Raw genomic sequence first — 53,690 nt, 5'->3', positions numbered from 1 at the left:
TTCCGTAATCTGTGTAATCATCAGTTGAGACACATCTAACAATGAAATATAGGAATTCAGAGCAAATGAATCCTTAAATCATTGCACACTTTACTCTCTGGATGAACAGACAGTCTGTGCTTTATGTGTGCTTAACGCAGTATGCACTTTTGCTCGGCTCAGCACTTTCTGGTTTTATTTCCCATTTATATGGAACAAAAGGCAAAAATTTATGCAAATTAAGATTATATTTGTTAATTCCTGGATACCAAGAACTGTAATCTAAACTGGAATTTTCAAACAACAGTTCTACTACAAAGCTGAAATAAAAAAGGACAAAACAATTTATATAATGCTTCGTATTGACCAACCGTAGGCAAGATAATTTTCAGTGCTTCATTTTACATATTCAGAGTAGTAGTGGTGTCTGCTTAAAAAAACTCAACCTTCAACTGCTACAGTAAGCTGGCCTTTTGTTCTGATTTTGTGCAAGTATTTGTAAATTGGTCAGGTACTATAAAATGAATTTAAATAAGTCTTGAAAACTTCAATAATGAAAATTTTACCTTTTCAAATTAAAGTTGTGAAACTTCTTTTAGACCTGCTGTAGCACAGTTTGTGCCTCTCATTTCTTTGTTATTAAAGACCAATTAAGTGTCGAAACTGTACTTAAAATTGATGTCAAAATCATGTTCATTTTTAAAGTTTAATATTTTGTATGGTGTCCAGTGAAATAAAGTTTATATATGGAAAATACAGCTTTTTTCCTTTTTTTGTTGTTTGGTATTGGGCATTTAAAAAAATTTCTAAAATTAAATAGAAAAGGAAATGAATGTAAAGGTCAAGGCACCTGTTAAAACTTTTCTATGGCTATTTTGCACTGCATCCAGGTATAATTTCCATCTATTGCCGCTTCTACCATGGTTGTGAAAGCCCTTATAACTGTTAAACAGCAAATATTGCTTCTTGTGCAAAATGTAAATTCTAATGTAAGTGTTACAATGTGGAAGTAATACAAACTGTAAACTTCCTCCTGAGATGTCACTTACACAAACAATTGTGATCCAGTCTATCTAATAGTTTGGCTTGCTTCTTGAAACAGTTTCCTTCTGCAATTTACACAGGCTTTCAGTTTTAATCTGACTGGCAAGCCACTAAAATATTGTCCCTCAATGTGTATTTGCCCCCATATTGGCCTTCATCTTCAGAAGGTGATAGGTGTTTCACCTTCCTTTTTACCTCATTCTATTTAAAATTCAACCAGAAGTTTTTAGTACAGAATGATGCCTTGATTAAAAGATGGCATACGAATGGGGAGGTGGAGGAGATGTTGCTTCTTTAAAAAAAAAATAAAAATCTTGCCATCTTTTTGTCTATAAAATGTAAACTTTCTTGAAAATAGTATAACTAAGAATGGGCATGTGTTTAAACTTTGCAAAAATGTGTTTTAAGTGAGCTGGACATGAATCACAAAACTTCATGCATGACTATTTCTTAAGAGTTTGCATTCACAGACTCACAGAATCACAGAATTGAGGGGGTTGGAAGGGACCTCGAAAGATCATCAGGTCCAACCATCCTGCCAAAGCAAGTTCCTTAGACCATGCTGCCCAGGTAGGTGTCCAGACGGGCCTTGACTATCTCCAGAGAAGGAGACTTCACAACCTCCCTGGGCAACCTGTCCCAGTGCTCTGTCACCCTCACCGTGAAGAAGTTCTTTTGCGTGTTGGTGCGGAACTATATGTGATCCATCTTGTGACCATTACTCCTCGTTCTGTCCCCGCAAACCGCTGAAAAGAGGTTGGCCAAATCCCTCTGTCTCCCACACCTCAGGTATTTATACACATTGGTGAGATCCCCTCTCAGTCTTCTCTCCAGGCTGAACAGACCCAGGTCTCTCAGCCTTTCTTCATAGGGAAGATGCTCCAGGCCCTGTATCATCTCTGTGGCCCCCTGCTGGATTCTTTCCAGGAGATCCCTGTACCGGGGAGCCCAGAACTGGACACAGTACTCCAGGTGAGGCCTGACCAGGGCAGAGTAGAAGGAGAGGATCACCTCCCTTGACCTGCTGGCCATGCTCCTTTTAATGCACGCCAGGATCTCATTGGCCCTCTTGGCCATGAGGACACACTGATGGCTCATGGTCAGCACATGTACAGTAAAAAATAACCATCACTTTTGGAGTTAACATGCCCCACACCTTAAATTATTGTTTTATGTTGGAAATCTTTTTTTTTTTCAGTATCTGTTTCAAAACAGACCAAGAAAAATCTGAAACCTTCAAGCAACTTCTTAACGTGACCCAATTCAGTAATCTTTTGAATACAATCTTACAATGGCCTGTATCCTTAAAAATAATGTTAAAAAAAAAAAAAGAAAGAAAAAAGTTGATGTACTTCTGATAAGCTATATTTATAATCAAAAATGTAAAGTCTAGATGTTAGTTTTTGCAAATGTTGGGACAAGCATTTTTGTCACATCCTCTCTTAAGAGAAAACTCCCCAGTAATTTAACACTGAAATAGCACTTAGCTGTGTTAGCTCAATTGCAGGCACTATCCGGTGACGTGCAAATTAATGTGACTTGGTTTACCTTACGGTGAAGGAAGCGAATTGGACAAGTGGATACGTAGCAAGAGCACAGACAGTGGCAATACTTTCATGTATTAAAAGGTAATCTGAGAGGTCCAGAAAACAAATTTCACTAGTGTCACCTTATATTATTCTTTTGTCAAGGCAAACAAGTGTCATTACTTTCCATGGAAATGCCAGACGACTGGAACAAGTGGACATGATGTCGGGCTGCAACTTTTGACCGAAAACTTCGGTTAAAGTGCCACAGTATCAATTGTTTTGGGATAAGGACTAGGAGCTGAACTTTAACTTGGATTCAGTTCTGCATATTCTAAAAGGTCTGTTTTTCATTGCTGACCAACGTTTTAATGTGTGTGCAAGACACTGACATCTCTGAGGCCTCTTACTACCTACAATCAAAAATGCTTTATTTCAGCTCTGTAATTTTAGGGGTAGTTCTGTGTACTTGTTTTGGCATTGGGTTCACCTGGCGCTTCTCACATAAATAATGTCTCACATAAATAATAACTGCTAATGTCTTATCTAGGATTTTAGGAACTCTCTTTAATCTTCTAGTGGGGTTTTTAATTAATCGGCTTAGATTTGTATGGGAGCAAGAGCTCCCAGTTCAGTGTTATCAAGAGCTTCCAATTAAATAAGAGTAGTACCAGAATTGGCATAGGCTGTATGCTGTGAAAATTGAACTTCATGTATCTTCTAGCTCTCTTGCTTCTCATTATATGTGATATTTGAACTAACTGGGGGAGGGGGCATAACAAATATACTCTACGTATCTTAAGGTGTTCTGACAATATGAGAGTTATTTTTAAGAAATGCCTTCAGAAGAATCATAGAATGGCTCAGGTTGGAAGGGACCTCATAGATCATTTATTTCCAAACCCACTGCCATAGGCAGGGATGCCACCCACCAGACCAGGTTGCTCAAAGAATTCAGTATGAAACAATTTTAAGACCCAAATTGAAGGGTTACATGGTTATTTTGGATAAATAGGCAGACATAACAGGAGGATGCAAGAGGAATTCTAGATCACCTAAAGGTAGTGTTTGTGAATACCATTCTAAATGCCTATTTGGAAACAATGCTTTATTTGAATTTAGGTCACTGAACTTGATTCACAGTACATTTATTTGATGTTAAATTTCAGGCCTTCAGAGAATGTCACTCCTGATCTAATGTACTCTTGCTCTGGAGAATCTCACATGTACTTTGTAGCATTTGTTTTTGTCGTGTTTGTCTTGTTTTCTCTAGAAATTCAGTTGATCTTTTAATCCTTATGTGTATTGATATAAATCTTTCCCTCATACAGAGTTTGATGGTTGTAAGAAAAGCATGAACAAATATGCTGTTTTGGTCAACTTAAAGGCTAAAGTAAATTGTGAGAAATACAGAAAGGAGAGAACAAGTTCTGAAAATAATTTGGAGTGGTATTGGTGAAAGGGTTGTCACCTTGTTGTCACCTTCCTCTCACTGTGTGTGGAATGAATCAAAACTTGTGCAATACACACGTTTCATATAGATTAATTTCTACCAGGCTGTAATGCTCATCTACCATACATACACTTTCTCTGCACTCACAATAAAAACTAGAGTTTAAGTTTAGTATGCATTTCAAGTACTCTTCTTTGAGAAATTACATTTTGACCTTGTGAATTGTGTACTACTGGTGTCAGTGGGTTGGTCAGGAGAACAGATTGCTTTTATACACACATGCTGCTTAGGAAGTATTTTACATCAGGTGAATTTGACAGTAAAGTTTTAATTCAGCACCGCAGAGAGATCTTGTACTTAGAAATACCTGCTTGGGTGTTTCTGTACTTAAAACACTAGGAAGAGTTCGCTGATTGCTTGACAACTGTTTTAGAACTAAAATTACTGAGATTAGAGTTGTGCTGGGTGTACAAACATCGTATATACCTGAAATAATTTGGAAGTTCTTCAGTTAGAATCTGAGCATAGATGCTTTTCTCTCCCTCTTTCATTTTATTTTTATTTTATTTATTTTATTTTATTTCACTTCATTTTTATTATTTTTAAAGGCTTTTTTTGGCTAGTGATTTGGAAATACTTCCATTTTGTTTGTGAAAACCACAGGCTTCTGAGTGAAAATGCAGAATGTTAAAGGACAAATGGGGCTTGACATTAACTCTTCATGGTAATACGATTTGGTTTTGCTTTAAATTAGTATCGGTTCTAGTCCACCGGAAAAAGATACTTGAGATGCCCTGGGATTTAATACATCAGTGGATTTCAGGGTTCAAACATATGCCCTACATGTTGTTGAAATCAGCAGTGCACCCGATACCCCTCAGAGCACAGCATTAATTACTAAAGGTGCACATCCAAGTCACCCCCTGGGTAATCTCCTGTGACCTCTCTAGCTCCAGGAGGTCTTGCCTTGAGCCACCACATGTCCCCAGCTGGGCTCCACGCTGGAAATAGCATTTGGGCATGCCAAAAGCGCCTTTTTTTGCAGGGGCAGGAGAAAACACTCGCTTTGTTTGTGCCTCCCCCCCACTCCAGCTCTTTAACCAGACCCACTTGGAGCAGCTTGGCCGGGGCTTGGGTCCTGTTCCCCAGCCTGTGGTGGCCTTTGCCTCTGGGGCGGCGTGAGGCCAGCCGGCCGCTGCCACGTGCCCTGGCACCCGGTTGGTGCTAGGACCCGGGGTGGGACCGGCAGCGAGTCGGTGCTGCAACTTCGCTGCCTCTATTTAAAGACTGCCCTGAGTCAGGAGAAGCGAGAGCTGCTGGGGATGACAGTTGCTTCAGGCAACCCTGGGGAGGACAGGGTCGGGGGTAAAAATCACCGTCGAGGGCCTGAGCTAGAAAGGGCATGGAGGGGTACCGCGGCGCCGAGTGTGACCGGGCATCCGAGACCTCCTCCTTCATAGAGGATGAAGAAGAAGAGGAAGAGGAGGAGGAGGAGGAGGAAGAAGAGGAGGAAGAAGAGGAGGAGGAGGCCGTGGACCCAGAGGAAGCAGAGGAGCTGAGTAACAGGTACTGCCTCCCCTGTGGGGGCTGCTGGCGGCCTTGCCTGACAGCACTGCCCTGTGGAGGTGAAGGTTTGGGCCTGGGCCCGGTTCGGTTCCTCTTCCCCCTTCCCACCCCTGCAGGGGCTCTTTGGCTGCTGCAGATATGAGGTGGGGGGTGTTTTGGGTGGGGATGGCCGTAATTAGGTTTTGTGCAGCAAGCGCCGGCTCTGAGTTCCCTGAAAGCTTTTCTATTTAAAGAGCCTCCGGCATGCCAGCTCAAGTGGCATCTCCCTCTGCTCCTCCCTTTCTGGCTGACTCTTTGTCACATTTCGATCTGAGACATGCTGGAGATTTGCCTGTCGGAGAGAAAACGGTCAAATATGATAATGGTGCAGTTAAATTTGTTCCTTTTTTCTGCCTTCGCTCTCGTCCCTCCCTCATCAGTCCTTTCTTTTCTCAAAAAAGTAAAACTTGTTCTACACACTCTCCACTAACAGGAAATCTCAGGAGATTTGTGGAGTGGAATGAGGTGTCATTTGATTTTTTGATTTTTTAACACTTGCATGGAAGCTTTTTTTTTTTTTTTTTTTTTTTTCCATAACACTACGTTTCTGCCGTGAGGAAAATAAGGAGAGGGAACTTGGTTCCACACTGGATGTGGGGGCGTCTGCAGCTCGACTCACCCTAACGTCGTCTTTGACCATGCAAACGCTGTTGATTTCATAAAGAGACAGAGAGGCCACCCCTTTGTACCAGGCTGCAAGGTTTCTGGAGCAAAGCCAACCAGTTCAGGGTGCATACTTCAGGAAGAACCGATAACATCACCGTTGACTGTTTAAGATATTTTCAGAAATAACATTTATATGAAATTTTGCTCATACAGGACCTAAAACCAAAGTGCTGTGGAGCCATTCTGCATTTAGAAACTGCTCTGACAATGCAAAGCATTTCTCATTTTCACTGAGCTTCACCAGGAGAGAAAGAGATGGCCGAAGAGAGGTGGTGGGGCAGCATCTGTGCTGCCTAAACCACCCTGAGTCCTGCAGGAGTGAAATTTAAACAGGGAAACGTAGCTCAGGAGAGATGGGAAAGCTCTGTGCTCTGAGAATGAAGAGCCAGTTTTCCAGAAAGGGGGGGATGCCTCCTGTAGGTAATGCTGCTTTTCTCCCAAGGGAGACGTTTACTTGGGTCCACACAGGCAGTGAGAGGGGTTACGTGACTATAAATGGTATTTACACCTGCGCATAGCTGTAACCTGACAAGAAAACCAGCTGAAGCTGGAGCTACTCACTGCAGACAGCTAAAACACAACAGCCTGGATTCTTTTTTAATGCTATCTGCAATTAAATGGCTAATAATAAAACTCAAATTGTAGAACACAACAAGAGTAGGAATGGCTAACTTTTCCATTAAAGGAATGGAAATACATGCCTGTATGTAGCACTGCAGTTATTTACTGCTCACGATGGGAGGACGACTTCTCAGGTGCCTGTTTGCAGCTCCCCACAGCTGTGACTTGCTTCTGGCTAGCAGCCTCTGCAACCAAAGCTCAGGCGTTGCATTGCAATGCTTAATTAAACCACAGAAATCATTCCCTTTAGCAATCAGTTATATTACAAATTCCAGAGTTCATACCTACCGTTAACCATCTACTAATAAGAGAGATCAGAGCCTGCCAGTGAGTTCTTTAACAGCTGTGCCCAGTGGTAACTGAGTATATAACTCCATTTGATTAGTTTAATTAGGGTAATTGAGATGCAAAATTTTGTTTTTGGCACAGACACATTAACTGCACTGGGCATTCAGAAATAGCTTATTAAAGTTAAATAAAATGGATTCTTTAACAGCTTAAATTTTGCTATTGCAAATGTCAGTGTGCTAGTAGAGTTTAAAGCCTTCTGCTATGCTTACTGCCTGGGCAAAATTCCTGGGAAGTACTGGCTAAGCAAGAACAGCAGGGCAAAGCCCCTTCCATGTACTCACTGAGTCTGTAAGATAGTTATTGGTTGACAAACATTTTTTAAAGCCCCGGATGCAGAACATAATTTTCTGGTGTTTTGAAAATGTAGCTGAGAGGAGATGTAACCAATATGCAAACTTGGCTGAAGACAGTCTGTCCTGGCCCCTGTCGTCACTGATTTATTTTTAACAGCCCCAAGCTCTCTGTCGTTTTTGTGTTCCTCCTTTACATGCAGTTGAATGGCACCTGATTGTGCAACATTGCAGTCAGCGGGAAGTTCCCCATTGGCTCCTTCTATTTCCATCTTTCGAGCACGCAAATTCTCATTCCTATTTTATAAAAGAGTTATGCAACACAACGGCTGGCCCAAGGTCAGGAAGTGCTTCAGGGAGTGAAGCAGAAGAGTCTCGGTGTTCCCCTGCTCCCTTCACGTCGCTGTACAAGCCCTGGCTGACCTGCACCACTTCCACATGTGTTCCTTTGCAGAAGTTATGGAGCAGGGCATAGTTTTTGCTGCAGCTTTTTTCATGTATGCCCCTTCCAGCAAAGAAGCCTGGCTTCTGCGTCTTGTTAATCCCCACCAGCTGCCTGAGCAACGAGCAGGTGTCTGTGTACAAGGCTCTGATGGCAGGCCAGGGTAAAGGTTTGGTTTTGTTTCCCTTCCATAGCACAGGTAAAACGCCAGCCAGCTATCAGACCCCCATGGGTTACTGAGAGCATTTCTGCGGACTAAGAAAATTATTCTTCTCTGATAGAAAGTGTTTTCCTGTTGGAAATGCACCACGTAATTCATAAGTCTCTTTAGAGTGTTAAAAAAAATGCATAAAGGTGCAGCAGAGCTTATGGCTTGCCCAAGAATTATGATGCCTGCACATAAAGCAGAAAAGTTCAGGTTTTACTAAGCTTTGTAATGTAATCTGTAAACAATTTGGTTTCCTATCACAGTTTGTTATGCAAGTAGTGAGACTAACACACGACATCAGAACCCAATATAAAGCTGGCGTAAGGCATCACATCCTGGTCAGTATAAATAACCCATTGATCTTCGGAAGGTTCATGCAATATTTTCTTGCCTTTGGGCATTTTGCTGTCTGAGACTAATGGCTCTTGACAGATGTCTTTTTTTTTTTTTCCTAGTTCCATGTAGAATAAATCGTTTAAATAGCAAAAATATTTTCAAAGCACTTGTTTTATATTTTAAGGCAAACAGCAAATATGAGTAATTTTAATTTTTGTGCTGGTATCTGTGAGATTACAGTCTTGTTGTGGGAAGATAGCACCCAAGTGATTTGTGTACCTGGTAGAATACCTGAGCCTCTAACTGCTATGTGACATTTGAGCAGCTGCAGCACAGTTCTGCCTCTCATAACTTTCCCAACTGATTTCCTTTTGCAGAAAGGGAAGGTCTCAGGATGTGTCTGTAGGCAGGGCTTATGTTATAAGGGCTCTGCAGTCAATTTATATGTGTTTCCAGGTAGCTGGAATGGGTGTGGGACTCTTTTTATCTATTTAGTGATGACCTAAGAAGGCCAGTTAATGGGGAGAAAGTCATGGAGTTCTGGAAATTCCATTTCCCACTCTCCCTATTTTCCTTTTTTTTTCCCCCTTCTCATTTTTACATGAAGTAGTCATTCCACAGGAAGATATGAAGTTAACAGTAGGCTAATACATGAAAGGCTGGGTTTAAAATAATGAGTTTCTGGTAGTTCCTAATTCTCTTACCCTGCAGAAGGAAAAGGATGATCTATTGCCCTAGGAAATGCAGAGCAATAGGGAGACACAGCTGAGCATACAGATTGCTGTAGGGCGAAAGGGGCAGCATGGTGAAGGCAGAGACTGCAGGAATGTGCAGAACAAAATCACAGAAAAAGAACATGTTTCTTTCAGCTAGGATGGGAAGTTGGCCCAAGCAATTTTTTTCTCCTTGCGCTGTGCTGCAGAGTTGTCGTAGGAGACTTTAGGAAATGAGAGACCTTGCCTGTGCAGGCCACTGGCACAGCTTGACATCCAGGATGTACAGGGACATCCTGGCATCCAGGGAGGTGAAAAGTCTTTCCCAGCATTATACGCAAGGGAGCACAAGCTCAGCCTGCCATGCTGGGCTAGAAATCTGAAATCCCAGCAGGCACAGCAGGCACAGCATGCAAGTTGTGGTGAGAGGCAGGAGACTGTGAGAAGCAGAAGAAGATAAGAAATCTCTGGGGTTTGGGCTATTACAACAGGAAGCACGAAACAGATTGTTGGTGTCTTCAAGAACTATAAAAGTTTTGAGCCAATGTCCTAGCGTGGAAATAACAGACTGGCTGGTTTGCCAACAAGATTGGGTGTGAAATGTCTGTGTGGAAAAAAGCAGAGTTGTCTGCTGTCCCTGGATGTCTGCACTTTCACATCTCTATTTATGCACCTGGAACATTGGGAATGTCTTTTTGCAATGGCAAACACTTCCAGTGACTAGAAGCCTACTGCTGTACAGCATACAAATTCTATAGAGAACTAGAGGAGCATTTGGAAGTATGTTGGATGAAAAATCTTAAATTGTATGTCTTTCATTCTGGCTTAAAAATATAAAGCACCGGCTCATTGCGCTGCAGAGGAAGATGGACTGTGACTGCAACTTTGGAAAACAGAGGATGACTTGAATAATTGAAGCTCTTCGCATAGGCAGGGCCAGGGCAGCCTGCTCTTAATGACTAATAACAGATGAAGTGGGAGAGCTGCTCTATTCTGTGTGGGATTTTATTTAATAACATCAGTGCAGAGGAGAAGGTTAAAAAATATATGAGGGCTATTCAGAAGTTGAAAAAACTATAAAAAGATTAGGCTTCTGTTATTGTGGACTCAGATAGGACCTGAATGTACTTCCTTAGTACTAATGCTATGGATTTTATTTATTTATTTGCTTATGCTATGCCCAAGTCAACCCAATACCAAATCATGAAACAGGCAAAGGAAGAGGTAGCAGCAAAATTGATGCAGGTATTGTTTGCTTTGTCTGTTCTTCCACACTATAAATCTTACCTATGAAGCTAGCCTTGCTAGGGAGTACCACACCTAGGCAGGTAATCAGCTGTCTATGCTGCATTTTTGGTTTGGTTTTGCTTTGGTTTGTGGGCTGGGCATTGCATTATGTTTTGTTTTGTTTTGGTTTTGGTTTAATTTGGTTTGGTGGTGTTTTGTTTGTTTGTTTGTTTTTGGCTAAGACATGATTATTTGTTATTGTACTGTCAGACTTAGACTCTGGGCATGACTCCAAGCTGTCCTACTAAGCACAACCTTCAGGCCAGCCTAGTCACCACAACTGTCTTTAAGTCCTGTCACTGGACTTCAACACTGTGTTGTCCCACTGTGGCCTGGTCAGGCTGTGTCCCATGGGTGACTTCAGTCTTTGGTTAGCACCAAACTCATCAGAGATGGGACACAGTTTGTATGAACCTCAGCACGGGCCAGCCCAGGGCAGCTCTTGTGCTGTACTTTTAGCTTTTAGGAGCAAAAGTTAGGGAAAGGTAACACCAGCAGTGCTAGAGGTATTAGCAGTATTAGATTTTTTTTTTTTTTTAACCTTCTGGCAGGTACTGAGCAGTTTTGCTGAGTGACCTTTACAAATTCTTTATGGTTTGCAAAGTTCACTTGATGGAGAGATGATGGCTCTGCAGAATTGCCTTTTCTCCTCCCTCAGAGACCTTCGCCTCCTGGCATTTGCTCAGCACCCTGCAGAGCAGTGCTGAGAGCTCCACACCTGTGTTCCCCTTGCCTTGGGCACCCTCCTGGTCGTAGCCGGGTCATCACTTGCAGCACTCGGTGAGTCAGGTGCTGCAGCTCAGTGCCCGTGGTCAGGAGCCAGATTTCTTCACATTTGTGAAGCACTCTATCCTAATCACATACAAAGTGCTACAGAGGGCTTTGTGTAGCCATAGTTTTGCACCCTTCTGTGGGAGTGACCGAGGTCACCCCTCCTTCACCAGCTTTGCTCTGCTGAAGCCTCCGCCTCTGCCAGCAGGCACTCTGCATTTCTTTCCCTCAGCTACTAACACAATTTCCCCCAATGAACTTCTACCTACTCCAGGAGTATGGGGGTTGAGTGTTATGATCGCTTTTTCTATGCTTTTTCGAAGTAACTCTTGCAACCCTAGTAAGATATATTTTTTTTAAATAGCACCATGTTTCAATGTCTTATAATTGCTTTTGCTGTTTTTTACGTTCTTACACCTAAGACTGTTTTTTTTCCAAAGCTTCTCAGAAAACATTTCTTCATTTTTTCTTAAACTAAGATGAGATTTAATTGCAGCATGTGACAGTGTACTGTCACATGCATATCATAAGGTTTAAAGTTAGCTTTATAAAACACTGTTATTTCAGAATATTTAGATTGTTGAACATATTCTAAATTACTATGTTAAATATGTAGAGTGCTTAGACAGTGAAACATAGGTGAAGACAGTAACGAGCCAGATTTGCTACTCCTTTGCACATTATATCAAAGCAAATGTGGATGCTATTAAAATATTGACAGTATCTTATAAATGATTAGTGCTAGGTTTAAATTATACTGTGAGATAATCAGGCACTGGAGAATAGCCCCAGAATCCATTCAATCTCATACTGGCAAATCAAGGCCTGATCAAAGACTGCTTTTCCTGCATTGTCAAGAGCATTTAAACACCTCTCCTTTGGTGAACTAACCTTGCAACATGCACACTTAGAAAAATGCTTCTAAAGTACATTCGTCAGATGAAATATGGCTTCGCTTCTGCTTGTGTTTCAAAATATATGCACATGCAGTATTTTTGAAAGTTTAAAAAACGTTGTTTTAGTGCACTGGATTTCATAGCAGTAATTTGATGTTATGTGATTTTATGGCTTTTGTTTTTTCCTTTTTTTTCTCTTTTTTTTTTCTTCTTCAGTTTAAAAGATCTAATCCAAAGTGAAGATGTGAAACCCAAGCTGCAGTACATCATGAATAACCCCTCCTTTTCTATGGTAACAGTTCAAAGTGAAGATAGTGGAATAACCTGGGAAACCAGCTCGAGCAGATGTTCTACTCCCTGGACCTCAGAAACTAGTACAACTTCTGATCTTTACAGTATGGAAAGTTCACCAGTAGGTTCTCCTCCAGGAAAAGTTATCTTTATCATGGATGAAGGTAAAATTGTTAGGAAAAGGAAGCGTAAACCTTCAAATAGGGTGCCATTGCCTACAACTCTCAAAGGAGGCCAGGGCAACAAAAAACGTGACTCTTCTGGAATGCAGAGACAAGAACCAAGAACTGTTCTAGGAGATGTGCAAGGCTCAGTGTTAAATGTTGAACAGATGGAAACACGAGATACAGATGAGGAAATGTTGGATGACAAAGAAGATCTGGAGAATATTGCAGAAGAACCAGTAAAACGTGCTCCAATAAGATCCATATTTAGAGAAAGCAGACTGAGAAAAGTAGGACCGATCCTTGGAGGACCAGTAAAAGCTAGAATTCAGCTGTTCAACTCCATTTTTGGAGGAACTGGGCCAGCCCCTGAAACACTAGAGAAAACTAGAATCCAAAGAAAGAGCTCAGTTTCAGGAGATTCTGAACAGTTCCTAGATACATCAGTAAAAGAAAGATTGCATCAGTTCAGTTCATTTTCGGAAGCAACGCATCCAAAACCTTTCCAGAGGATATACAGAAATCTTGAAACACCATCAGAAAGAAGAAGGAATCAAAGGCAGCAATCTGCAACATATCCAAGTCAAAGCTATTCTTCAGCAACACATCTTGAAAAGCAACGTACTAATAAAGATGATATTTCACTTAAAAATATTAAACCTACTAAAATGAAAGATACACCAAGCAAATTTTCAAGCTCTGCTGAAAAAACAACTCTTCAGCATAAAGAAAGAACAGACAGACAGTCTCTACTGGAGACTCCAGATGAGGTACCAGGACAGTCAGTGAAGTCCTGCCCTCCTGAAGAAGCAAGGAAGCAGCAAAGTTTCTCCTATTCACCGGTGGCCAAGATGGCAATAACAGAGCAGTCGACATCCATTGCATTAGAGTCTGATGACAAATCAGAGAAACAAGTGCTGATTCCTTCAGCTGAAACTGCAAAAAAGAAAACAGAGCAATCACTGCTGACAGCATCAGATCTTCTGGATGAACCAAAGGAGCAGAAAACCCAGGCCAGTTCAGCACCACAGCCTGATTCAGCAGATAGACAAAGCACTGAACCTATTTTGCCTACAGCATCAGCATCAGAACATCCTGAGAAGGAAATACAGAAGTCAGCAGTTCAGTCTTACTTACCTAGTGCTCCATCAGCTAAATTCAGATATTCCACTCTATCTGACACAAGACAGGAGGATATTATTCCTCAGTCATCGGAGAGTGCACAATCAGAGTCAGAACATGTGCTTTTACCACATTCTGTAGATGAAACAGAGAAGCAAGAAACTGAGAGTCACTCGTCAGCAACTGCACAGTCAAAAACTGATCTTTCAGGTCCATTGGATTCTGTTAAAAAAATGGAGAGTCAAAGGACCCCAATACCAGAAATGCAAAATGTTCACTTACAGAAGCAAACAGAGTCAGAACAAGACTTCTCCACTCAGATAACAGAGGATGAAGGAGTTAAACTAAAATCACATATTCCTGAAAAGATAGATTCCAAATATCTTGGCATTTCCTATGCTGTTCGCACAGAAAAACAAGAAACCCAGAAAAGTTCAGTTGAGAATAAAGCAGTAGATATGGATCACCCTGTTGTTTCCACTGAAGTAAACAATCAAGCAGAGAGTGCACAAATGGAGATGGAGAATCCAGACATCTCATACTCCAGTGAAGAAATGCTGGAATCAGAGAGCGTAAAACTGGAAACAGAGCATCCAGGCTTTTCTTATTCCAAGGATGACACAGAAGAACTGGAGAGTGCACAGCTGGAGATGGAGCAGCCAGATATCTCTATTTCCAGGGAAGAAACAGAGGAAATGGAGAGTGCACAACATAAGACAGAGCATCCAGATTTTTCATATTCTAGAGAAGAAATGGAGGAATCAGAGAGTGCACAGCTGGAGATGGAGCAGCCAGATCTTTCATATTCCAGGGAAGAAACAGAGGAATTAGAGGGTGCACAGCTGGAGATGGAGCAGCCAGACATCTCTATTTCCAGGGAAGAAACAGAGGAAATGGAGAGTGCACAACATAAGACGGAGCATCCAAATTTCTCATACTCCAGAGAAGAAATGGAGGAATCAGAGTGTGCACAGCTGGAGATGGAGCAGCCAGACTCCTCTCTTTCCAAAGAAGACACAGAAGAACCAGAGAGTGCACAACATAAAATGGAGCATCCAGATTTTTCATATTCCCAAGAAGAAATAGTGGAATCAGAGAGTGAACAGCAGGAAGATGAGCAGCCATATATTTCATATTCCAGAGAAGAAACTGAGGAATTGGAAAGTGCACAGCTAGAGACGGAGCAGCCAGACATCTCTCTTTCCAAGGAGGACACAGAAGAATCAGAGAGTGCACAACATAAGACAGATCATCCAGGTCTTTCATATTCCCAGGAAGAAATGCTGGAATCAGAGAGTACACAGCTGGAGACAGAGTACCCAGGTCTTTCTTATGCCAGGGAAGAAATGGTGGAATCAGGGAGTGCACAGCTGGAGATGGAGCAGCCAGACTTCTCTTTTTCCAGGGAAGAAACAGAAGAATTGGAGAATGTTCAATATAAGATGGAGCAGCCAGACTTTTCATATTCCAGAGAAGAAACGGTGGGATCAGAGAGTGCACAGCTGGAGCATCCAGACTTTTCATTTTCCAGGGAAGACACAGAGGAATTGGAGAGTGCACAGTTGGAGATGGAGCAGCCAGGCTTCTCTTTTTCCAGCGAAGAAACAGAAGAATTGGAGAATGCTCAACATAAGATGGAGCAGCCAGACTTTTCATATTCCAGAGAAGAAACAGTGGGATCAGAGAGTGCACAGCTGGAGCATCCAGACTTTTCATTTTCCAAGGAAGACACAGAGGAATTGGAGAGTGCACAGTTGGAGATGGAGCAGCCAGGCTTCTCTTTTTCCAGCGAAGAAACAGAAGAATTGGAGAATGCTCAACATAAGATGGAGCAGCCAGACTTTTCATATTCCAGAGAAGAAATGGTGGAATCAGGGAGTGCACAGCTGGAGCATCCAGACCTTTCATTTTCCAGAGAAGAAACAGAGGAATCAGAGAGTGCACAACTGGAGACAGAACATCAGGACTTTTCCTTTTACAAGGAAGAAACAGAAAGGCCAAAACCTGTTCCTATTGAACTAGAACACCCAGAGTCTTACTACCCTGAAGAAGCAGAGCAAGAAACAACAGCAAAACTTGAGCTGGAACCTTCAGATTTATCGTGTTTGAGGGGAGAAGCAGAGAAAGAAAACACTACAGAATTTGACTCAGTACATCCAGATATATACGATTCTACTGGAGGAGCTGAGAAGCAGCAAATGGGGCATCTGAAAAAAGGGCATTCAGATTTACCATATCCCATGGATAAAACAAAGCATCAAGCATTGGCACAAGTAGATTTGGACAGTTCTCTTTCCTCACATTTTGGTGACAAACGAGAACAGCTGCAGCCTGTACAGCAGGATTCACAACTTGGAGGTAAACTGTACTCACTTGGCAAGGCAGTACAAGGAGAAACTACTCAACTTGCTCAGTCAGAGCATCCAATTGTGTCATATTCTACTACAAAAGAACAGCAGCATAAAACTTCACAGCTGAGGACAGAAGGGGCAGATACTTCATATTCCACTGACAAAACAGAACAGGAATTATTGCAACCAAGGCTGAAACATGCAGATGTCCCATATTCCCAGGGAGAAGCAGCACTGGAAGCTGTCCACAAAGACTTAGAAGGTCCAGGGTGGCCAAGTTCCATCAGGGAAGGAGAGCAAAATGAAAATGTACTACCCTCAGAAAACAGGGACCTGTCATTCACCACTGGAGAAATAGTGCAAGAAGGAATAGATTCGGGATCATTATACTCCTCATGTTCAATTGACAGACCAAATTCTGGGGAAATGGCACAGCTGGAGCAGAAGGATTTATTTCCTTCCTATTCTACTTCTGACAGTAAACAACAGGGAACATCACCACTGGGTTTGGCCCAGTCAGATACATCTTATTCCTTTGGAAAAATGGAACAAGAAGAGACAGAACACAGAGAGCTGGAAGAGCTGGAAGAAGCCCAACCAAAAGCTACACAAATGGAATTGCAGCATTCAGATTTGTCAGAAACCTGGGGGAAAGCAGATTCACAAGACATAGACCAAATGGATTTGGCACAGCAAGAAACAGCTCAGCCAGAGTTAGCATGTCCTCTGCCATATACTTTCAGTGAACAAATGCAAGAAGAAATGCAAATGAAGCCAGCATACCCAGAACAGGCATTTTATGTAAGTACAGGCATGCAGGAGGAGGTGACACAATGCAAATCAAAGCAACCACTTCTTTCATGTTTTACTGGGAAAATGGAACAAGATGAAGTAACACATCCAGAGCCGGAGCAAACATTGTTGCCCTCTTCCAGTGGAAAAGAGTCTCCACTGGAAATGGAAGTGAGTTCAGAATATCCAGATTTGTCATATTCCTCTCACAGACCTAAACAACAAGAAAAGTTTAAACATCCAACTTTGCCATTTAGTTCGAAGCAACAAGAAACTGCACCACTGGTGATGGAACATCCAGATTTTTCATGTACCACGGCTGAAGTGAAATCATATGATGCCATACAGCAGGATTCAGAACATCCAGAGAAGCTACACTCCATGGGAGAAATGCAACAAGAATCAGAGTATTTAGATTCTCCAGAAACCCTGAGTGGAGCACAAGATGAAGCCATGGAGGTGGAATCTAAATACACAAATTTGTCACGTTCTGTTGGTGAAGAAAAACAGCAAGAAACCTTACAATTGGACTCAAAACATCCAGATATATCACTTTCCTTTGGTGAATCTGCAGAACAATCAACTCAAGAGTTTGAGTCAAAATGTAAAGATTTGCCTAAAGTGGCCAGAAAAAGAGCTTTACCAGGAATTGCACAAATCGACACAAAACATCCAGGTTTGACGTATTCCCTCAGCGAAGTTGAGAAGCCAGAAATTGCACAATCAGAAGTGAGACAAACTGACTTGTCACATTTCACCAATGAGGCAAACAAACCAGAAGCAATACTTTTGGATCAGAAACACAGAAAAATTTCTGTTGACAGAGAAAAGCATCAGCAAACCCCAAAACAACAGTTACAGCAAGAAAAGCTTTCATATTCTCCTGGCAACATAGAACAATTAAAATGTGCTCAAGAGGACTTGGAACAATCAGGTGTATCATTTCCCACTGACAGGCCAGTTGACAAAATGACCTTGCCAGGGACAGAACATACTGATGTGATACATCCTCTGGATAAATCAGAGGTGCAACTAGAATCAGAGCAAGTGGGTTTAATTTACTCCCTTGGAAAACCTGAACAGAAAATGGTTCAGTCAGAAGTGGATATTTCACATTTGGCCCATTCTGTGGGCCAACGAGAATGTTCAGTAGAACAAGAAGAAACAGCAGAGCCAGGGCAGGGACATCCTGACTTGCTTTATTCAGTTTTCAAAGAAGGAGAACTGAAAACTACAGAGTTGAAACCTGAACATCCTGGTCTATCATGCTCCCTCAGCAAAGTAGAAGAAATAACACAACTGGAAGTGGAACAATTTGATGTGTTGCATGTCCATGACAAAACAGAGCAACATCCACCTGCTCAGCTGGAGCTGGGCCACAGAGTCTTGGCATCCCGTGCCAACAAAGTGGGACGGCGAGACATGGCACATACAGACTTGGTACACCCTGATGAGGTGCAGCCTGTTGGCAGAACAGAGCATCCACCACCTGCAAAAGAGAAGGAAGGAGTTCCATGTGCATCACCTGACAGTGGAAAAGAAAAACAAAAAGGAATGGCAAAACCAGAGCTGGAGCATCCTGATTTATCATATTCCATTGATAAAACACAGCCAGAAAAAAATACACAACTGGGGATAGGAAAACCAGACTTATCATCTTGGCCTGGCAAAACAGAGCGAGCACAAGCTGCTCAAGAGGAGCAGTCAAGCTTCTTCCATTCTTTCAAACAAGGAGAGAAAGCAAAGCCAGAACTGGGACATTCACAGTTATTTTATTCCGTTAGTGAGGCAGAACAAGAAACGCCACATAAGAAATCAATTCATTCAGACTTATCTGCTGGCAGATTAGAACACCATGAAGTTATACAGCCAGAGACAGAAATAATGGATTTATCATGCTCAGTTGGTGAAACACAGCAAACTCAAATTGCCAAGCTGGATTTGGAATGTCCAGATTTATCACATTCCACTGGTGCTTTACAGCAACAAGAAGGAGTTCAACCAGAGCTGGAAAAGCCAGGTGATTTTTCATCATCTCTCAGCAAAGGGCAATGGGAAAGTGCAGGAATGCAGGCAGAACGCTCTAAGTTGCAGTACTCTGTTCAGAAAACAGAAGGACTGCAAAATTCACAAGCAGAATCAGAATATGCAGATTTGTCCTTCTCTGTTGGCACAGCAGAACCTCATAAAGCAATACAACCAGAGTTGGAAGAACTTGATTTGTTGCATTCTACTGTCAAAACAAAGCAATCATGGGCTGCTGCACTAGACCCTGAACATCCAAATGTCTCAGATGCTATGGCCAAAGTACTACAGCCTGATTTGTCCTCTTCCATTAGCAAAGACAAGCAAAGTGCACAACTGGATTTCAAACAGGAGAGGGAAAGCCATACATTACACCCAGAGGAAGAAGCACGACTAAACTTAGAACAGCCAACATTGTCAAGTAGAACAGTGGAGCAACCAGAAAGGGCCTCAGTGGTAGGGGAGTTCCTGGACGTCTTGCATTCCTTTAGCAAAAAAGAGCAACAAGAAATGGCAAAACAAGAGTTGGAGCATTCAGGTTTATCATACTCTACTGATAAAACACAGAGAAAAGAAACACCACAGCTTGTGTTGGGACAAGCAGATTTATCATCTTGCCCTGGCAAGACAGAGCAAGCACAAACTGTTCAAGTGGAAACAGAACATCGGGACTTGCTACATTCACCTGGTAAAACACAGCAGCAAGGAACAGCACGACCAGAGGTTGAACATCCAGGTTTGTCACGTTCTGTTGCCAAAGTAGAGCAGCCACAGGCTATGCAATGGGAATCAGAGCAGACTGTAACACCCCATCCCATTGTAAAAACAGAGCAACATGGAGTGACACATCCAGAGCAGGAACTTCCCAGTTTACCATATTCTGTTTGCAAACCAGTGTCACAAGAAAGGACAAAACTAGACATAGGACACCAAGATTTAACATATGCCCTTGGTAAAGCAGATGAAATACAAACTGTGAGAGGTGAACTGGAACACAGAACTTCGCAGTATTCTTTCGGCAAAACAGAACAAGAAATGATGTTGTCAGAGTTGCAACATAAAGAGCTATCTTATCCAGTTAGAGAAACAGAAGAGGAAGCTACACATCAGAAATCAAACTATACAGATTTGTCACATTCCATTGGCCAAAAAGAGCACCATGGAATAGTACAACCAGAACTGGAAGAAATGGATTTATCCTATACAATTGACAGGTCAGAAATCTCACAACCAGCCCAAATAGTACTGCAACAGCCAGAGGTTTTGGATTCTTTTGGCAAACTGGAGGAAAAAGTGATGGCCCAGCCTTCCATTTTGCACTCACATGGTGAAGAAAAGCAGGAACTAACTTCACAGTTAGACTCAATGCAGCCAGGTGTATCACATCTGCTTGGTAAAACAGAAACACAGGAAACTGCAGAAGAAGGGTTTGTGCCTTCTGACCTTTCATATTCTATGGGAAAAGCAGACCAGTTGCAAAGAGAACAAATGAAATTAAAATGTCCAGAGTTGTCATATTCTCTTGGCAAACTAGAAACTCATGGAGTGAAACCATCGAGTTTAATGTACTCCTATGGCAAAGCAGAGCAGCCACAGGCTGCCCAGATGGAACATCCAGAGACACCATACTTCATGGGTGAAACAGAGCAAAAGGATGGGGCCCATCCTGAAGAGCAGTGTGTTAATTTGCAGTACTCTGTTGTTGAAGCAGAGCAACCAGAAACACCTTCTGTACTTTATACCCTTGGCAGGACTGGGGAGCAGGAAACTGCACAACCAAAATTTGAACAACCTTTTTCAACCTCTACTGAACAAGCAGAAAAGCATGAAATGCATGTATTGAGAGCAGGACATTCAGAGAAGGGGGACACTGGGACTACTTCGTCTCTAACTACTCAGTGGGAAACTGAACAAGATTTATCCTTTTCCGCTGAGGAAGCAGCAAGCCCAAAAATTCAACCCTATTCATCTCCTACTGAAAAATCCGTGTCTATTCCTCTGGGTGTTTCACATTCTGTTTCTAAAACAAAAATGGAAAGAAGTCCAAAGTCTTCACCTGTAGCTGGAGGCATGTCCCCTGAGCACTTAGATTTATCTCACACCCATTATAAAACAGAGCAGTCAGAAACTGCACAGCCTGTGTCAAGTTTCTTCTCTGCAAGAAAAGAAGCGGAGAATACAAGAATTCATCCACATTTGCATATGGCTGCATATTCAGAAGCTGAACATATAATTACATCTGAAGCAGAGAGAGAACAGGCTCCACATTACTTCCACACAACTAAACAATTAGAATCTGAGCCATTAAATGCATCATATTCTACGGATAAAACAGAAACTGTACGAGGTCAAGAGTATTTAACCGTACCTTCAAAACTGGAGACTGAACCTTCAGTTCCATTTTATTCAGTTGATGAAACATGTCAGCAAGAAATTCCACCTTATTCAAAACCTACCTCTGAGTATTTGGTTGCCAAGTGCTCCCTAGCTGAACACGACAGGCAGAGCATGCTGCTGGTTACTCCCCAGTCTGCACAATCAGAGAGTAGATATGTAATTCCACCACATGATGAAACAGAATTGCAAAAAGATCAGCTATATTCACCTAAAACAGCAAGCTTGAATATAGCACAGATGGGGGATAAGTCCCTGCTGCACACACAAGAACAAGACGAGCAAAACCTCACAGAATACTTGTCATCAGAGCAGCTAAGAAGTCACCCCACATTCACTGCCAACCAGGATAAGCAAGAAATACAACCTGATGTGCAGAAGGTGCCATCATTGATGAGCACAGAGTCAAAGGTGACTGCTGTAGCAGACCAGCAACCAATATCCTCAGATTCATTTGTTCCTTTTCATACTTCATCTGAAAAGTCAGTATCTGTGTCTTTCACTGGTGATAAAGAGAAAAAAAATATTTCATTATCTCTATCTAAAATAGTAGGTACATCTGGAAACCAAACAAAAAAAGAAGAGGAAAGACATGGAATGCAACCCTATTTGGCAGAGCAGAAGTATACATCCTTAGAGCAAATGGGAGCTGTTTCACCAGATCTTGTTTATGAAACTGTGACACACAAAATTCAGCATTCTTCTGGTGAACAGGACAGACTCTCTTCAGCAGAGTCAAAGTCTGTCTGCTCTAATTCTGATGAAAAGCCAAGTACAGGCATTCCATCTTTTGATTTGGCTAGCTGGCTGGCAGAAGAAGTGAAAGCTCGTTCAATTCATCCTATTCGAGCTACAGAAGTAGACAAGCATGGAATTCAACTTTCTCTGAAGGGAACTTCTGGCTTTGGATCAAAACAATTCCCAGCTGGAAGTTGTGCAGAACTTACAGTTCATGGCACTGCTGTCAATAAAGGAGATACATTTAGAGTTTCTGATTCAGTGTCCAGTGAAATTTCCCACAGAGTACCCTCAGAAACTGGTCACAGAATGCAAAGACATGATTTACTGTCTCCAAGAGCAGATAATCCAGGTCCAGAAAAAGTTCCAAAGAGTGAAACTAAGTTTGGAAACCCTACAGAAAGGGAAGCAGTGCAACATCCACAGGTAGACAAAACGTCTAAAGTGCCCGAACATTATGTGACAAGAGAAGAGGAAGAAATGGAACAAGCGAGTGCTGTAGAAGACACTCAGCATGAGCCAGAACCTACTGAACAAAAAGATCTATTTAATATAATTTCAGAAGGTTATGAAATACTCAATATTCATGCTCCTACACATATTTCTTCTGTTGATCAAGAAGAAAGTAAACACATGCCAGATAAACTAGAATACTTGGAAACAAATCCTTCATTTAAAAGAAAATTAGCTCATGATAGTTGTAGTGCCTTAGCTTCTGGAACAACCACAGAAATTTCAGACAGGTCAGTGTTGGGAAAGCCAGAAACCCACGAACAAAAAGAATTGGTCAAGAATGATGAGACTGAGGAAACTGAAGAAACACAAAAGGAAAGTCCACTGTTGCCAGAAAGCAATACTGATGTGATATTGGATCCTGATAATGGTATGGCTGATATGGATTACTTTGAAAAGTACACCTTGATTGATGACAAATCCCCAGTTAAGCCACATTTTGAAAGACTGAGTTCATCATTTCCTGAGACAGAAGATCCTAATGAACCTGTGGAACAAGCCGCATCTTTTAAAGAAAGCACGGAAGCAGATACTTTGGAAGAGGAGTTTTCCCTGCTTGAGGATCTGGATGAAGTCTTTTATGGTACTGCAAAAGGAGAAAGCAAAATGCAGGCCTATGCAGCAGCTCCAGAATCTTTACCTCCACAGAAATCAATTGACATTAGCAGTAAAAGAGTTACAAATATAGAAGATGAACGGAAGTCACCAGGAACCCCACTATTTGATTCAGAAGAAGGAGTGCTAGAACGATCTCTGTTTTTTCCAACATCAGTTGCTGCTGTTAACCCAGAGCTTCTAGAAGAGCCACCTGCTTTGTCATTTTTGTACAAGGATCTCTATGCAGAAGCAGTAGGAGAAAAAACAAAGGGTGAGACTCCGTCTGATGAGGAGAGTGGAAATTCTAATGCATCTTTTCCTAGTAGAAATTCAGACACAGATGATGGAACAGGAATATATTTTGAAAAATACATTCTTAAAGATGAAATTCCAGGGAAGGTCTTAGATCATCAGGAGGATCAGATACCAGAGGATGAGTCTTTTAGTGGAGGAATTTCAGTTCAGAGTTACGAGGACAAGTACAAGTATAGCTCTACTGGTGTTTTAGGAACTGAGATTCTGCCAGAAAGGGGTGTTGTGGAGACAGAGAAAGTACAGGTTGATAGTGACATTAAAGCAACAATTTGTAAACCAATGCATGCCATTCCTTTTGGAAGAGAAGCAGTTCTTTCAGGTGCTAGAAGTGATACTACTGAACAAAGAGAAGAAGAAAATGTACCTGTAGAAACAACTGAGGAATTGCCAGAGCAAATGAGTCAAGAGTATAGCCAAATAATTGATTCTCAGGGAGCTGCACATCCGGAAGCTGGCAATAAGCGGGAAGAACAGCACAAAGTAACAGCAGTTCCTCAAATGGAAAAATATATCCCGTATATCAGAACTCCTGTTGAAGACAGTGAAGATGATCAGTATACCCAGGAAAATATCTCATGTGTTCCTACTGTTCAGCAAAGAGAGAAGACAGATTTGCAAAGAGAGGAGCAGCAGCACCCTGATGCTTATGAAGATCTTGCTGAGTCAATGGACTATGATGTGATTACACAAGAAGAACTGTTACAAGATGAAATATCATCTGAATTCACACATGAGGAGCTATTATTTGAAGACAGGGATTCTTTTGAGCATGTTGGGGATAGTTATGAATTTGTTAATGAACCAGAGCAAAGAACACCTGTTGAACTTGAAGATTCAGGCTTTGTGGTGATGTATCCTGAAAAATCAATGGCAAACATTCCTCAAGTTGAGAGTCCACAAAGAGAATTAAAGAAAGCGCAAACAGACACATATTGTTACCACTGCAAATGTCCAATATCTGCTATTGACAAGCTTTTTGGAGAACACAAAGACCATGAGGTCACAACACTAGATGATGCTGCAACCAAGATGAAGGTAAGAATTAATTTGTATGTGGAAGGAGATACTGAACCTAATTTCTGTAGGCCTCTTGTGTAGTCAGTGGAAAGGCCCAGACAGCAGCCCGGAGACTGTAACAATATCTATAAAATAAAAGTTATTCCTAAACACGAGAGGTCTTGAAGGGAGAATATCCTATCATTAAGATATTCTGTAGAGTCCTGGGCTTTCTAAGCTGATCTTATTTATTCAGCAGTTTGGATGACTATGTTTATACGTAGCTGTTACCAGATTTTCCTTCTTCTAGTCTTCTTGTCTGTGCATGTTCATCTGTTTTGTACATGTAGAGTAAGAAATGAGAAGATATTTCTGTAAAGAGAATTTTAGTAACAGCAGCTCATTTCATTTGACGAGGTACAGAAACCTCAATATGGAGGGACTACCATCATCATAAAATGTTCTCCTTTCCAGTTATGTGTGTTGCTGCTTGGATATGTTAGACTAGTTACAGAGTTTGTGCTGTAAATTTTTATTGAACCCTCCTTCCTCATTTTCTGTTCAGTTCATGTTCATTACCTCAGTATCATTTTAGTTATACCACAGGTAAGTTTTGCAATTCCTACTTCTTCCCACTATTTCTAAGCTGTACTACTGGAAAAGACAGATAGAAATGTGTCCCGTTTCAAAATAGTACACCTTTGCTATCAACACTAGAGAAAATGCTGGGGTTTTTGTGGAAGCTCATTTGTTACTTAATTGCAGTTCTGCTTGTGAAGACTGCATGCATGTGATGTTTCACTTTTCCCATATCAGATTTTTATATATAAATATACAGATGTTCCTTTCTTGTTTAGCAGCAATTTAATCTCACCCCAGTGTCTGAAATGTGAAGTCTCTTTTCTTTTCTTCTCTTTTCAACTGAACCTCTAGCAAAGGTTCAGTTGTCCATAATTCAGATTTAGTGAAATTTCCTTAAAATTTCAGAAGGGTTTATATTTCTGGTATTTCTGTTATTTTTATGTATATAAGAAAGAGAAATTAAAAGCAGGGGAGTAATGTGCCAGTTTCAAATATCAGCATTTGCAAACTATCTCCGTGGCACGTAGGTGTACATGTACGACAGCAGTGTTGCTTTTTATATATGTCCATTCATGCTTGACTTAAAGTGATAATTAGCCACCAATAATTCAGTAATAAAGTCACAGACCACAGCGATCCCTCAAATGTACCTACACTGCAGCAAGTCAAGCCATAAATAAATGTCCCATGATATCACTCCCTGGCTGTGCAGGATGGACATGAAGCCAGTATTAATTCTGGCCACAAATCAGGCCTGGCTTCACATGATTTCTAGTACTCAGGGCTCAGGTTACCTTGAGATGGTGTTTGTATGTTTCTTGTTACTTCTGTATAATTACTGAGAAGACATTAAAATAGCAAAATGCTGGTTGCCTGAATTTTAACTGTAGGGACATAACTTCACAATAAAAGAAATGAGCTATGAATGGCACCTGTCAGATTTTATAAGTTATCTTGACAAACAGAACTTTGCCTCTGAATATTGGTGACTGGCCCTAAATATTTATGAAGTTAACTTTTGGTTTTACTGTCCTAAGTGCATTTATAGTTAGTTTATATTAACTAATATGCTACTTTTCAAGCAGATATGGCTGTAGAAGTTTGCTATAATAGGAAGCTGTTACCAAAGAATGTTAATTTTCCTTTTAGATCTATTCCAGCTAATCACAACTACGGATTTCTAAAAATTATAAATTTTACCTGAGCACTCTTCCAGCTTGCTCTCAAGAAAGGTCAAGAAGCACTAAGACAAAAGTTCTGAATTGTCTCTGGTGCCTGTTGTCTCTTGGACTGCTTTTCTTTGCACACATAATTCAATCAGTGATTTTGATAGATTCTGGTTAAGAGACAATATCTTCAAATTTCTAGTTTTAAAAATATTGCAGTGTTACCCTGTGTCTTAAAATCAATCTGCTAGCCTCATAGTTACCTGCCATATTTTCCTTCTTATGGGCTTTATCTCCTTGAGGAGCTTCTCCTTGAAGCTCAGAGCGCCCTCTGTTTCTAGCAAAGCTACAGTAGAATTCGTAGTGCCCAACAACTTGTAGAGAACTCACCACCTTGTTGAACTGAGATCCCTTTTTTTTTTTTTTTTTTTTTTTTTTTTCATTTGGAAACAGTTTTGAGGCTGTTCCAGTTGCTATATCCGTGCTTGTAGTCAGGGAGATGCCTGAACTTAATTTAGCCATTGTTCCATTATGGCAAAACAAAATATTCATCTCAACTATGCTCCACGTGAAAACAACATACTTAATCTCTGAAACTTTAAATTTCAGGATCAGTTAGGTGAATTGCTAAAAGCACTGGAAGAAAAGTCAATGAAGATTGAAGAGTTTGTGAGTGATATTGAATCCCTATTTAACTCTGTTGAGGTAAGTCCAGTGTTTTTTCTTACTAGTTCTTTCCCTCTACAAAATTGCTTCTAAATTATGTTTGCCTTTTTTGTTGTTGTTGTTGTGTCATTTTTTTTCTGCTAAAATGGGCTGTTTCTCCAGTCCTCAAACTCACTTCTCCTGCAGGAAAGAGTTACTTTAAGGGAGACAAAATACTGCTTTTTAAATACATCATTGCGAAATGGAATATGTGACTATCAAGCACTGGAGGAAAAAGTTTCCTTAATTTTGGTTATGCTTATAAAAAGCTCACACTGTGTCTATATTTAGAGTCCCGTGTTGAATACCTAAAGGAGTTGCCCAGTGCCTGTAAGTTCTTAAGCCTTGAGAACTGTATTAATGTCAGTTAAAAATATGGATTTTTAGCTATTTTGTAATCAGACTACCCATCTCTATGCTTAAGTATAAAAGTTTAATTTTAAACATTCACAGTAAAAAATAAAATAAAATAAAATAAAATAAAATAAAATAAAATAAAATAAAATAAAATAAAATAGGTACCATTGTTTTAAGTGTATTTCTCTAGTATAATTTCTCCCAGATGAGCTTGCTTACAGAAATAACATTCTCTTACTGTCAGGATGCCAGAAGGAGTCTGGTGGATGGATCGTGTATTTCTGTGTATTCATTAACTGTTGTAGTTTTAGTCTGCAGATCAATTTACATTTGTTCTCATTTGTCAGGAAAATTGTAAGAAAAATGCAGAGTTATTGGAAAAGCAGAATGAAGAGATGCTTAAGAAAGTGGTAGCACAATATGATGAGAAATCAGAGAACTTTGAAGAAGTGAAGAAGATGAAAATGGAATACCTGTATGAGCAGATGGTTAACTACCAGCAAACTGTTGATTCAGCAAAGGAAACTTTGGAGACAACAGTAAAGGAAATGGAAGAACTTGATGGATTTGTTTTCCTAAATGTAAGTATAAATGGCATTCATACCATAGCTTTTATGATTGTAGTTAGGAAAGCACTTACACAGTGCCGAGGCTGAGAATGAGTTATTTATCTTCCATTTTTCTAAGATCACTAAATTCTGCAAGCTCAGTTATTCCACTCTGAAACTGCCAGATCAGTTGTTTTTGTCATGTGAACACTCAGAGAGAATTGCAAAGATGATGCATAGGATGAAAACATGCCTTACGCCATTAAAAGAGTTCTATCTATTTTGTTTTGTGAGGAGAAAGCTGAGAGACGTCTCAATAATTAATCTAGAATTATTCACTGAGGAATAATAACTGTCACAGTAAAAGATACATTACTATTTGAAAGAAAGGTGGAAAAAGAAAGCGTAATTGAAAATTACCCAAACTGTAAGTAGAGTGGGTTCTTTTGGTGGTTTTGGTTTGTGTTTTTATGACAAGACACTAGGAAAAGTTATGTACTCAGATTGGCTGCGATAAAAATTCAGAATGGATTAGGTTTAGAAATGTGAACATGACATTCATGTCTGTAATGGTCCTTTTTGGATTTTAAAAACTTTGTGAATCTGTATGACTTGAGCTACCTGGCTCATACAGTTATCAGCTGGTCTCAGAGAGTCCAGCAGGTTAATTGTTAATGGCCTGGGTCCTCCAAGACTGTTCTTGTGTTGCAAGAATTGCCCACAGGTCAGCTGTGGCATTTTCTCCTCTACAGAAGTGTATCATGGGGTGAGATTTCTGGGACAACAGTCTTTAGCTGTTACAGAATTAGCCAATAGTTTGGAAGTTGCAGAAACTATTCTGGGAAGCAAAAAAAAAAATGAAAAATTCGAATTACTGTTTGAAGACTGATCATTCACGCAAAGTAAGACAGCTTCCTGAGTAGAAGCTCCCAGTCCACATACCTGTTATAGAAATGGTGGAACGATACCTGGCTTTCCTCATTCTGAGTTGCCCAGTGACTTAATATCCTGTAACTGAGTCAGTCCCTTGGGAAATAGGCTACTTTGGGACGAGCGAGAAATGTATTTTATCTTCTTGAACTTTGCAAGGTACTGGATTAGTCCTTTGGCAAAAAGAAAACTTTGAAATTCTTCTGTAGGATGCGTAACTATTTCCCACAACCCTCAAGGTTTTAACTAGATATGATCATAAAAGATCCCCTAGTCCTTACTGTTAGTGATATAGGACAGGAACTTCTCTTTCTCTAAGACAGGAGATGTTAGCTGAAGATTCACTAAATATGAGAGAAACTCTTCCTCTGTGGGTACAAATCTCACCCAGCTTCTGGCAATCAGAAGCTATGAAGGAGATTTCATCCAGAATTCATATTTAAGTGTTATAAATGTAAAAGTGATTTCCTTCTGCAATAGCCTTCATTTAGAACAGTATTTGACTGTACCCTGGTCTTTATAGCTAGATATTGAATGCTGAGTCCTCAGGAGTTTTAAACTAGATACAGACTCTAACAGCCTGCTGAGCAAGAGCTTTGAAGTGAAATATTGTTAAGGAAACAAATTCTCTGCAGGTGTGAATGAGCAGCATCCCAGCCAATATCAAGTCAATAAAGCTGTGTGTATTTATCTCTGAGGCGAGTACCAGAACTGCTAGATGAGTGGCTCTACAGCATTCTCAGGGTTTTGAAAACTGCTAATACGTTTCTTTCTTTCTTTCCTTAGTCATCTAAAGAATTGAATAAAAGGTATATGAAGTATGGGTTAAGTGCACTGTAGTGAATAGTAGGCATTGCCTGCTGGATGCTTCATTTACTAATTACATTGCTAATATTAGTAGTAACTTTTATAAACCTTGCAAATAATGAAATTAAGAAAAGATGTTTTATACTTGTTGCTTTTATTCACTGTTTTTGTGGTGTTTTGCAGAAGTTCTGTGATTTATCAGTTAAGCACAGTTTTAAAATATCAACTTAATTTTAAATCTCTACAGAGGCTTTTTAAGCACGTTCCTTGTAGTTATTACTACATACACATATAATAGAAACCATTCTGTCTATGCTCACGTTTCTTAACATCATTATTATGTATTTTTGTTTACTAGCCTAGTTTGGTATTACATGATCTCTGAAAGGTTATAATGCAAATTATCACTCATATGTCTGGGTTTGATGGGCTGTATTTGTGAACAAAACTCCAGAAGAAATAAAAAAAGAGACTAAGTAACAGTTTTATCTACATTTTCCATCATTGATCTTTCCAAAGTTTACCAGGAGACTACAGAGCCAGGCTGTCCTGTCTCCTCATCAACACCATCTGATTCAGGACGTGTCTAAGGGGTCATGCCTTATCACAGCTGCATCATGGCCCACCTGCAGAAACCAATAAATGCATACATAGCAAATAATTCTCTGCCATGTGTGATTTCCTCAAGGGAATAATTTTGATTACACCCATCCTTCATGAGGGAAATGTTCAATTTGCCCAAAAGTTCATATTCACCCTATAAATCTTCCAAGGTGAACTATGAATATTTAGACAGGCCGTCTCCAGGATTCTCCTATGCAAGCCCACAAAACAAGGAAAATTCCTCTTTGCCTGTGCATTTTCAAAAACCAATGACTTTGCCCAAGGGGCTGGGGCACTGTGTGGTGCAAACCTACCCTTGTCAGTGCTGCCTCAGTCATGACAGTGATGCATGTGCTGACATGGGTTGCTGGACTGAGATGTAAAAATGACACAAAGGTTCCAGTTCATAGTCAAATTACAACTCCAGGAGAATTGTCTGATGAGTATGTGCCAAACATCCCTTCACAGTTTCCATTAATTTGCAAAATCAGGGTTATTAATTTGGACTCACCTGTTGTATAGCAAAATGTGACAGTCTGCCTGTAGGTGTTTTTTTTCAAGGCTTTCTGTATACTTAGTTTTTATTTCTTAACTTACATGCTAAACCTAAAGTTGATTCTGTTTTGTGCATGGGTTTGGTTATTACTTTATCAGTTTATTTGATAATACCTGACTTACTAAAAAGATTAAGAACAAGTCTGTATCACAATGCATGCTCTTCTAAAGAAAATATATTTCATATTTGTTGTGCTTTGTGAAAATTATGCATAATTAACTACTTCAGTGACTGAAAAAAAAAGCAGGAAAGAAAGGTAAAATTCGATTGCTTTGAAAAAATAATCTTTCATACCCTTGAAGCAGCTTCTGCCTCAAAGTTAAAAATATGTTTTTTTTTTTTTTTTTTTTTTTTTTTCTATAATGAACTCAGCAAATATGGACTAATTAGGTGGAATCTGTATTTCTTCTTGTTTTTGTTTTTGTTTTTTGTTTTTTGTTTTGTTTTGTTTTTTTGTTCTGCTTGCCACAAGCAGCTGCTTTACATTACGTCTCCAGAGTCAGCTGCTGTAGTTTAGCTCTGATGTTTGTAACCTTTAAAGGCAGTGTGTTACCAAGCCCAAACCCCTGGGTTCTTGGGAGTCTTGCTGTGAACTTCAAATCCTTGTGTTCTCACGGATCAAGTGTAGACAGATTGTGTTTGTTCTCACCACACTCCTTATCTGAAATCTCAGTATGCTCTAAATGTTCAAAATCAGGAAAACAGCTTCTCCTTGCATGCTGTCCTCAAGTTCATGGGAAATATTTAGGGAAGCGCATGTTGCATGTGCTTTGCTTCTGGCCCTTGCAAGTTATGTGACACCAGAAGGGATTTACACAGCTGTTTTCTTCCACATAGGTTACTTTCTGCAATGGATACTACTCTCTCTTTAGAAAAGGTGCCCAGTGCTTTTTCACTGTTTGAGCACTACGCGGACAGTCCAGGAAAAAGCAACCAGCACTCTTTAAAACAAGTGGCTGGTAAGACTCTCTGAATATTATCTTAAAACTAACAAAAGCTAACATTTTGGCAATGCTTTCTAAATTTTGGGAAGCTAAAAACAGTATCTATTTGAGAAGTATGAATTTGCAAACCATATAATTAGCAATCAGAGTTGAATATAAAATGAAGTCTAATTGTGCACAAGTGTTTGGCTTATAGCAGGGCATTAAGATGAGCAGAGGGAAAAGTGCTAAAAAGGGGGATTCTTGCATTCTTGCCTTGTTTAAAATATCAGTATCTCAGACTAGCAGCAGATCTTTTATCTGTAAGTCTCCTGAGGCTAAAGAAGTTTCTGTTCCCTTGCAGGCAGGGACAGAAGAGTCAATCAAATGATCTCCTGAGACTGCTTCTTCCAACTGGGGGTAGCCCCAGCAGTGCTGGTGGGGGGTGAGGGGGAGAGCAGGGGGATGGCTGAAGACCCTGGGTTTGTGCCATGTGAATGAAACCACCTTGAAACCCCTCTGTATAGGGGGATGTGATGGAGCTGGGTGTAGCTAGTGATGACTGTAGCTGGAAACAGTCTCTACTGAGGACAGTCGCAAAAATTGCATGTGATGAAGAGATTTATTTATCTCTATCTCATATTGCATACACTGTAAAAAGCCTGCCTGTGGGTGCTTTCTGCTCTGCCTGTACACATACCTATAGAAATTATCTGGTTCTGGTCAGCATTCAAGGAAGATCCATGTTCCTCATAATGGGGTCTCGGTCCAGCGTAGCCTTCTCAAGAGGAGGTTTTTTTCTGGGCTCTTACACCTCACTGTCATGATTTTTGTGACCTCTCATACACCGTCACATGCACCGCCGCCATCATAGTCACTCTCTGGCTATTCAGGTGGTGCCTCTCTCTCTGGCAGTGCAGCCAGAGCACACATTTCCATTAGGTGCTTTGTTCTCTTGCTGGGTTATCAGGTGGGACACTGGCAAAGTGCTGTCTTGTGCAGACTTTCCTGTTGTTATCTCAGCCTTATTTCTTTAAGAAATTACATGAAAAGATCTTTTTTTTTTTTTTCTTTTTTTTAAACCTGCATTTAGCAGGTGTTCACGTAGTACTGTAAATGTGCTATCTATTGCAGTTTAGTTCCTAGACTCCCTGTCACAGTCCCCTTTGTGCAACCATGCTTTCTTCCTAGGTTGCTACCTACTGGCAAGGTCATACAGGAGAACAGACCTAATTTTTACATGCTGTGTTTCCTTTTCCCACAAGTCACTCCAACATGTTTTTCCCCAGACTGCTGAGATCTGCTTTTCAGTTTTGTATGCATTAGCTACCGTGTTTACTGAACACCAAATGGCTCCAGACCAGGTTTGCTTTTACCAAGTGGAAATGACTGTCAGATAGCAACCACCCTTCAAGGCTCTTCATCTTATATGCTTTCTACTCTTTTTTTTTTTTTCTTTTCTTTCTTTTTCCCCTTTTTTTTTCTAGAATACACAGTTTTCACTCTTCACTTCCACTACAAAGTATTTCAGTGGCTATTGTGATTTTTACTTTGGTGAGCAGTAGGACAAATATATATATAGTTTTTCAACACTGTGCCCTTCCTGAAGGAAAATGAAGGTAAATACCTACATGAAATCAATTTTGAATTTAAAACTTTGAGTACATCATTTATCAAATACTGAAGGCAAATGCCAGACACTCTCAGAATTTGTTTTGACTGAAGCCATTTGATGAAAAATATGTGAATTTTCTGTTTCTCCAATCAACATATTTTTCCTTCACAAGTAATAGTCTTTCACTGAACAATTTCACAGAACTTTATTTTCATTGCTTCAAAAGCATCTTTCCTTCAAAACACCCTCCATTTCCAAATTTTCCACATCCACTAATGGAAAGTCCTTTTCTCTCAAATTCTTCCTACTTTCATGTAAACCACCCATTAACAAATGTGTAAGCATAAAGAAAACCTTGCAGTATGCCCTTGGTCACACTGGAACAAATGCTCTGTCAGAAGGAGTTAAGTCATTTCAAAATCAGAAAATCATTATTTCCAAAGCCTACTGTGAGTGCTGCCCATTCATAGCAAAAGACAAGGACCTTTGTGATGGTAACAATCATCCATTAAAATCACAGAGGAATGTAAATGCTCTCTGTCTTGACGTACATGAAGCAAAGGAAATATTATTTACTATTACACCAGAAAGGTGTAAATATCCATAAAATATTTGGGATTACTTTTTTTTCACCTAGGGGCCATGGAGATCAGGTAGCGTTAACAAAATGTTTCCTTACCATAGAGTACTTCAGTGAAAACTGAACTGATCAGAAAATGTCCCACTTTTCTGTTGAAAAATATAAATTAGTCAAACTTGTGGTGCAAATAGTTCTTTTGTTTGACTAAAATTCATTTTAAAAAGGGCCAGCATTTTGATAGCACAGAAATGTTCTGTTTCCACAGAGAATAGCTCAACTTTTTTTGCTTTGAAATTACTTCCTTTCAAAAGTTTATTTCTTATTATGCAAAAGTAAATTAGAAATCAAATGCTTTTCATTGTTACTGAACTCAATTTTGATCCAAAAGGTTTCTTTGTTGTTGTAGGTTTTATTTTTTCAGAAGTCTCATTCATTAAGCTAGCTTCTCTTCAGATTTGGCATAAGAATAAATTTTGTAATTGTGGGGTTTCTGTGATCATAAACGGCAGTTTCTAGGCAACTTCACAGGAAAAAAAAAAAAAAAAAAAAAAAAAAAAGCTGATTTTCCCACTGGGTCTACTAAAAGGAAGTCCTTTCCTAAAGGTGATCAATTTCTAGATTGACCAACTCTAGATCCAATCAGAAGACAAAACATGGATTGTTTTTAGCAATGAAAAAGATATGTTTTCTTCCAGTGGGAAGCAGATGTAATCTTACTGTACCAGTAGCTCTCTGCATAAATCAACAGTCAGCATCTGCATTTGCCTTGTACATGCCACAGGGGATCATCATCATTACTACGAAGATAACTGAGAAAAAGTAAAAGCTTTCTGCTGAGATTCTAACAAAGTTCATGCAACATGGAAATTTACTAGATGAGGATAAAGACCCATGTATTTTTGTTCCCTGCATTTACTTTAACAATGAACATCTTTGGGGGCTTTTTGCTTCTTTCTTTTCCCTCCCTCTCTGTTAAGCCATAATCTTAGAGGGAAATAATATCTCAGCAGGGATGGATCCATGCACATCAGCAGACAAAGCTTGAATTAAATTTGGGAACTGTGGTGGTCTTTGAAGCACTCTTTGTGAGGGATGCTCCTGACTGTTTCATGGGGTGTAGATGCTTTGGCTAAGCAACTACATTTATTCATTTATTATATATTATACTTATTATAGCATTTATTCAGTCTCACCAGCCCATGCCAGCCAGGAGTATGCAGTTGTCTAACTGCAATGAGGGTCCACTTCTGGGCAGATGGGATAGCAAGGAGCCTCCTGCTCCTCAGGCTTAGACTGCAGGAGGTCTGAGCCTTCCTTATCCTAAAGGCATATGCCGGTTGTTGCCAGTCTATCAGTGGATTTGAGACTCTGCATGAATCCCACCCCAGTGTGGTAGCTCCTTTCCCCTGCCTGTGTTTCTGGTGTCAGTTATGTACATCTCTGCAGGAGGCTGTCTGCTTCTGCAAGCTCCCTCTCCCCATCAGTGATCTATCCTGTGCTGCTTGCTACAAACAAGCACTTTCAGTCCCCACTTTCACAAGCATCCTTTCCATAGGATTTTCTCTCCTCTGGTGTGGTCAGGTAATGGAGAAGGCAGTTGACCAAAGGAGCTTGCACTGAGGTCCAGGGACTCCTGGCCCATCTGAGGAGACGGCCTGAAGTTAATAGGTGTCTCCTGGGGTTCCTTCAGTGCATGTGCTTGCAGAGTGCCTGTGAAATGGAGTGCAGAGCTGGAAAGCTCTCTCTGTGATTGGAGGGAGCAGGTCTCCTGGTGAAGGGAGAGTGGTCCTTGATGCCGCTGGGGTTTTGTGACAGTTCTGCATGTCCAGGATTGCCACAGGCCTGGGAGGCAGTGTGCTGCTCCCCTCACCCGGCTGGAAGTCGGAAATGAGAAGAAATTACTCATCTGTGCAATGGTCCTGTAGGGAAGGACCCTGAGATCTGCACAGGGCATGAACACAAGCTTTGTGCTGGGCTCAAGTGGTCCCAGAACTGGATCTTAATTTGCTGGGACTGTGAGGGAAATGGGCCATCAGATTCTATTCTGAACAATTAATTTCTTCCCTCTCTAGTTCAGACAGACCTATTGCTGCAAAATTTCACCAGTATTGTCCATATTTCAAATATTTGATATATTTCTTCTGTGAAAATAACAACCTTAGGGAAAATAAGCAATTTTGTTGCCTCTTGAACATGTAGTAAATTCACCTGAATATACAGGGGTGTGAATAACAACTGAAGACTTTCCATTCAGTCCCACAGACACCGAGTGTAATACCTCAGGAGCAAAACTCAGCTACCAGCACCTCCATTGCTGTCTACTGGACTGTGAATGAAGGGGATGCCATTGACTGCTTCCAGGTATATTGTATGGAGGAGCCACAAGCCAGCAAAGATGAGGCAGGTGCGTACAGTCTTGGCTTCATGACAGCAGCAACCCTTTCTCCAATGATCTCAGGTCAGCAGAGGGGAGCCTGAGCTACAAGGGAGGGCCCAGGGTGCAGTGAAGAAATAATATATAGGACAAATAACAGTGGAGGAGAGCAAGATGTAGATGATGTTTCTTCTCTCCTTCATGCCAAATACAAGGTAAATATTGTGGTCTGCATAGTGCTGGGCAGTTGCTCATAGAGAAACAGCAACACGTGTATTTAGGTGCTTTTATGAAGCAACCTGACCTTCAGAGAGGATGTGTCCCTGCTGCCCTGTGGGTAGTAATGGGGACTGCAGACAGAGGTCCCAAAAGGATGGACCTGATTTGGTTTTTAGGGCCCTGCATGTATTTTGGAAATGTTTCCTAATTAAAAAAAAAAAAATACAGGAAAAGATAATCAATATTTCCATAGTATTTCCACATGTTCCAGATATTTATTTTTTCAAAATGACATTACATTATTTAAAGATTAAATATGGAAATTGAGAAAAGAGGATTCAAATGCTCATTCATTAAAAAGCATGGGCTGTTCACAGAGTCACTTAGAACACCTGGTGGTACACATATCCATGTGTGCACACTAAAGGATGCATAGGATATAAATTCCACTATAAGAAATTCTCTAGAATTATCTAGAATTTCTTATTCTTTATTATCTGTTCTCTATATTCTTTAGAGAAATGAAACCAGGGCTAATAATTATTGATTGTATGTCCCAGTTTGCAGCACAATCCTCAGTAAGACTGAGAATACACTCAGCTCACGAGCATGTCAAAAACTTTCTGTCAAAACTGAGCTGGAGTAAAATCTTGAGATCTTGGCTAATAGCACCTTCTGGACTTTAACACTCTGTTTTTTGCATATGAGTTGAGAGGAGCAATTATAGGCCCTAACAGTGAAATGCATAGGTGTAACAGCCTGTGTATGTTTCTCCTAGCTTTGGTGGAAGAATACAGAGTGACAGTGAAGGAAAGCCACTGCATTTTGGAGGACCTGGAGCCAGATCGCACTTACAGTGTGTGGGTCATGGCTGTGAACTGCACAGGATGTAGCTTGCCCAGTGAAAAAGCCATTTTTAAAACAGGTATGTACATAGTTTGGCATTTGATTAGTGTAAGCTTCAGGTTCCTAGTGAAATTTTTGTCCATATTGTTACTAAAGCAGATAAAGCTGATTTGTTTAGTCCATCTGGTGGATAGCAGGCAATTCACAGTCTTTTTGCTAAAAGATAGCAGCATAATTGCTCCCGAGAGGAAATTTGGAAGTATTCAGATTTGAAGATGTTTACAGTCTCAGGTCCTGCACATTACGAACTTCTCTTCTGAATGGGCTGCAGTGCTCCAGCGCAGCTCTGGGAAATCCACCCTACTGCTCTCTGCCACTGCTTCTCCTGTGGAAAATGCAGAGGGCAGCTGCCTGGTTTTGCCTCTCTGCCTTCCTCCCAAGTACATCTATGTTACATTGATTAAATGATTAACTTTGCAGGGGGAGGCCTGTTCTACAGAGGTTACATGCCATGTCTAGCTCTGTGGGACACAAATCTCAGGTGTGGCTGTGAGAGGCTCTGCTGCTGTTTAAGCGGTGTAAATTGGGATGAGTAATTAGACGAGTATTGTTTATGAGCTTCATTTGACTGAATCATTTTTCCTGAGTTTTAATTTCGTAAATAATTCGTATTGACAAAACTGTTGCTTCTTGAATTACAAGCAAGATGAAGCATCTTGTGTTCTAGACTTTATCTGAGGCCCTCATGCCAGATGATTTTTCTAGTGCTAGAGGGTAAAAAAAAATAAAAAAATAATAAAAAAAAATCATTCTGTACTTGAATTTGCAAAATAAAGACAAGGATACTCAACATTTTCATAATGTGATAACTTTGTACAACATTGAGTGTATTGTTGAAATCACTTGGCAGCAAACACAACTTCAAGCCTTTTGCTTATTCCTTTAGACATCAAATTTGTTATTTTTCCATGAAATTCAATTTGCTGTTCATATTTTTAGCAAGGCTGATTTTCCAAAGATTTTAAAGTAGAAATTCAACTGTTATGACATCAACAATGTAGTTGTGAGTATGATGCAGAATTCCTTTGAAGTGGTCAATCAATAACAAATCATTGCCAGCTAAGTCATTATTTATAAAGAGGTTCTCACCCCTCTCACCCAAAACTTTGGTGCTTCATAGCCCACTTAGCCCCATGAACTCAAAAACAATAATTTAGGGAGTTTATTTTCAGTATTTCAGATGAAATGTCTGTAGGAGAAAACCATCTGATGGTATATGCAGTTATGGGAACATTAATAGTGGATCAAAACTGTGCCTCTTCCAGTTGTTGGGAACTAGCCCCCCCCCCCGCCCCAAGGCTTCCCCATTGAGATTGCACTCACAGGCCTGTGAGGAAGGCAGGAGGAGCTTCTCCTATGTCTGGCTCCTTCACCTCCAAAACTCACTTCCTTTCCTAATGGGAAACACACTGTTTCACAGATATATTTTGGTGATGGCAGCAAAATATCCACCTACACCCCTTCTACCTGTCTGCCCAGAAGAGTGGTGGAGTCACCATCCCTGCAGGTGTGCAACGAAAGGTTGGACATGGTGCTTGGGGACATGGTTTAGTGGGTGACATTGGTGGTAGGGTGATGGTTGGATCAGATAATCTTGGAGGTCTTTTCCAACCCTAATGACTCTATGATTATATGATTTAAAAGGAAATTTGTATCATAATTCTGCAATCCTAAACTCAAAACTTGTCATTCAAAATTTATCTGGTATTTATCCTGTATCTGAGGGACAGAGCAAGAACATAACACATTTCCACTCTTCGCATCTTGTAAGATCACTTGTGAGTGTGCAAGAATATTACCAGGAAATCAGATATGTGTTCTAATTAGAACAGCTTGAGTAATTAGAGTTAATGTGCTAAAAAACTCAGAAGCACAGTAACAACTTTTTCTGGCTTTCTGACTCCATCTATTCTCTAGACAGATAATTTCAGATAAAAAAGTGAGTGAGATCTCGTGATGTATTGTTTGTATATCCATTAATGTGGGTATGTGTGTCCGCTTCTGAATGCAGGCATTTGGAGATTTAGCTATTCATTTTTCATTCTCTAGAAATAGATACTTTTAAAAATAGACAGTAATCATGTATGTCAGAAGTGAATTAAAGGACTATTGCCAAGGGAACTGCACAGATTTATTAGTCGATAAGAATCTATCCCACAGATTCTTTGCTCTGGTGAATACCTAGATTAGCTGTTCCTCTAGTGAAACATCAAATTAACCTGGAACCTGATTTTCACTAAACCAGGAAATCAATATGTACTTTGTTGTGTTTGTTTATTTGTTTGTTTGTTTGTTTCCTTTTCTGATAATAAGAAATTATTTTTGTTACAAAACAGAGTGATCTTGAACCTTCACTGCAGCTCTATGAGATTATCTTGTCATAAAATTGTCCGTTTTTCCATCTTTTACCTAGTAGGCCTTCTATTTGAAACTTAATTACTTTAAAAGCAAGACAACTTCCTCTGACATCTTTAAATTAAAAACTTTTATTTTAATGATTAGTGTTAAGACTGTTTATCTGAGAGTCAACAACAGACTGCAATGTTCCTATGTTGCTGTTCCCTGGAAAGAGATAGAGTAAGTGAATAAAACTAAACAATTTTCAGCCTGTGATGTTGGGTGTGCCATTTTACACAATAGCTTTTGATTACTTGCATTCAGTGCACTGCTTTACATTCAGTTTTCTGTCTTGCAGTAGGGTTTGCAGTTCTTAAACTGAGGCTCTAAAAAAGAGAAATTACAGAACCAATTTTTAGAATCCGCATTGCAAAAATAAACAGGACATAATTAAGCAGAAACTCATCATCACCCCTCAGTTCTGCCGCAGTACATTTCTTTCTGATGCAGTTCATACAGAAACTGCTGAGGACAGGACTGAGGTAACCTGAGCAGGGCTATACACAGTAGAGTCTTGATGCTCTGCTCCATAAAGAATGGTGGAAATGGTGAAAATGTGCTTGAGCAAAGGCATAAAAATCTCCTTGGACATACTAAGGATGTGCAGGTATGCACATATATTCACAGCGACTTTTCACAGTATCACAGAATTTCTAGGTTGGAAGAGACCTCAAGATCATCGAGTCCAACCTCTGACCTAACACTAACAGTCCCCACTAAACCATATCCCTAAGCTCTACATCTAAACGTCTTTTAAAGACTTCCAGGGATGGTGACTCCACCACTTCCCTGGGCAGCCCGTTCCAGTGCCTAACAACCCTTTCAGTAAAGAAGTTCCTCCTAAGATCCAACCTAAAACTCCCCTGGCGCAACTTTAGCCCACGAGGGGGAATGCCCCCTCGTCCTGTCACCAGGCACGTGGGAGAACAGGCCAACCCCCACCTCGCTACAGCCTCCTTTAAGGTACCTGTAGAGAGCAATAAGGTCACCCCTGAGCCTCCTCTTCTCCAGGCTGAACAAGCCCAGCTCCCTCAGCCGCTCCTCGTAGGACTTGTTCTCCAGGCCCCTCACCAGCTTCGTCGGCCTTCTCTGGACCCGCTCGAGCACCTCGATGTCCTTCTTGTAGCGAGGGGCCCAAAACTGAATAGTTTCCAGCATGTCTTTTTTTCCCCTGTAATGTAAACCTTTGCTGTTGAAACACAAATAAGCAAAAGATCATTGCTGGACAGGTAAATCTAACTGTCCTTTGTTTTTTTGGGGGGGAGATGAGTCTTCCTTTCCCTTGACAGCATCTCAGCAGCTGCTGGTACCTGCCTTGCAGTGCAGCTAATGTGTTCCTGTGTCCACAGCACCTGCCATCCCCACCATCAAGGCTGAAGACTGCATGGTGTGCTGGGACACAGCCACCATACGCTGGCACGATGGCTCAGCAGCAGCAGAGTCCTTCACCCTGGAGTACTGCCGACAGCACTCGCCGGAAGGAGAGGGTCTCAGGTCAGTGCTGCGGTTGCAAATGTTGCTCAATCAGATTAGGCAGATGTTAATGAGTGCTTCCCAGACTCTGCGGGTCATTACGCAAGAGATTATTCTGTCTTCAGCTGCGCAAGAAAGAAATCAGCTTCTGCATGCTGAAGAACTTAGTGGCTGGATACTAATCTATGAGATTAGGTTGAGAGACATAAAAACACTTCTTTTTTATTCTGCTTAACCAGAGAATCCCTTTCGCTTGGGGTCAAAACCCTGGAGATGTTGCACTGTCTGCAATCAACCAGAAGTTGCAGGGCTGTGCTGGCTGGGGAAGCAATCACTCCCCCACAGCTGTGATAGCCCCAGGCAGGGCAGGAGAGGGCAGCTGAGCTCTGTGGGAGACAGTGGGATGGAGGAGTCCAGCCCAGTGTGCTCTCTGCTTTCTGGGGAACAAGATAGGAGCCAGCTGGAGGACACAGCAAGGTGAGATACTGGTATCTCAGTAATGTCAGTGACCCACCTGTGAATGTGCAGATCCCTCCCAAAGCACAGCAGAGCCCTGCGCTGTTCTGCTCTGCATGTGTGTGTCTGCACCACTCTTCGCAAAAATACCACTTGAGTCTGCAGCAACACAAAGAACAGCTTTGAAATTCAGGGTGGCATATGCTTTTGTGAGACCCTCTCTGGTTTCCCCTACACTAAGTGTGAGTGGCATACAGGAGAAGCCAAGAAGAGACATAGACACCACTAGGCAGCCAAACCATTGGTTGTGTTGAAACGCAGAAAAAAATATGTGGTAGTCTCTATGTCCTTATTTTGTATTTTGTTGTTGCTGTTTGTTTGTTCAAAAAAATCCCCTTGCAATAAAGATTAGTTAAGTGGATTAAAGAGCTCACAGGTTTCTAGTAGACAAGTAAGTGCATTTGTGTGTATCTTGTTCCTTAGAAAAGTAGGCTAAAAACTGAAAGAAGAAACTTCTGCAGGGTTGGGAGACCTTGTTTCACCCAGTACCAGCATGCCGTGTTAATGCAAACAAGAGGAGGAGGAGGCATCTTGCCCAGATTTCCTGCTCTCTGGGAGGGCAGCCATGACCTCCTCTGTTTTATACATATTTCATGAGGCCATCAGGTTGCTGTCGAACTGCCAAAGTCACTGTCGGTCAGGGATAATGTAGCTGCTCCCCAAATTTGGGCTGTGTACTTGTCCTTAAATTTCTTTGCTGTTAACTGCAATTGCCTCTTTTTCTCAAAACTGAACCAGCAAGTGCGTCCATTTCTGTAATCTGTGAGAGAAGTGCTGTTAAAACCAAGCCGTTTGCTAGTGTGGAGATAACTGTTGCAACAAGCTGCCAGAACTGACCCATTACCTTTTTTGAGTAAGCTCATGCAAAATGTAAAATGTCTATAATCATACAGAGTCACATTTGACTTCTTGGCCTTTATGTGGGCAGCAGCTGTCCTTTTACTGTGACAACTACAAAAAATTCACAGACAACAAAATCATGACTTTTCTCAGAATTGCTTCAGTTGAAGATCTCTGTGTTTGTGGAAGGGTTCTGACATCATCTTTTTACAGTGTCAAAGACCACCTTTTACCACTTATTTTCCCTCTTATTTGCTTCTCTTTACTTTTCCAAAAGCACCCCCTCTAAGATTAACCTGGAAAGTTTAGTCCATAATGGTACAGGATGGAGAATTTGTTTCTTTTTTATTTTATTTTATTTTTTTTTTCATAAAAAATAGAAATTTGGTAGATGGAGCATACTGCCTGTATTGCTTCCAACACTGCTGATGTGCAAGGTAGGACTAGAAATCAATTCGTCATGTAGCTGATCAGTGAGACACATAGCTCCAGGAGGTGAGTCAGGTCTTAGATGAGCAGAGGTGCTTTTTGGAAGTACATGTAAGGAGCTTTGAGTTACTCTGTCAAGTACCTATACTAGGTGGGATAAAATAGTGTATTTATACCCGCCTAGGAGCATTTGGGCCTTGAAATGCTATAGTTTCTATTGACTACTTTCCTTGAAAGCTCAGAGTATGTCCTTCACCCATTTCCTGAGCAACATTCATCCTGGGGACCTGCCAAACACACAGCCTTCCAACAGACAGCCTGTGCCTCTCATGCTTGCCCCAGTCCCTTAGCTGAGCAATTCCCCCGTCACTGGGTGGGAGTCCAAATTCATTTCCCAGCAGCCCTGTGAAGTTCATACAGCTACTCTCAGGGGCACAGCGGGTAAGCAGCAGTGAGGGAAGGCCACCTAGAGAACTTGTGGGCAATAATGTTCAGATATCTCACTAACTTCACTTGGAGAAAAAGATTCCGTCTCAGCTTGCATGGCTGTTTTCATGCAAGCTGTTCTGGAAGCTCACACAAGCCAAGGAACACTGCCAAGAGAGCAAGCAGGGTGAAATGCCCCCATCAAACAGCTGGGGCCATGTGTGGAGCCCCTGGATGGGACCCGCCCATTGTAGCCTTCAGCATGTCCTTGCGCAATCCCAGCTCCCCAAGGAGAAAACTTGAGGAACCTCTAGAAATAAATCCTCACAAAAAAAAGTTTCCTTCTACATACCATCAAAAAATCTAGATTTTCATTTCTGGGTTCTCTTTGCCAGCTTGGCATGGTTTTGTATAAAACAGTGTTAAGCCTTCTACAACCACAAGTCCCTGGCCTGCTGCTGTGCTTTTCAAGCTCCTCACTGGGTTGATTCTTTTTCCAGAGTCTTTATGCAGCTTTGAAACGTTTCTTTCAGTTTCCAGAGCTCTGCTATTTTCTTGCTGTTCAGACTCTTTCTGTTGAGAAGTCAATGGAACTGTGGGTGGAAGATGGAAAACTGTGAGAAGTGTAGTCCAGGGATTAGGTGTGTGGGCTGTTCACATGGAAGCCATCTATTACATCATATGTAAGGCTCAAGGAGACAGAAATTAGTACATTATGCAGTGAGTTCATAGAAGTGGAAGTGACTGAATGTCACCCTCTCCACTAATGGGAGACTGACACCACCATTGACTGAAATTTTCTGTCTCCTCAAAGGACAGGTCTGGAAACAGGAGAGCAAACCTCCCTCCTGCTGTTTTGCCCATGACCCTCCAGCTAGCTCAGGAAGCAATGTGTAGAAAATAGGGTATCTTCCTCCTCTCTGCCTGTTCTGAGTTTGACATCCTAGATAGAGGTGAAGACCATTGCAGATGGTGCTTTGTTGATCTAACACTGCAACAGTCGGAGCCAGGACAGAGGAGAGGAAATGAAGCATGCAGCACAGCTGGAAGGGAACTCAGAGAAGTTCGCTCTTTATATTTAGCTTATAGGGCTTTTTTGCACTCATGGTGTACCCCTTTTGTGTGCTTCTGCATCTGTCTTTGGAAGCCTGCATGTCTTCAGCTATGACTTGGTATCAGTGGTACCTGCACAGGTCTGGAGGTGTTGTTTCAGTGTGATATTGGGGGTGGGAATTGCAATGACAACACAGAGGGTGTTCTGAATCACTACAAGGCATATCATTTGCTGGGTTTATGCAATATTAAGAAATACCCTCTAGATACTGCTTTCTTGAAATAAATGAGGATGCTGATGAGAGGAACATGCATCAAAACACAGAATCAAGTTTCCCTAAAAACAGGGAAATCACAAATGTAGGAGACAGTTGCTACTTGTCAATTTAAAGGTGAAGAAGCATGTAACTCCTTTCTGCTCTGCTTTGAATAGCGCATGCCTGAAATTTGGAGCCTGAATTTTGAAACTTACAGATTATTCTTAGGAAGATAAAGAAGAGATGCACAAAATACTTAAATTCAATGTTTCCTGAATTTCTGTGCTCTGTAATTTGTATCATGATACCAGGATGTTGTGGGGAAAGTGTAAATGTGATAATATTTATGCTAAAGGCCAGAATGCATCATGCTTTGACAATAACGTTATTACATTTCCAATCACCTGTGAAGTAGTCAGGTCTATTTCACGTAGAAAAAAGGTGCCACAAAAAAAAAAAAAAAAAAAAAAAAAAAAAAAAAAAAAAAAGAAGTTGTAGTTGCATTTCTTTTTCCTTCATGACCAAAATTACATGCTTCAATACTTTAGGTGGGAGTGAGAAAGACCTAGCTGCAATGATTGTTACAAGAACTCAGAAATTAAACAGGCTTTTACCCAAAACAATCAGGATATTAGAAACGCATTTCCCCTTCCCTTCTCCCATGCTTGTCCTCTATTGCTGTAAGCTGGGCAGTAATCATACCTTCTTTTCCTCTTTACTTTTTCATTACTGATTACATGGTTAACCTGAAGCATGACAAACAACAGTAATTGCTAAGAGCCTTAGAAGCCCTCAGTATTCACTTTCCTCCCTCCACCCTATCCTCTAGACAGAAAGGCAATAGCAAAACCTATTTCTTCTTTGCACTCAGCTTTTCATGAGCTTGGAGCTGGCTCAGTGTTGCAAGTGAAATTCCTTCTTGTTGGCATATACTGTTTCATTAGTTGGCAGCAGCAGTACTGTTTTTAAGCCTTAATCGTAGCTAAAAATGATGGACTCTTACTCTTAGGCAGCTTAGAGATGGCTAAAAAAGATTGCCAAGCAGAGAACACTGTTTGAAAACCTGATCATTGTTTTACTGACCAGACCTGCTTAAAGTCCAGGCATTTCCTTCTTACTATTACAGCTGAAAAGAGGTATGGTATTGCTCTCATATTTAAACATGCAACCAAACTCTTCTTTGAAGAATTTCAGGTTTGAGAGAAACACAAGGCTGAACTTTGATGGCTGATCCTGTTTTCAATCAGCTGGACTCCAAATCTTTTCTGAATATCCAGGCTCTGGAATCCACACTTTAGAATATGAATATCCCAGATCTACTTCTTGTGCTGAAATGTACATGACTACTTAGAATTAAAAGCATTTTCATGTTTTACTAAGTAGCCATCAGTTAACTAGCTAATAGTGAAAAAGAAAATATTTTCTAACTTCTTTGTGAGGGCACTGGCTTAAGTAACATTTTCCAGAAGACAGAAGAAGGCACGACACAGAGAACATCACTGTGCTTAAGACACATGGATGTTGCCAGAAAAAGCTTTCAAGGAATAGCTTACATATCTTCATCTCATCTCACCTGCAATTACTTGCTCAAACTTCTTTCTGGTGATTTGTGCTTCAGATTCAAACCAAAGATGTCAAGATGGTGCTGTTAAAGAGCAGAATTTCCTCAAAGCTTGGGTGTCCACTTCTTTTCCAATACCTCAGCTTCCACACCCATTTTCCTTTCTATTGCTTCCTCTATATTTGCCTCCTTGCTCAGTTCCTATGTATTTTTGTTCGACTCATCTTTCCATTTTCTCTTGTTCCCTATACTCAAAGAAAGCCTTTTTCCTGTTTCATGTGTGAAGTTCACTCGTGAGCTTGCACCTCTTCCCTGAACCTTCCAGGAAGAAGTGATCACCCAGCCTAACTCCCAGTGCCTTGCTGAAGTGCTGTCATGGTTAGGGCTTTGCTTAATTACAGGGGTGAAGTGAGAGTGCAATTGCTTCCATGTTTGGGCAACCCACTTCTTTTGTTTACTGCATGAGTTCTAGCACTAATGTAACACATGCCCCAAGGCAGCAAGGCCCAGCGCTGATCGTGCAAGAGCTCCAAACTGTCTGAAATTCTTTCAAATTGGAAAGATCACAGAGGCACCCAGCGCTTTTTCTGTGTTTTCAATCACTTTTAATGTCAGCTCTCAGTACAAAATACACATTACAGACTAATAAGGATGAGGCACCAGCCTTTCCCCAGGATGCTGTCCTCCTAGACACAGAGCTCTACGTGGTGTTAACAGGAATATGCTGTGTGTAGGACTGTGGGATTTTAGCTTTGTCTGATAAATGCAGCAGAGGGAGGCGTGTTAAAAATCGTAATGGATGAGCACCGATTATTCTTCAGATTGTGCTGCTCTCTGGTGGGACATACGGGGAAAAACATTCACAACAAATGAATAGCAATGATTTTACTTCACAGCTGACTTGCCTGCCGTACCTCCTCTGGGGTCACAGTAATTAGTGGTGGTAAAGGTGATTTGTTTAATCTGGCTCCCCGTGGAGACATTACCTGCAGGAGGCAGACAATCCTGAGCTCCGCTCTCAAACCCTGTTTGGAAAGGAAGGTGCCTTGCATGCTCACTGGAGACAAATCTCCTGCTTGTGAATTTGCTGGAGTGCAGAGCAACACTCCTGCATTCAGCTCTCCCTCTTACCACTGAGGTTATTGTCTTTCAGCCCGGAGGGCAGGGGTGTTATCTCAAAAGACATGTATTATGCTTGAAAATTAAATACGTGCCTTGAAGACTTCCATAAGCATTTGTTGGAGGAAATTGCCTAATCTCTACAGATACACAGTCTTTACCAACAAGCATACAGTGCACCGGGTATACACCGTCTGGCTTTGCCACGTGATGCAAAAATGAGGGAAAGCAGGACCCATTGTGTGAGAATCTGTTAAGCCAATCTTTCGTATTCCCAACAATACATAAAATAAAATTGGCATTTTTCTAGCCATGCAAAGTACTTTCACTGGTGCTTCAAAGTGCCTGTGAAGCAGATTGAGTGGGTGCTGACTCTCATTTCCCTGCCGTGTGTCAGTACTTCAGTGGCTGAGAATGCAAGGGCTTGAGCTTTTTAGACACCTCAAAGAGGAGGCAAAACAGGGCACTGTGCAAAGGCAGTTCTCCTGCTACTGCCTTTTTCAAATCCAGCCTGTTAGAAGGCATGGCACAGTGAGGGAGACAGAGCCAAAACTTTGTTGATGAACAGCTGGTGAGAAAGGCATTCATAATAATAACTGCAAGGTTTCTATGTGGTCTTAGGAAAGGGTATCCCTTCTTTTGGACCTAAAGCATGTGCCCAGACAGTACAAACACAGCAAGAGTGTTCATAATCATGCAGCTGAGTTAATTAAAAGCTTTGTTTCTTCATAAGCTTGTTTATTTTGTAATGCAGGCTTTGTACAGGAGGTTGATGAGAATTTGCTGCTGTGCTGCTAACATTTTATGTGATGACTTATGCTACAAAATAAAGTCAGTGTTGCACCAAATGACCACACTGAGTGAGAAGGAGTTAAGGGACAAAGGTCTGAAAATTTATCAGAAAAAGTAGTCAGGATACCTCAAGTAAAATTGCAATGCTCCTGCAGAACCTGTTTGTTTCTGAAAACAGTGATCACCTTTCTGTTTTGTAGTTTCCCTATGGTGCCTGCTTCAATAGTCAACAATATATTTAGGTGGCTTAGATTAGTCTTTCCTTTTTTGTGTATCTGCGTGCGTTTTCATGTATGAAAATCTTAAATATTTTCAGATCTTTTTCTGGTATAAAGAGAAATGAATTGAAAGTATCCCTGGAGCCCAATGTGAACTATTTCTTCTACTTGAGGGCTGTCAACACATTTGGGACAAGTGAACAGAGTGAAGCTGCTCTCATCTCAACTAAAGGTATATCACCATTTTCTGATGTCAAAACAATGGGGTAAGTGGGCAAAGCAGTCAAGTATATAATTTTCCTCCAGAAATCGTAACTGAATTTGCCATTATGGGAGCAGGAAAGTTATTGAGGTAAAAGGCACCATATTTTATCTCCTTAAAATTAGCACAATCTGAGACTACTTTAGTTGAAGTAAAGGTAGTTGTCTGTCAGTTTAAAAGTGTTTTGACCTCAGAAGCAAAACTGTTGAATTCTCTAACTCTGTCAGAGATTGAAATGATTAAATCATCCATCATTCCTCCAAACCAGCCTCAAAATTCAAATTTGCTATTCTGAAAAAGCAATCCATTGAAAATTCAACCATATTTAACACCAAAGACTTCTCTGTCACCCAGCTAGCTAGTTTTTTGAATGGTGTAACTTGTTACAATCCTTGAGCCTGGTTTCCAGAAGAAGAGTCCTTGCATTGTTGCAGCTTTGTGTTACTCCTACCTGCCAGGAGGCACAGCTCTGTCCTGCTAAGGTGACAGTAGTTGTTATTTAATATATTATGGTTCATCTCATGTTAATGTTGGTAACCTCTCTGAACTGGCATTTCTTTGTTGTAAATTATACTAGCAACTCGATTTCACATACTGAGTGGCACAGCCCATCCTGCTTTGCAAATCTCCCCTGATGCAACTGTGATCTGCCTTCCCGAGAAAGCCAAATTCACTGGGTGAGTAGCAGCATGCTGAGCGCAGCCAGCCTGGGGGATTCTGGATGGGCAAAACTCTTTCTTTTCTCTGTAGGCAGCTTTCACACATCACTAACTAATTTTGTAGAAGCACTGAATTTTTCAGTCATGCAGCCTCTGTACATTATGTGACAGACCTCCTTTCAAACATTGCAATCCTTCAATAATACTGGTAGCAGCAGTGATGTAGGTGCTGGGCAGAGTTCAGTGGTGAACTGAGGAATCTCCACAGAAAGTCAAAGACAATGGTCAGAGAGCAATTACCTAGTGTGACAGCTGATTTTGCCTCGGTCTGTGGTCACTGCTTAATCCTTGAGTGCACTATAGTCTCTAAGAAACTTGTTGCTGCACTGAAAAGATGAGATTTGTTGGTTTATTTTTGAATATGCTGTGGCTAGAAGTAATCTCTCCTTTCACGTTGTTCCTCACTTTCTAACCCATTAGTAATTTTAGATGACGCTGCATGATGTAACTATAACGAATATCGTAATATGGCTGTCTATCACCACACTCACTTTACCCTATGCCTTTTCCGCAAATAGGTTTCCATCAGTCCTGGGTGAGCTGCTGCCTGCTCGGGGACGTCATTACTGGGAAACTGTTGTCTCTGCCTGCAGAAGCTACAGGATTGGGATTTGCTTTGAGACAACACCTCAGAGCAGTGCCCTGGGACTGAGTGATAATTCCTGGTGCATGCACTGCTGTCCTACACAGACCAGGTAAACCTGAGTGAGTCTGGCTGCTTGAGAAGTTACTTGTCTGTCCTGTAAACAAAATTGGTGAGCTTCAAGAATGTCAAGAGCAGAAAGGACCCCTCTGCTTTCTTTCTGAAAGTTTTGTAGCAAGAAAAGGGCAACTACAAAGTATCTTAAAACCTCCTCCTCTTAAAAAAAAATCTTGTAGTGCATCTTAAAAAAAATCTCAAACAGGCCAACTTACCTCCCTTTACCCAGCCAATGAATCAAAACTCCATTTATTACTGCTTTGTCTTTCCAGGGTCATATCCTGAACCATTTCACAAAATGCCACCAATGTCCTTAAGCATAGTCTTTATAGAGTCTATTTCCAGCTTCAAGCCTCTATAGGGAATGCCTTCTGCTGCCTTGCCCTTCACAGCAACAGGGACCCACCTGCTACTGCAGCAGGACTGCAGGGTAGTCTTCAGTAGGCCAGTGTCAGGAGGCCAGTGGAGATTTGTGAGTCATAACCCTCTTAATGATGTGAAGGTGTTCTTGATGTAAACAAGTGTGTTTTTGTTTTTGTTTTGTTTTGTTTTGTTTTTCGTGTGAGATCATGTGAACACATGAACATAACCAACTAAATGAAACACCTGAGATGCAAAGGGCTTTGCCATAGCATAGCTCATGCTTAAATCCCCACAAAGACATGTAATAAGAAAAATACAGATGAATACAATTTTAGCAAGTCAGCTTTCAGCAGAAGGGTTTGAAGATGTTGAATGAAAAGACTCATCAGCATGCTGGACAGGGCTTTGAAGCAATGCCATATTTGCTTAGGTAGGCAGGTTATACACTGAGCAAAATCCTGTTGCCATGTGATACGCTGCTGTATCCCGCTGTTAATAGGTGGGAATTAAGTGGTACATTATTTCTGTTAAATCACAATGAGGAGGCTCACTGCTTTTAATTTCCATTTTCCCACAGCTTTCTTTACAGGTTTTTTCACACGGGCGTGATGAGCGATGTCCATGTGACAGAGCAGCCAGCCAGGATCGGCATCCTGTTGGATTACAGTGGTGGCAGACTGTTATTCTTCAATGCAGAGAGAGGACTGGTGCTGTTTGCCATCAGGCACAAATTTACTGATGCTGCTCACCCGGCCTTTGCCCTGGAGAAGGCTGGAGTGCTTACCCTGCACACAGGAATGGAGCTGCCAGAGTTTGTGAAGCACAGCTAATTCCCTGCTTCACACTCTCAGGAATACTAACAGTTTCAGTGTTAGGGTCAGGGAGGGAAAGGGGATAGTCAGGGAGGGATGTCAAGTTTTCTCTGATGAATGCTATGTGCATGGCTCTCCCTCACATCGTCAGTAATTGTAGTTAGTGTTCAGCCACATAATCACCTTGAGCCCGGAGAGAAAACAGCACCTTCAGATGGAATGTACACCTAGTGATATACACAGCAGTATTTTGGAGGAGGAAAAAATGATTTGTTAGATATGAGCTTTAAGAGGGGGGGAAATGTACTTTCCCTGTGAAGATAATGACAGTGCTTGCTGTCTTTTTAAAGTTGATGATGAGCCTGTGTATGAAATAAATGCATCTCTCACTGCAATACATGACTTCTTTTGTCAGAAAAAGCCATCATTTCATCATTTGCCAGGACAATCAAAGCCGAATCCAAGATGATGTGTATGAAAAATGTGCAAAACTTCCAATAACCGCAACATCTTGCAGGTTAATACATCATGTGTTATTGTTGACCAACTCTTTTCTTTAAATACACAAGAAAACTTGAAAATTTAGGAATCTGTATGTTTGCAAAAAGAGTGAATCCCAGAGCAGTCTCCACATCAGTCACATGAAGTTTGAATATACAACACCTGCCTACCCTGCTCACACCAGACTAACAGAAGCAACCTAACCGTGTTTCAGTAAATATCTGTACATGTAAATGAGTACTCACGAAAAACATGTATGAGGAAACAAAACATCGGTGCTGAAATCTTTCCCTGTGTTTTTCACCCTCAATTTGCTGAGTGGATGGTTTAAGTGGTGAAGGGGAAGTTGGCACCTGGGACATTAAAGAACAGCCAAGTTACCAGCAACCTTCTTGTGGATTGCCCTTTTTCCATCACTGCTTCTTGCCTTTGCCCTTGCAGACTTGATGCTTCTAATTTCAGGCTTGTGGGCATTTCTGTGAGTCTGCTGTGCTCTGCCCAGTTATCCACACCAGCACCAGAACCACATTGGCAAGATGCGGTGTTTCAGGGGAGCTGAACAAGGCAGGCTGAGTATGGCTGATGCCAGCAGAGGAACAGAATGCTGGTTTTCCCCCTTGGCTTGTTCAAACCAAGTTTCAAAGCACTACACAAATCAGTGGTACCGCTTTCTTCCTGCCTGACCCAAAGGCAGAACACATGAGGGCCAGTGGTGCCAAATTCCAGTGAATGCTGGGCAGAAATTAATCTTAGGGAACACGGGTGGTGGTTTTTGTGCTGGGCCTGCTCTTGCAGTTTCTGCCATAGGGGACTGCTTTGCCAGACTCACTTCTGCGCTCAGCTGAAGAGCCATCCTCCCTGAAGAAAAGCAGATTTCAAGAGCCTAATGGAGCAGGTTTGCTTCTGAACAGAGAACTTCAGTGGGTTATAATAAGGCTTCTGCTTCTTATGCTCAGAGGAGGTGCTTGCTGTTTTATGGTATAACACCACCTAGACGAGCATTTTAACCTGCTTAATGAGACTTGCTCAGTGTCCCAGAGAAGCCACACTCTTTAAGTTTCACAGCAGGCTAGGGTGGGATGTTTGAGGCAAGATAAACAAGATCCTGTGACCATTTATCTTAAGCCAGAGTTCTTTTTGGCATTTCAATTAAAGAGTGCCACTTCCGAGTTCCTGCTGGGGAGAGAAGGGAATGAAAAAGCAGGGTAGCGCCTTATTGGCTCAAAAGGGTGTTTTGTAGCAGTGTGGAGGATGGTGAGAAAAAGGTCCAGGATTAATTGGAAAAGAAAGACAGCAAGGGTATTGGGGGCAATGTTACCGTGAAGGCTGAGGAGATGGAGGCAGAAGGCAGGACGGAAGCTCACACAGAGCAGATGGTAACAAACCAAGTGTCAGGTCAGTGGTGTCAGCAGCGTGTGTTCCTCAGGCTCCCACCGCCACTGAGCTCACCAGAGGTTTGGCTGTCTCAGGAGCTTAACAAGGGGCTTTGAATCAAATCTGAAAAATCCCAGCACTGGGGCAGTTGTATCTGTGCTCTCCCCTCCCTGATTGTTGCTGTCCCAGGGGTGGGATTGCTTCACCAACACGAACATGATGTATTGCCGAGGGGGCAGAGAGCAAGGAGAACAAAATGACATGAAACTATCTGGGTAGATTTTCAATTAAGGCAAGAAGCAATTGCCTTGTCAAACGCACTGTGTATGAGTAAACAATGGTTTTAACACAAAAAGCTAAGGCTTCATCTATTGCCACACACTGCTACTCAGGAACTACCAGAACATTTTAGCTTGGCAAAATTTGTTTCTGAAAGGACCTCATTGTTAGAAATATTTATTTCATTCTGAAAAACAAACAAACAAGCAACGTCAATGACAACAAAAGCCACACCACCATCA

General features: G+C 41.1%; 1 protein-coding gene across 2 annotated transcripts; it reads left to right on the top strand.

The window, feature by feature from the left end:
- The first annotated feature begins 5,262 nt into the window (after nucleotides 1–5,262).
- On the top strand, nucleotides 5,263–51,689 carry CMYA5 (cardiomyopathy associated 5). Of its 2 annotated transcripts, XM_038170219.2 has the most exons (13): nucleotides 5,266–5,568; nucleotides 12,405–24,525; nucleotides 26,844–26,939; nucleotides 27,644–27,877; nucleotides 29,561–29,583; nucleotides 31,578–31,699; nucleotides 36,113–36,262; nucleotides 37,230–37,376; nucleotides 41,104–41,248; nucleotides 48,537–48,670; nucleotides 49,278–49,377; nucleotides 49,938–50,114; nucleotides 51,060–51,689. In XM_038170219.2, the coding sequence occupies exons 1-13, from the start codon at nucleotides 5,405–5,407 to the stop codon at nucleotides 51,310–51,312; spliced, it is 13,866 nt and encodes a 4,621-aa protein (XP_038026147.2). In that variant the 5' UTR covers nucleotides 5,266–5,404; the 3' UTR covers nucleotides 51,313–51,689. The 2 variants fall into 2 exon arrangements, 1 of the variants encoding a protein (XP_038026147.2); XR_011805688.1 differs by lacking the exons at nucleotides 29,561–29,583; nucleotides 31,578–31,699; nucleotides 41,104–41,248; ... (2 more) ...; nucleotides 49,938–50,114; nucleotides 51,060–51,689 and having other exon boundaries at nucleotides 5,263–5,568; nucleotides 37,230–37,367.
- Nucleotides 51,690–53,690: the final 2,001 nt, after the last annotated feature.

The sequence above is a fragment of the Anas platyrhynchos genome, chromosome Z, assembly GCF_047663525.1.
Source record: "Anas platyrhynchos isolate ZD024472 breed Pekin duck chromosome Z, IASCAAS_PekinDuck_T2T, whole genome shotgun sequence".
Taxonomy (NCBI): Eukaryota; Metazoa; Chordata; class Aves; order Anseriformes; family Anatidae; genus Anas; species Anas platyrhynchos.
This window is presented reverse-complemented; position numbering and strand designations above follow the sequence as displayed.

What these genes read in the sequence shown, in the direction of transcription:
- CMYA5 (XM_038170219.2), top strand. Translation starts at nt 5,405, where the DNA reads ATGGAGGGGTACCGCGGCGCCGAGTGTGACCGGGCATCCGAGACCTCC. An exon ending in TCTAAAGAATTGAATAAAAG is followed by an intron (nt 29,584 to 31,577) that starts GTATATGAAGTA and finishes TCTTCCACATAG; the next exon opens with GTTACTTTCTGCAATGGATA. An exon ending in TGCTCTCATCTCAACTAAAG is followed by an intron (nt 48,671 to 49,277) that starts GTATATCACCAT and finishes AAATTATACTAG; the next exon opens with CAACTCGATTTCACATACTG.